We start from the raw sequence: 72089 nt of genomic DNA, 5'->3' as shown, positions 1-72089 counted from the left end.
AACGCTCAGTAACTCACCAGGACAAAATAATAAAATTTGGAGTGCTTTGAAAAAAGCAGTTTGAACAGCAGTGTGCACACAGCAATGCAGCTAGCAGGTAGCCTTAAAAGGCAGCCTAATCACCACCAGCGCTGCTTCACACAACAAATATCCTCCCCTTTCACTGAACACTGACTGTACAGTGAAAAGCGCTATCAGCAGAAGCAGGTTTTTTTTCTTCTTCCCTGCCTAACGCTCTCCTTGTTCAGAATCAGAAGCAGCATCTCTCCCTATTGTAAGGGTGGCAGAAGTAAGATGGCGGTCAGCCTTCACAGCCTTTTACACCCCCTCTGACGCCACACAAAGCCAGCCAATCACTTCAATGCCCTTCTCTAAGATGGTGCTGGCCGCTACCTATGTCATCGCGTTGCCCACAGTGTGCATCCTCCATTATTGGCTGAAAAAAGGCGCTGAAAGCATCATTTGAAACGCGACTTTGGCGCTCGGGTCGCCGACATCATGGCCGACCTCACGCTATGGTCGGGTTTCGTTTCATGAAACCCGACTTTGGAGAAAGTCGGCGATTTTTGAAATTGACCGACATGTTTCGCTCAACTCTACTCATGTGTACCTAAGTCAAATTTTAATTTCTATTTTCTGTTTTGATTATTCGTAGGTATACATTTAGACATATATATATATATATATATGTTCAACTCATTCTTTCCCTTAGTATTTATATGCTTGCAGACTTAATCTCTTCCTCCTGCTCCATTTGTTTGTTGCGAGTCTCTTATTCACTATTGAGATGTGTCCTGCATTGCCCCGGTTACGGCCAGGAGCCAGCCATCCTGGTGTGACGTCGGCGCACTCAGGAGGAGATTTCTTTGTGCTTCTGGTGTCGCCCGTCTTCTGTTATGTATTTCCGGTCAAGGATCACACTCCTTGGATATCTCCAGGCTTGTTTATTACATGAGACTTGTGATACATTCCTCCATTACAAAATGTCTGCTAACAACAACTAACCAACAAGTTCTTACACTCTATATTACACACCTTAAAGTAGTGAGACCCCTAGAGGCCACATCAACATATTAACATATTGCTACAGCCCGGGAGACGGCTAAGCACCGGCCGCCCCTAGACGACGTCATTACACCTCGGACTCACTTCCGGGCAGTGGCTTCATCCAACCGCAGCACGCCTGCGCAACCCTGTTGCTGACATTGGTCTATTAGGCTCACATGACTAGATGGAGCTGGACATTTAAAGGGGTCAATTTACATTCTCAGCCACGCCCCCCGAGGAAGCGGTACTCATACCGCAAAACGTACGTTGGGGTTCTCAGACTGGCAACCCGTGCTTGACATGATGGGTATGTTCCTTCACACATGTTCATTTGTTTTCGGTGCAACATACTTTAGCATGTCATTTTCTTTGGTCACGTCACTTTGGCAATTCATGGCTTTGTGCTGCACTGGTTTGATGCAGTGGTAACATTTTGCTGTCACAGCTGATGCGATTATGGACTATTATTGCCAGATTATGTGACTGAATATAATTATACCACGCACAGCTGCGGCTGCGCCCCTTACTGTCGTGCCAATAGTTGACAATTTAGGGCATTGTGCAATAAAGTTTTGTATTTGTTATTTACTTTTTTCTTGCACATTTGCACAACTGATTTGGACCTCTGAATATGACTATTGTTTATTTCTATTTACATCTGTGATAGGTACATAACACCATTCACCCCTCTCATAGTCGTTTATTTGGGTATTTTACTAACATCGCCAGTCTGTTCCTTTTATGGTTTCAGGTTCAATTAATAATTTTTTGACCATGTCTTATATTAGTACACATGTCATGTTTCTCACCTGTGTGTCTTTAATTGTATTAATAAATTTATACCTATGAATATAGTTTGGACTCTAGTGTTCTCCTGTTTTCTCATTTGATTGAGAGTCGTCTCTATGGATATTGGATGAGGCATTAGCTGTACTTTTACAGTTATGTATTGAAAATGTATTTTTGAAGCTTCTTCTGTATAATCCATATAAAGGTTGAATTTAAACTTGCTCTGACTCCGCCTCGTCACTGCATCCTGCATACCTGTGAGTTCCACATTACAGCCAGAACATGTTGCACAAAAAAATGACAGATATATTTCTGAATGCCACCGCAATATTAGCTTCATACTCCAAAGAAGAGGTTACTCTTCAGCTGTCCTAAATAAGGAGAAAAGTAAAACTAATTCTAAAACTAGATTAGAATATTTCTCCCAAGAAAAAACTAACCAAAATTGTCAAAATAGAAATGTTTTAATGATAACAAAGTAGTTTTTTCTACAGAATTTAGCCACAACTTCTATCAAGTTACTAGTATTATTAAAAATACTTACCTATTCTTTATACTGATAATTCTTTAAAAGACATACTGAAGGGAGGATGTAAATTGGTATCCCACCGTGGAGCTACTATTGGCAATCTGGATGCCCCTAGCGAGCACACCAATTAAAATATAAATAAATGTGGTATATGCAAGCACATGCCTACTTCAATAACTTGTATTTCTTCATCAGATAAAAAGGTTTATCCTATATATTTAATGTTTTGAATTGTAGCAGCACTTATGTTATATATGTCATCACATGCACTCAGGGCCCCCACCAGGGCATTACTACCCTGACTGGCATATGGTGCCCGGTGGGCAGAGGGGGCCCACATCGGGCCCAGTCTCATCTGCTCACTGGGCCCTACCGGCAAGCTAAATCGGGCCCTAGCGGCAGTTCAACTCTATTGATGTGTTTCACCACAGTAGCGCGGCAAGGTAAGGGGAACGTGGTTTTTTTTTTTATTGAAAGCGGCAAGCTGCGGGCAGAATGGACACGGGGGCAGAATGTGAGACACGGTGCAGAATGTAAGACACGGGGGGCAGAATGGAATTGCGGGCAGAATGTTAGACACGGGGGCAGAATGTGACAGTGAAACATAAGAGGGGCAGAATGGACACTGGGGCAGAATGGACAAGGGGTAGAATGTGAGACACGAGGCAGAATGTGAGACACGGGGGCAGAATATGACAGTGAGACACAGGAGGGGCAGAATGGACATGGGGAAGACTGTGAGACACAGGAGGGGGCAGAATGTGACAGTTAGACACAGGAGGGGGCAGAATGTGAGACACAGGAGAGGGCAGGATGCGAGACATGGAGCAGGATGGGAGACACATGGTGCAGGATCATGGGGCAGGATGGATACGATGTAGACAGATGGGGCAGTATCGAGAGATCACATGGGGCAGAATGGATACTCATGAGGGCAGGATGAGAGAACATATGGCTGGAGCCAGGAATGAGATACACAGGTGCCAGGAGGGGGATATTATTACCATAGGGGCTAATTAAGGGATATTATTACTGCGGTGATGAATTTATTTTATTTTTTGAGGATACTGTTTTAAATGGGGGGATGTCCTGTTACTGTGCAGAGCAGCACTATGTTGTCTTTTTTTCTTCATCTGGTGTAGTGTAGAAGTTGGGAAAAATTAAGTAATGTGTTCTGCAAGTGGAGCTGTAGATACCTGTTATTTCCTGCAGAGACGATCCCTGGCTGGAAGACGTGATGGCGGTCTGTGCTGGATGAAAGATGAAAAGTGAAGCTGAAAGACTTCACCTAGAGACATCACTGGTGTGACAGTGTGTTACCTGTACACTGACACTATACACTATATACAGAGTGCCTGTGTACAATGTCACCAGTGATCACTGTATTTTACTTACATACAGAGTTCCTGTGTACAATGTCACCAGTGATCACTGTATTACCTGTACACTGGCACTATATACAGAGGTCTTGTGCATAATGTCACCGGTGATCACGGTATTACCTGTACACAGACACTGCATACTAAGTACAGATCTCCTGTGTATAATGGCACTTATGGTGATAGTATTATGCTTTTTTATTAATGATCAGTATTGTAGTATTCAGTCGCCATGTTGTGGTAATATGGTGTCTGATCATGGTGCGGTGGTATTTGTCCCTTGTATGTACTATTATTCTGTCACTGTGGTGGTAATATGTGGTCTGGTCATGGTGTGCCTGTATTTGTTCTTTGTATGTGGTATTATTGGTCACCATGTGGTGGTAATATGGTGTCTGGTCATGGCTCGTTGATATTTGTTCTTTTAGATGTGATATTATTGGTCATTTCAAAAATGTAAAAATAAATAAAAAATATACCTAAATTGTACTGGATATTTTAACAAATGTTTAATAGGTTAGAGTAGAATAGGGCTTGGCAAAAAGAGTCTACTTTGTCGTGTTAGCAGATTTAAAAAATCTTTTGGCCAAAACGAGAGCTGCTGGTTATGTGTGTGATCTGGAGATAGGAACTGTTAATGTGTGATTGATGAGAAGTGGAGTTTTTCCAAGAGAGAGCGGTGGGACTGTGGACAGTTCGAGGGGTGGAGCCTGGGCAGAGTCTCAAGGGGGCTCCAAAAAATTTGCCAGTATAGGGCCCCGAAATTCCTAGTGGCAGCCCTGCATGCACTGACTGTGATATGCAATATGTTGGGTGCACAACAAGGACTTTGTGCACACGTATATCAGAGCATCTTTATGATGCTCAAAATCCCACAACTCCCAGTCTCTCAAGGGCATCAAAACATTTTTTAATTGCCACAGGGGTGATGTTAGTTCATGTAAAGTCCATGTGCTTGAAAAAATGCCACAATTGAAATATGGTGGGGACAGACCCAGGACCCTTCACATGAAAGAAGCCCGATGGATACAAAAACTACTAGAGTTCCTATGGGTATGAATAAAAGGAGAGACTTGCTATACATTTACTGACTTATTCTATGGGATAATGAGTAGTGAAGAGCGATCGTGCTCACCACTACTCGGTACTCGCCCAAGCATCTCACTGCTCGAGATGCTCGGAGCTCGCCGAGTATTTCCGGGGTTGCTCGGCGGGAGCTCGTGTTCCCTCCCTGCATGTGTGGCACTCTTTAGAGAGCCAATGAAAATTCAGGGATTGTTTGACACACACTGTAATACCGCAGCCATGTTGGTTGTGGCATTAGAGTAATTGGCTGGCCGCACAGCGTTATCAGGCCTATATCAAACGTGGCACCGCCACGCTCGTCACAGTCTACTCCGGAATCAGACAGTGTAAGGAGAAGTGCTGCTGAGCTAGGGAAAGATTTGTTTGTTTCTTAGTTAGTGTAGGTATACCACACTATATCATACACATATCCGTCTTAACTAACAGTCCTGAGGATGAATCCAGCTGCATAGATATCATTGTTAGGCAGTCAGTCAGTGTATGTGACAGACTGCAGTGAACATAGCAAGAGGGTCCATTCCAGTTCTGTCTGCTGCTGCTTTTACAGATATTTCTTGACATAGCCCCAGGTATCAGGGGCCATGTAATAATTATAATGGATGACTCAGGAGTCTGTTTGCATGGAACAAGACAACTACAAGACACAGTTTAAAGGTGGTAAAGTCTATATTATATCACACGGTGTTTCAAACAGGTGCAGGAAAGTCTATAAGCACAGTGTAGATATTGAATGCAACTTAGCAAAGTCTGTAGGTAACCTCAGAGGAAAATGTAATCAACGGAGCAGTCTGTGTAGCACAATTACACTTGAGGATGCATCAAAACAAGTAAGTCCTTGGATATATATAAGCCAGTCCAAATAATATAGTAACTCGTCCAGGAGATCTGGGTAGGAAGTCTCAAGTATTGCAGAGCAAAGCAGCAATCATATTACATGTCCAACAATGTAGGTGAGAGCAACTCAAAGAGCCAGAAGCCGGAGGAATACTGGAAATACTGGAGTATGCAGAAGAAACTCTGAGAGCGGAGAAACAGAATATCCACACAGGTTCACAGGAGCAGGTAGAAAGCCTGGAGACCACCAGGGTCAGAAGCTGGACACAGGCAGAATACTCTAGCACAGAGTAAAGGTTGGGGTGGAGTTATAAAGCATGAAAACATGGGGCACATGAGACAAAAGATGGCACATTGAAAGAGGGCAGGAATTCTTGACCTGTTGTCAGGGATTCCTTCAGAACCTCCAGATTTTGCCTCATCGTAGTCAGCCTTTCCTCTAAAGTCAGAACCAGAGCATTAGTTAGAGACCTAATTAAAAAATCAGATGGTAACCCAGATTGGCAGAGAAAGGTGTGAACTTAGTGGAGGAACTCTGAGAATTGTTATATTAGAATTCAGCTAATGGGAGTAACTCCAACCAGTCATCCTGAAGATGGCTGACCTAGCATCGTAGATATTGTTCCAAAATCTGGTCTGACCATTTGTCTGGAGGTGAAAAGTGGAAGAAAGACAGACATTAATATTGAGTGCAGAGCAAAACCCCTTTCAGATTCTTGAGGTGAACTGCACTCCAGTCAAAGATGATCTCATCTGGGACCCCATGCAGCAAAAAAACATTCTGCATAACCAAGTTCACTCCAGGGGGAAGCATTGACAGCAAAACGCGCGTCGGGGTTCAGGATCTTTAGCGGGCCAATTGGCATTTATGTGGCAAGAGCTGGGAACAGGTAATATGTATTTAGGAGACATTTATAATATGATTGATATGTCTGGTTGTGAGCCGGGATATAATGTAGCGTTATGTGCAATACAACGGCAGTATCTGTAGTTGCAACCATTTGCTTCAGTCTGCAACTCTAATGAGAATTTGCATTGTGCAAAGCACCTAGCAGTATCGGGAACTGCCTTAGTGTGCCTTTTGTCTTTTTTTGTACAGAATGAAAACACTATAAGGAATTTTTCCAATGAATATATAAACAAAATAGAAGGTTGATAAACTTTGGTGGCACTTTCTCTATAGTATAAGAGGTGTATTTCTATATATGCGGACCACACAATTTACAAATTGGTGCAGTTTTCCACTATTATATTTTGTTAGTAGTGTAGCGCTAATTTGAATAGATTTCATATGAATTACTACTAATTAGGCCATGCGGCTTGTTGCAATATCTATGAAAAAAAGGAAGATTTTATTGAGAAATATAAAATTAAAACTAAAAGAGGATAATTTATCTCTGTATAATAATTATATGGTGTGTCTTCAATGATATCTTTTGCCTTATATTTTCTAAGATAATTCCACAGAAATTGCATAAAAAATTTTTATGTACAATTTTGATATGCAGCTTACAATATATGTCTCTTTTTCATGTTCCTTGAACTTTTGTATTCGCTAAATTTTGATCTTTTGTATGGTATGAGGCACTTTATTTTATATGTTGAAATAAAAATTGGAATTTTATCTAATGAGTGTTTCTATCACACTTTTTTGATCTAGATGTAGCGTATTGTCTATAAAGATCAGTATGTTTCATTGATATTTAAAGTGTGGCTAATCCCTTGGTAAGGGAAATGGGTTTGGGTAGTGTGCTTATCATTTAAAAATATTTGCATAATGAATTTATAAAGTACAGGAACAAATATTAGTGACATACCAGCGCCATCATATTAGTATGTATTGCCACATAGTATGTGACATAGCACCATCTCATTATTGAAAAAAAGCCAATTAGGTATACTCCCACCTGTATAAAGCAATCCCCCTTGTATATTACAAACACAAGTCCAATAATACCACACAGGGACTCATAACAGGGGAAAGGGCACTATGAACCTACTGAATGCCAACTCCCCTCATTCAAGGATTCTCCACCTGAGATATTACTTGTGAGGATTAAGGCCATGGTCCAATGTGCCCACATTAATAAATAGCAGTTAGCAATCAAAAAAATGAAAGCCCACTATGCACATATTACCTGGATCCCAGCAGCATAAGGAACAGTGGACAGGAACTTTGTCACCCGGCCCCGACGCACACGTTTCGCCCTGGTTCCTCACACGCCCCCCGAGGAAGCAGGGCGAAACGTGCGCGTAAATGATTGATTAATAAATTTTGATATTTGGATTTAAAAGGTGATGCTCCTTTCTTGGGGCTCTGCTTGAGTCTCAATATGGTGTACATATTTAGTCATTGAAGAGCTTATAAGTATATTTTACTTGGCAATTTGAAGGTGGATTAATTATGGAACAAAATGAGCAGCATTAATCAAGCGATCGACCACCACCAGAATCGTATTCATGCCCCCCGATGTAGGCAACTCCACAATGAAGCCAATCTAGATAGATTTCCATGGGTGGGATGGAACAGTTAATGGTTGAAGAAGACCCATAGGAGACACACGAGGAGACTTGTAATGAGCACATACCTCTCAAGAAAGAACATAGTCCTTAGTATCCCTCAGGAAAGTTGGCCACCAGAAAAATCGACTTAGGAACTCTTGTGTCATCTGTAGCCCCCTGTGACCATCCAACTTGGAGTCGTGGATCAATTTGAGGATCTGCAGATGGACGGGCTCGCAGATACGTCGATCTCTGAACCACATACCGCCCCTAAGGACAACATTGATATCAACCAGTGGATTCGCCAGAAATACATCACCGTCATAGGCCTCATTGAACTCCTTCCACAAGTCCTGATCGTGGATAACTCCGATGAAGTTGGCATCAGATAGAATGGTGTTGGACGGGGCTCCAGGTACGGAATCCGCAGCATGGATTTGGGATATCGCATCAGTCTTCCCATTATGAGAACCTAGACGGTACGAGATGACAAAATTAAATTTAATTAAAAATAAACTCCAACGAGCCTGATGAGGAGAAAGACATCTAGTGGATCTAAGGAACTCTAAATTGTGATGGTCAGTCAGCACTATGATCTGTGTGGCTCTTTGCAGATGATGCCTCCATTCCTTGAAAGCTGCAGTAATAGCCAGCAGTTCGTTGTCTCCCACATCATAGTTTTTTCCTGCTGAGGTAAGTTTACGGGAAAAGAATGTACAAGGATGTAGCAGACCTTTCTCTCCACTTCTTTGGGAGAGAATAACCCTCAAAGCATTATCAAAAGTGTCCACCTACACAATAAAAGGATGTGCTGGTCTGGGTGGATCAACTGGGTGGCCCGACCACTGCCTTCATTGACCAATTCTCTACCTGGCTTCTTCATTTTCTTTCAACTGACATCCCCACTATCATCATGGGTGACTTCAACATCCCTACTGATACCCTTAAGTCAACAGCCTCCAAACTCCTGTCCCTTACTTCATCCTTTGGACTTACTCAGTGGTCCTCCTCAGCCACCCACACAGACGGACATACATTAGACCTGGTCTTTACCCATCTCTGCTCTCTATCTAACTTCACCACCTCCCCTCTCCCTCTATCCGACTGTCACGTCGCCGTCAGACTTGGGGCCTGCTGTTCCGGTCGCGGCCACTAGGAGGCGCTGGACCATCACTTCGCCGTCAGACTCGGGGACGGCTGTTCCTGCCTCGGCCACTGGGAGGCGCCGTGGTTCTGTTACGTCGCCATCAGACTCAGGGCCTATTGTCCCGGCTTTAGCCACTAGGAGGCGCCGGTCTGTCACGGGAGGCGCCGTGGTTCGCCTGTGAGTTATGGTGGTTACAGAGAAAGGGCTCCTGCGCAGGCATCTGGTGGGTGCAGGCTCCGCCCCTCTGTCAGTCATCAGTGGGTTACGGCATCACCATCTAGCCTGGTCCTGGGGGCAGTCCTAATGACATCATCAGTCCAGTAACCTGTGAGGGATGACCTGTGTTGTGAACTCATTTTCTGGTTTACCTCTGGCTTCTGGTGAGGGTGGTGGAGCTGACTGTGCTGACAGAGGAGTTGTGAGTTCTCCATCCGGGCTCCCTCTGGTGGTGACAGCAGATAATGATGCTGATCTAAATGGCAGAGACCTGCCACCTGAGGAGGAGGACTGTAATTGGACATCAGGAGTCTCTGACTGGATTTAAGACAGCCGACTCCCTAATTTTGTGCTGGTGACTTTCTCCTGCCCTGAGGTTCTGGTTTCCAGTTCTGTTCCTGCCTTCTCAAGCTAAGTGTGCTCTGCTATTTTTTCTCATGAGATTTGGTCTGGTTTACTCAGTTTTTGTGGTCAGCCAGCCCCTGCTGGGGCTGTGCTGAATTTCCATTCTTATGTCTCTGTTTATGCCAGTTTGCTTTTTGTCCCTGATCAGATTGGTCTCTTTTTGCTCTGTCTTCAGAATATACCAGAGTGCTGATATAGGGAATTGAAGTCTAGCGACTTCAGGGTTTTTGTTATCAGAACTTGTTGGACATTTTTTGGCAGGGTTTTGTGCGTGATTGCAGACAGCATCTTTCCTTTCCTGTCCTTTCTATTTAGTGTGGGCCCATCGTTTGCTCAGCCTATTTTTCTATCTGTGTTTGTGTTTTCATCTTGTCTCACCGGCAATACATGTTTGGGGGCTGTCTATTGCTTTGGGGTCTGCTCTGGGGCAGTTTAGATTTTCCCTTTTCTCGCTTTAGGCTTATTTAGTTCTCCGGCTGTGACGAGGCGTCTAGGATCATCGTAGGTACGCTCCACAGCTACTGCTAGTTGTGTGGATAGGATCAGGGGTCTGCAATCCGCTTAGTTACCAACCTCTCTGGTTTTCTAGGGCTTAGCTTGTTTTTGTTTTTCCTCCTCGGTGACTCATTCATAACAGACCTGATCCCTCAAATACCTTGGGACTGGTCTTGCAAGCCGCCGAATATATTCTTGGTTCCCCTGCGTGCTACTGTGTGAATTGCTATTGTTAACTTTGACCTCAGCCTGGATTTCTGACCATTCTATTGCCTGCCATTTTTGTACTTCTGCCACCCTCCTGGTTTATGACTCTGACCTTGGCCTGGATTTCTGACTCTGCTTCTGCCTAACGATTTTGTACTTCTGCCGCCCTCCTGGTTTATGACTCTGACCTTGGCCTGGATTTCTGACTCTGCTTCTATCTGCTGTTTTTGTACCGTTGCTGCCCGACTGGTTTAGACTCGGATCCCACTACGTTTTTGGTCCTGTATTGGAACCTCTCTGGCGACCGCCCTCCTCTGGTCCACTGCTCTTGTTCAGACAGCTACCTCCTGGGCTCTGCTATAAATCCAGATCCCTGTATATGGGTAAAGGGTATCAGGGTTGCTTGGGGTGTTGTCTTACTGCAACCCAGACTCACAGACGGACGTCACACCGACCACCATCTACTCACTTTCTAATCCCTGTCCTCCTCTCCTGGCACCCATGTCCAGCAACATGCGCACTCCCGCAGAAACCTTGCACACCTAGACACCCACATGCGCTCTGAATCTATTCTACCACTGGCATCCATATCCTCACTCCACGACACAGACAGTACCACTGCTTTCTACAATGCCACTCTTGCATCAGCTCTTGACACAGTCGCCCCTCTCGTTCATGGTAGAATGTGACGTATCAACAGACAACCCTGGCACAATAAAACTGCTAAAAAGCTCAACCAAGTGTCCAGGGTTGCAGAGCCATGTTGGAAGAAAACAAATTCGCAAGAAGACTTCACCACTTTCAAACAGGCAACACTCGCCTTCAAACCTGCCCTCACCTTTGCTAAACAGGCCTACTTCACAACCCTCATATCTTCCCTATCTTACAACCCCAAACAGTTATTCAAAACTTTTAACTCCCTCCTCCGCCCACCACTGCCCCCTCCAACCTCTCTCATCTCTGCACAGGACTTTGCCATACACTTCAAAAATAAGATCGACCAAACAAGGCAAGTCTTCATCATTCAACCACCACAACCCCTTTGTATACCAGAACAATGCCCAAACCCCATAACCTCCCTCTCCAGCATCACTGAAGGGGAGCTTAACTGTCTCTTCTCCAAATTGCACCTCACAACCTGTGCACTCGACCCCATCCCATCCCACCTCCTCCCCAACCTCACACCACACTTAACCCATCCCTAACCCACCTCTTCAACCTATCACTAACGTCCTGTACCTTCCCTACTGCTTTCAAACATGCCACAATCATGCCTATCCTTAAAAAGCCAACCCTCGACCCAACCGCTATGTCCAGCTATCGCCCAATATCACTGCTCCCATTCGCTTCCAAACTCCTGGAACAGCATGTCCATGCTGAACTTTCCTCCCACCTATCATGTAACTTGCTCTTTGACAATCTACAAACTGGTTTCTGCCCCCATCACTCCACTGAGACAGCCCTGACCAAAATTACTTATGACCTACTTGCAGCCAAATCAAACAGACAATACTCTATACTCCTGCTCCTAGACCTGTCCTCTGCATTCGACACAGTTAACCACTGCCTCCTACTACACATCCTATCCTCCTTTGGCATCAAAGACCTCGCCCTATCCTGGATCTCCTCATACCTTTCCAACTGCACATACAGCGTCTCCCACTCCCACACTACTTCCTCATCCCACCCTCTCTCTGTTGGAGTCCCCCAAGGCTCTGATTTAGGACCCCAACTCTTCTCAATCTATACACTTGGTCTGGGGCAACTCATAAAGTCCCACGGATTCCACTACCACTTTTATCCTGCGACACTCAGATCTACCTCTCTGGCCCAGACATCACCTCTCTGCTTTCGAGAATCCCAGAGTGTCTATCAGCCATATCCTCCTTCTTCTCCTCTCGCTTCCTCAAGCTCAATGTAGACAAATCTCAACTCATCTTCTTTCCTTCATCTCACAGATCTTCCTTACCAGACCTATCTATAACAATTAATGACATCACGCTCTCCCCAGTACCAGAAGTCCGCTGCCTCGGAGTAACCTTTGACTCTGCGCTGTCGTTTAAACTGCACATCCAAGCTCTAACTCCTGTCGCCTCCAACTCAAAAATATTTCCAGAATCAGTCCTTTCCTCTTTTCTTTTCAATGTTCTTTTTATTAAGTTTTAAAGTGTAACATTAACAGGTACAATGAGATGTCGTTACAGTGTTACATTGTTACATAGTAGGGTACCGGTAATCCGGTAATGACAGGTCACATCTAGACAAAACCCCTACTATTCCAGTCATTGTCTCATATCATGAATTATAATACCATATTAGGAATATTGACTTGACACCTGAGGAGTTTAGTGCACCCTGTCAAATATTAAGCTAAATATCTCATGTTCACCTACAGTACTCAACTTTTTTCAGAGTAATTAACTGAAACCGCAATCAAGAGAATTGGAGAGGGTAGTTGGGAAAGGGGGGGGAAAGCAGAACAGAAAAGACAGATAAGGAGGGGAAAGAGGATAAAGGGGTAATAGAGGCATCACTGGGTTGCAATCTGTAGTAAGTCTGCGTGGATGGTCGATCTGTAGAGAATCCAAGGTCTCCATGTATCCTGGAATAGTGCTAGTGAGGGATTCACGTGCGCCACCAATTCAACCATGTAATATAGTTGATCTATCTTATAAAGTAATTGTTGACGTGTGGGGCAGTTAGTAGTTTTCCAGTGTGTGGGTATCAGGAGCTTGGCTGCCACTGTTATATTATGTACCAATATAGAATATTTCTTATTCCCCGGCCACACCGGAAAGTTCAGTAACGCATTTTCAGGTGTTAGAACAGCTTTCTTCCCAGTTACATCCTATATAATTTTTTCTGTTAGTGCCCAGAAGCGTTTTATGATTGGACATATCCACCATAAATGAATATAGTCACCTTCATCAGTACCACATCTCCAGCAATTTGTATAAAGATTCACCCGCCAAGCCTGAAACTGCGTTTGCGAAATGTACCATCTAGACACTATCTTGTAGGAGTTTTCCTGGTTTTTGACACATTTAGGTGGGCCATGGGAATGTTTATATATATGAACTATTTGTTCATGCGAGAACGTGTAGCCTAAATCTTTTTCCCACCTTGCTATAAAGGCTCATTTAAAGCAATGATCTTCAAGAAGAAGTTCTTTGTATATTGTGGATAATAATTTTTTTGGGTTTGTTTAATTTGGAGCATAGAGTCTCTAAAGATGTGAGTTTATGCGTGAGATCTGTGTTAAAGCGTATTCTTTTCAATGTCTCTTTAATTGTGGAGTATTGTATAAAGTTTATGGTTGTTAACCCGGGGAGTTTACAGAGCTCTGGGAGTGATGGAAGCACTCCATCTATTAACAATTGATCTATCGTGATTTTCAACCTTAGCGGGCAGCCTCCAGTCAAGGTATCAAGAGAGTGAACTAAGATGACTGATAATGTTAAAAGTGGTGATGAGGGGGGTACCAGGATACCGTGCGTTTTAGCCCATACCTTTAGCAATGAACGGGTCAACAGGTTTGGGTGGGAAGGATTAGAGCTCCCTCTTGAGTAGGTCAATAAAAACTGTCTGATGGGCAAGCATGAGAGCTCTTTCTCTATTGTTACCCATTGCTTGTCCTGAGAACCTCGTATCAGGTGCACTGAGCGTGTTAGCACAGATGCGTAATAGTACTTTTTGTCGGGAGCACCCATTCTCCCCCTTGTCTTAGGCAAAGTCAATGTACGGAAAGCTATTTGAGGCCTCGTCTTGTTCCACATATATTTGGAGAAGAGGGAATTTACTCTAGACAAATAGGAATCTGGTATTTGGATGGGCAACATTTGGAACATATAAGTGAATTTTGGTAAAATCAGGCTTTTCAGAAGATTTTTTCTGCCAGTCCAGGAAAGGAACGGATCTCTCCATGATCCCATTGTGGTAGCAGGATGTTCCAGCAACGGACCATAATTAAACTTAATCAGCTACCTCTCTGTTCTGCTTATTTTGACTCCCAAGTACTTAATGTAATCTTTGGGCCAGGTGAATGGGTATTTATTCTTAAGTTTATTGAGGATGTGTGGTGGAATATTTAAGTCCAAAGCCTCAGATTTCGACACATTCACTTTAAAGTTTGAGATGCTACCATACTCATCTAATACCTTCATAAGGGCTGGAAAGCTCCTGAGAGGTTTTGTCATTGTGATAAGCAAATCATCTGCAAAAGCCGCAGTCTTATAGTGTTGCTCTCCAATTTTAACACCTTCAATTTCTGTACATTGCTGTATCGCACTCAGGAGAGGCTCCATTGTCAGCACGAAAAGTAGAGGCGACAGCGGGCATCCTTGGCGAGTACTGTTATTTATAGTGAATGTGTCTGTTAGTGAGCCATTGATACTAATGTGAGCCCTCGGGTTTTTGTATAACTTCATTATGGCTGAGACTATCTGATCCGGGAATCCAAACCCCAACAACGTTTCCTCTAGATAGGTCCAGTCCACCCTATCGAAGGCCTTTTCCGCATCCGTACCCAGTAAGACCAGTGGAAGTTTGCCCAACTTCGCGTGTTGCTTGAGGTGTATGATTTTATATGCATTGTCTCTCCCCTCTATCCCCCCCACGAAGCCCGTTTGATTTAGAGAAATTACCAACGGCAAAATCACTATTCTGCGCGCCAACATATTTGCAAATAGCTTCAGGTCAACATTTAATAGCGATATAGACCTGTAGCTACTGCATTGTTCTTGGTCTTTGCCTTCTTTATGAATTAATGAAATTTTTGCCTCAAAGCTTGGGTTGGAAACTGACCCTTACCCAATATGGAGTTGCACATTCTTAACAGGCGTGGGTTGAGGGTCGAGGAGAAAGTCTTATAGTAAGTTATTGGTAGACCATCAGGTCCAGGAGCTTTCCCTTTTGGACTCTTCGACAGGGCAGACTGGAGCTCAGCCATACAAAATGGCCTAGTCAGCTGGGTTTGTTGTGTTTCAGTCAATTGGGTTAAGTTCAGACGGGTCAGAAAGTTCCTTATTGCGTTTTTCCTTTTTAGTTGATCTAATTTTGATTCTATCGAGCGAATATTATACAAATGTTTATAGTATTCGAGGAATTCTGATTCTATCTGCGCATAGTTTTGGGTGCTTAATCCTTGTGATATTTTGATTGAGTGTATGTATGTGCGATCTTGGCGCTTTCTTATGCTTGAGAGCATAAATTTGGTGGCTTTGTCTCCATGTACGAACATTCTGGTCCGCCATGAAGCATACCATTTTGCTGATTTTTTGTTTAAGATGTCCTTCAACTGTTGTCTCTTTTTAGTTAGTACGGTCAATCTTTTTGAATCTAACTGTTTCTTATGTTAGGTCTCTAGTTCAAATATCTCTTCATATAAAGTCTTTATTTCATTTTGTCATTTTTTATTTAGATACGATGTGATTGAGATCAATTCCCCCCTTATTACTGATTTATGCGCTTCCCACAAAATAGAGGCAGAAACCTCATCTGTATCGTTTTGGACAAAATATTGTTCAAGTGTCTTGGATTTGCGGGTGCGTATATCTGTATCAGCAGGAATCGACTCATTCAGTTGTCAAATTCTATTGAGGGAGTAAGGCTTGGGTAGCGTCATTTGGAGGGTTACCATAGAGTGGTCAGAGTGGACACTAGGAAGTATCTTTGAGGACAGGGCATTGGGGAGTAATCTTCTCGGGACTAGTATATAGTCCAGTCTATGGTAAGTCTTGTGAGGATGGGAGTAGTAAGTCAAGTCCTTATCACTCGGCTGTAAGTACCTCCAAATATCCAGCATCTGCATTGACCTTATTTTAGCTTTTAGTCTAATTAGATCCCTTTGGGATATTGCACTTTTCTTTTTTGTAGTGTCCATTTGAGGGTCCAGCGCCACATTCAAATCTCCCCCTATGACCAGTGTCCCTTCCCTAAATTCTTTTCTTTTTCTAAGGGTTGCCAGCAGCCACTTCAGGTGCTTCTTATTGGGGGCGTAAAGACTACAAATGGTATACTTATTGCCTGCCAAGAGTCCCTTAATTAAAACATATCGCCGATTTGGATCGGCTTTTATTTCATGTGCCTGAAATGGGATTACCTTTGCTATCGCCACTGAAGTACCCCTAGAGCCCGTCTGTGTTGATGTGGCATGATACCATAAGTTATAATGTGACCTTTCAAAGTTGGGAAGTTTTTCTGATTTAAAATGTGTTTCCTGGACCATCAATATGTCTACTTTTTGCTTTTTAAGCATATCTAGTGTTTGGCGTCTAGTGGTCGGTGAGTTTAGGCCATTTGCATTTAGGGAGGCGAAAGTAAATACCTTATTCTGGATAGCCATGTAAATGATAGGTGTGGCAGGTGAATCCTCTCTGGATCAGTGACCATTTTTGTTCCAGGTGCCTCTTGATGCTAGAACTTAGATAGAGAGTAGGGAGGGGAAAGAAATAGTAGATACAGAATGAGCAAGAGGAAATAAGAAGAAATAGGTTAGTGATAAACGTGAATGACACATCAAACAAAAAAGAACAAACAAATGTTCTAGTGAACTTGACCATTGTTCTTGAAGGCTTTTTGAAGGATAGCTTTTCTTAAGTCCCAGAGCCCAATAGGGTGAACCTAACTCAAAACAGTTATATTGTTGTGACGACAAGCACTGCCACAAGTCAACGACAGTGGTCCCCGCCACAAGAAACATCTATCAAAAAGTATTTTACTCAGTGAGAATAAACACGGCGCATCAGCGGGATAGCAAGGAGTCCAGGAAGTCATGTCGCCCCTTCTTCTCCCTTTGGAGTAGGGGATTTTGCAGGCTTCTTCCTTTGTTTCTGTGATTTTGGAGTCCCCACCATTTGCCACGGAGTTGGATTTGGTAGGCGTTGGTAGTGTGAGGCTGAATGAAACGACTCCAGATCCGGGTATGACTCCAATGAAATGTCAAGGGTCTTGTGGGTTGCCCTCCCAGGGCTGTGGGGTACTCGGTACCGGGCCGGTGTCAGAGGAATGTGTCACAGCAGCGGTGACCCGGTCCGTGGCCCTGGACGCCCAAGCAATGGGGAGATGTAGTTAATGGTAGAATAGTTTGTGACGCCACCCGTGGTGTTTGGCAAATATGGTGTTAAGCCAACGCTGCATACAGATCTGCTGGAACTGATGGTATGTGCAGCTTAGATGGTAAAGCTCCCACAGGTGGAGCTGTAGTCCCAGGGCAGTGTAGATGTAGCTGGCATGGGGATGTAGCAGTGCCAAAAGCGTAGGGAACAGACAAGACACAGCGGTTGTAGTTTCTGTACCTTTACTGAGTATATGCAATCCAGAGTCCTGATTACAGATGGTATTGGAGCAGTTAAGCCTGGAAGCAGATCAGGATTCTCTCTCAGCAGAAGGGCTGTGCAGTCTCCTTCCTAGCGCTTGTAGTGTGAAGCACTCCAGTACTTAGTTACTCTGAAATGCCTCTCCTCAGATGTTCCTAGAACTTTACTTGTATGACAGACAGCTGTAGCCTCTCTCGGGGACTCCTCTCCTGAGTCCTGGCTCACTAGTCAATTGCTGTTGTGTCCCAAGTCTTTGCTGGGAGCAGGGCATTTACAGCCTCCTACTCCTCTGGTATCTGTGGTAGGAACGTCAGTATTCGTACCACCATGGAGACCAGGCTCCAGTTCTGTGTGCTCTCAAGCTGAGGGAGCTTGCCTTCTGCAGCTCAACCTCTCAGCTTCGCACCTCCCGTTTGCACACTTCATCCTCCGCAAACTATCTCATCCTTCCTCCTCCTGGCCCTCAGAGGACACCCCTTTCCAGAATCCTGGTTCAGAGTTCCCCCTGCTGGCCCGGAGTGGAACTGTGTTGCATGCATTAGGTTAACTGCTGGAGAGACCCATCACTGCTTCCAAGCCTGGCATTACCCTCCCCTGGAGGAGGCAAAGCCAGCATGGTGAACATACTCCTGGGGGCGCCACACTTGCATATTTGTTTAATGTCCAAGGATGTTCTGGCTTGAAGTTTTTTGTCTCCCGCTGTTATAAAAATTCCAAATGGGAACAGCCAACGAAAAATGGATGTCTTTTTGTATTAAGGTCTCTGTGAATGGTTTTAAAATTTTGCATTTTTTAAGTGTTGTAGCTGACAGGTCCTGGAAATGACTCACTTGCGAGCCTTCGTATAAAATTTCTTGTGTCTTGCGTGCTCTGCGGAGTATCAGGTCCTTCACGCGGTAGTCAAGGAAATGGCACAGCACATCTCTTGGGGGTTCTCCCTGTTTGGGTCTAGGTCGTAGAGACCTGTGCACTCTTATACGTTCAATATCTTTGGGGTCATCATCTAGAAGGAGATTAGAGAAGAATTCTGTTGAAGCTTTGGATAGCGCCTCCATGGCCACGGTTTCCGGAAGCTTTTTTATGCGAATATTGTTCCTTCGTTCACTGTTTTCGTGGTCTTCGAGTGTGGTTTGGATCATATGAATCTGGTTTTCATGCTTGCTAAGACAATCATAGAGAGTATTAGTATGTTGCGTCAGAGTTGTCTGGTGGTTTTCGACCACTTCGAGTCTATGACCTTGTTGTGAGATATCTTGCTTTATTTCCGCCAGTTCTCTTCCTATAGGTTCCAAAGCTTTTGAAAGTATCCTTTTAATAAATGAGCAGGTCACCAGGGTATCCTTCATAGCTCCCCCTCTGTCTGAATCACTCTCTAGGTCTGTTTCTGAATCATCTTCCATTTGAGAGTCCGTTTGCCTTGACTGTTTGATAGGGTCCGGGAAAGAGGCCTGCTATTTCATAAATTTGTCTACGTCTGCTTGCGTTAATGATTTTGTAGCTCTGGTGGAGCTCTTCAAGGTTTTAACTGTGGTTTTCCCCATAATCGTTGTTATTGGGCTCTGGGGGTTGGTTTATGTCTGAGTCATTTTATATTCCCTCAGCCATCAATCTGCAGGTTAGAAGAGCATGGCCATTGTTTCTTCTATAAGGGGAGACATGAGCTCTCCCTTTTCGTTCAGTAGAATTGTTTAAAGCTCTTTGGTTGGTATAGACTGATATATGGTCGTTCTGTGGCTCGACCCTGTTCTGTGTTGCCCAGTAACAAGCCTGGTGAGGGGAGGGTGCGGCAAATTCCCTCTGCTGTTCAGCTGAAAGACAGGCAAAATAGATTTCTCCTCGTGGCCACAAGATGTCGTCCCCTCCTTTTTTATTCAGCCTGTGAGAGGTAGAGAGGTGCCGCTTTGGGTATTAAATATATAGTAGCCAGCAGCAACTGTTTCACATATGAGTTACTAGGGCTGTATCAGAAAACTGCTGTATCTGATTTTGAGGTGGCTGACCAAACCCGAACCCTAGGAATAAACTCTTTTCCTCTTGAGGGTATCTTATATTCTAGATTATAATAAGTGACGTACCTTGATAGGTGCTGATGGCTATATCTAGCTGTTGTCTCTTGGTCCTCTGAGCTGATATAAAATGGCAGCGGCCTCAGCAGGAGGCAAAGGGGGCAGTTTAACGATGGTCGCACCCGCAGGCTCAGTGAGAAACAGACTGGACCCGGCAAGCAGAGAGAGCACCCCGACGCTGCAAAGAGAGCCTCTGTGTGTTGATCGCTGCACTTGTCTCAGCCGCCTCTCATGGAAGCCTATGGAGCCACGGTGTATGTCAGCATGGCCGCGGTCCAGCAACCAGCGCGCTCCAAGCTCCCGCCGGTCAGCCGCAGGGCCCCCTGCTCTCCGCCCCTCAAGCCAGGGGATGTATGGACTCTGCTAGGAGGAGTGGTGGACTGGCAGTGAGACCGGCAACCGCCGCTATACACGGAGCGAGACGCGCCCCGCCCCCTTAAAGGAACCGCTCGTCCCGGTATCACCTGGGGCACCGGTCGGCAAAAGCCCTCAGCTGGGCACTCCCTGGGTGCCGGTCTTGCTCCCTGTGAAGGGTGTTGGTAGGGGGGAGAGGGTTTCTCATCGCACCGACAGCCGGGAGGCCGAAATAAGACTTCCTGTCACTCGGGTAGGCCGCAACCAGGCCTCAGTAGGCCGCAGGAGATTAAACAGTCCGTTTGGATCTAATAGAAGGAGTTTTTCCACAATGATGGTCTCCAAACGATCCTGAGATGGTTCTCTATCAGGCTGACAGCTCAGATTGAGTGGGCAGTTTGGGATGTAAGAGATATTAGCTGCGATGGCAGATTTTTCTCAGGAGCTTCCAGCTTCTGTGTCTTCTACTAAAATGCTTGAGCATGCCCTCATCATCTCGACTAATGCAACATCCTTTTCTGTGGTCTCCCTGCTAACACCCTTGCACCTCTCCAGTCCATCCTTAACTCTGCTGCCTGACTAATTCATCTTTCTCCTCGCCACTCCTCTTCTTCTCCCCTCTGCAAATCTCTTCACTGGCTCCCATTCCCTCAGTGTATCCAGTTCAAATTACTAATACTGACCTACAAGGCCATCTATAACCAAATGTCTCTGAACTAATCTCCAGATACCTTCCCTCACATAATCTCCGGTCCTCCCAAGACCTCCTTCTCCCCTCCACACTTATTCGCTCCTCACCCAACTGCCTACAAGACTTTTTCCGAATAGCCCCTATCCTCTGGAATTCTTTGCCCCGACATGTCTGACTATCAACCACATTTGGATCCTTCAGATGGAATCTGAAAACCCACCTCTTCAAGAAAGCCTAAAGCCTGCAATGACCCTGCTACCTCCTCACCACTACCGGAGATATCACCTCAACCAACACCGGAGCTGCTGCAACCCACCAACCTACTGTCTCCTACCCCACCATCCTGTAGCATGTAAGCCTGAAAGGGCAGGGTCCTTTCCCCTCTGTATCAGTCTGTAATTGTTAGTTTGCTACTGTAAGTGATATCTGTAATTTGTATGTAACCCCTTCTCATGTACAGCACCATGGAATCAATGGTGCTATATAAATAAATAATAATAATATGTATGTATTCCTAAGGTGTTGTATAGGGAAAATGTAGCATTGTTATTAGGCCAGTAGATGGAGATATAATAGTGTATATCGTATAGGATAAGAGTTCAATAGATAGTAAATAGTTAACATAGGAGGGGTTAGCAGAGGTGTAAGGCAGGAATAGTTCCTGGTTAGAGTCAATCAGGGCTAGGTATCCCAAAGTGCTTGGGTGGGCTAAATGCCCTTGCTACTCAGCAATCCGCAATGTTTAAGAAGGAATCCAGCCATCCAGAGTCAGCAGGCCAGCATAGCTACAGATACAGCAGCCAATTGCATTAAGGCATATCAATGTGAAATACATGAAGTATGAATAGCGTAATGGCTTTTAAAATTTAGGAAAAACACATGAGATGCTTAGCACAAAATTTGGCCAAAAAATGTGAGCCCATTCACCAATGTCAAAGTGATCTCATTTAATGGGTCCCTGAACTAAATGCCTAGTGTGAACACTTACCTCTGGCTAATGACTTAGTAAACCCTATATTTATAGGAAGGTTGGAACCAAATGTGATTGTATGTAATTAAAACCACAGTATGGTGAATGAGATCTGTTATGATTGAGTCACCGTAGGAGGCAAAAACAGAAATGCTAGCTAAGTCCAGAAAACCAGAGAAGTTGGCAGCTATCGGATTGCAGACCCCTGAACCTATCAACACAACTAGCAGTAGCCGTGGGGGGTTCCTACGATGCCCTAGACCCCTCGATCACAGCCGGAGAATTAAATAGGCCTAAAGAAAGAAAGGGGAAATCTAAACTGCCCCAGAGCAGACCCCAAAGCAATAGGCAGCCCCCAACATATAATGACAGTGAAGCAAGATGAAAATACTAACACAGACAGAAAGATAGACTGAGCAAAGAGGGGCCCAAGCTAACTAGATAGAAAAGGACAGGAAGGCTGCTGTCTGCAATCCGTAAAAAACCCTATGAAAATAAGAGCCAACAGACTGACAGTGAAAAAGGCCCTGAAGACGCTAGGCTTCAAAAAAGCTATGTCAGTACTCAGGAATATACTGAAGACAGAGCTACAGGCAAAAGGAGATTCAGCTCACCCCAGCAGGGAATGGCAGAATACTGAAAAGCAAGGAAAACAAAAAACAAAACAAAAAGCTAACAGCCAAAACAGAAAACTTAGCTTTAGGGGAGCAGGAATCAGACTGGTGTCCTAGAAGTCCACAGAGAAATCACCCGCAGGGCAGAAGGGCGTCGGCAGCCTTATATCCAGTCCGTGACTCCACTCAGCCAGTCATCCTCATTAGACTCAGGTGCCTGATAATCCGGCTCATTACCTTCCTTTACCAGAATAGGGAGTTCACCAGACCCCAGTGACGAAGGGGAAAATGAACTCACAACAGAGATCACCTTGACGTTGGTGAATGGGCTCACATTTTTTGGCCAAATTTTGTGCTAAGCATCTCATGTGTTTTTCCTAAATTTCAAACGTCATTACGTTATTCACTTTTCATGTGTTTCACACTGATATCCCTTAATGCAATTGAGTGCAACCATTTCCTTATTTTTGATATGTAAGCTGTTGTTTGGTATGCACTTATTCAGACTAGTCCAAGATGTGCCGTCAGTTTTCTGTTATTTGTATGCTAGCATTCTGACTGAGCGGGGTCTGTGCGGGCTAGGCCGGGCTGATCAGGCCCTGTGCTGGGCTGATCGGGGCCTGTGCCTGGCTGATTGGGGCCTGTGCGGGCTCTGCCGGGCTGATCGGGGCCCGTGCGGGCTCTGCCGGGCTGATTGGGGCCTGTGCCTGGCTGATTGGGGTCAGTGCCTGGCTGATCGGGACCTGTACAGGCTCTGTCGGGCTGATCGGGGCCTGTGCGGGCTCTGCCAGGCTGATCGGGGCCTGCGCCTGGCTGATCGGAGCCTGTGCAGGCTCTGGCGGGCTGATTGTGGCCTGTGCGGGCTCTGCCGGGCTGATCGGGGCCTGTGGGGGCTCGGCCAGGCTGATCGGGGCCTGTGCCTGGCTGATCGGGGCCTGTGCCTGACTGATCAGGGCCTGTGGGGGCTCTGTTGGGCTGATCAGAGTCTGTGCAGGTTCTGTCGGACTGATCGGGACCTGTGTGGGCTCTGCCGGGCTGATCAGGCCTGTGCGGGCTCTGCTGGGCTGATTGGGGCCTGTGTGGGCTCTGCCAAGCTGATTGGGGCCTGTGCAGGCTCGGTCGGGCTGATCGGGGCATCAGCCCGGCAGAGCCCGCACAGGCCCCGTTCTGCCCGGCCGAGCCCGCACAGGCCCCGATCAGCCTGGTAGAACCTGCACAGGCTGCACAGAGCCCACACAGCCAAGCAAAGGCTGAACAGAGCCTGGCACAGCCCGCACAGGCCCCGCACATCACCGGCAGAGGCTGCATAGAGCCTGGCACAGCCCGCACAGGCCCCGCACAGCACCAGCAGAGGTTGCACAGAGACCGGCATAGCCACGCACAGACCCCCGCACACACATAGTCATAGCCTATGACTCATAGGCTATGACGCTGCACGGCCAGCCAATCACAGTAATGCCACAACAAAGAAGGTGGCAGCTTTACTGTTATTAGCTGACACAGGCTGGGCAGGACATCCGAATATTGCAAGGTGAGTAGTGAAATTTACTCGCTAGGATTCGAGTACCATGAGTACCCCATTACTCGCCGAGTACCAAATCCTAATGAGTATACTCGCTCATCCCTAGCCAGAGGTAAGTGTTCACACTAGGCAGTTAGTTCAGGGACCCATTCCATGAGATCACCTTGACATTGGTGAATGGGCTCACATTTTTTGGCCAAATTTTGTGCTAAGCAGCTCATGTGTTTTTCCTAAATTTCAAAAGCCATTATGCTATTCACACTTCATGTATTTCACATTGATATGCCTTAATGCAATTGGCTGCTGTATCTGTAGCTATGCTGGCCCGCTGACTCTGGATGGTTGGGTTCATTCTTAAACATTATGGGTTGCTGAGTAGCAAGGGCATTTAGCCCACCCGAGCACTTGGGGATACCTAGCTCTCCCGAGCACTTCGGGATACCTAGCCCTGATTGACTCTAACCAGGAACTATTCCTGCCTTACACCTCTGCTAACCCCTCCTATGTTAACTATTTACTATCTATTGAACTCTTATCCTATACTATATACAGGTTGCTCACCATGTGGCAGGTCATTCCTTGGGCTAATGCCCTACGATCCGGGCGAAACGGCTCAGAGAACACCCATATGCAGTGAGGCTGGCCAGGGAGGACACTGAGGAGCTGTTGGAATTGGTCCAACCCAGGCACGTGCAGTGTGACAAGGAGAGAAGTGCAGGGAAAGATGAACTAACGTGTAACATACAAGCTGTCAATAATTGTCACAATCCATTATTGGATCTGTCAGATTCTGGATTCTCTTATATAAACCTTTTTTCCTTTCAGGCCATTGGGGGATATCAGTTTCTTTTTCCCACCAGTGGCCGCTTGTGTAATTGCATGACTGGTCTGTTTGCTATGCAGGTGGTTGACCACTCCCACCTTCCTTTAAAAGGTCACCAGGTGCTGCAGCTCCCTGTTGGTGATACACTTCCTTTTGATACCAGCCGTGGTGAACACTGGAGCTACCTGGTGCAGTGGTGGTTCAGCTTATCAGGAGCAGTGGTGGTTCTGCTGAAAGCTGAGTTCAGGAGCCTTACTCTGCTGTGCGGTGCATTGCAGCAGATAAAGCTAAGCTTTGTTTTTTTAGTTGAATTAACACCAAGGTGTCTGTTTTATCTTTCCTTTGGTTTTTGGTGCAGTTTGCTTTTTTCCCTGTCTCACCTCCTGGGGAGGGGGATAGGGGTTTAGCTCAGGGCTAAACAGGAGAAAGGGACAGGTCGGTGTCTTGGGCCTCACAACCATCAAGTGTACCCCCAAGTTAAGAAAAGTCAGGGCACCCCTTTAGCCTGAGGGGCAGTTCAGGGGCCCAGGTTCCTCGTCCCCTGTTTTCCCACTACTGTCCCATGACAATAATGTTGTAATGAATCTATATGTGCTGCGAAGACATGAGAGCAAAGTTTTACGTTTTGAGTTGCACTTGGACTGTGTCTCTGTTTATTCAGAAGCGGCCGGAGGCGACCTTAAAGAATGGAGAAAAGGCCCTGATGGCGCAGGGGATGGAGAGACAAGTAAGCTGAAAGTGAAGCAAGATTTATATATATATTGGGAGGCCAGGGCACGGAAGGCCCGATGAACTCAGTCACGACTACAGTCCTGGCTGACCTCTGCACAGGCTGACTGCGATCACTGAAATCACCTTTTGTGCAGGCTGACTGCGATCACTGAAATCACCTTTTGTGTAGACTGACTGCATTCACCATTTGTCCAGGCTGACTGCAATCACTAAATTCACCATCTTTGTATGCTGACTGCTATCATTGCATTCACTGTTTGTATAGGCTGACTGAGATCCTAATGTGGCACCCCAGGAGTTCGGATGCCACAGTGGCTTTCCCTCCCTCCAGGAGGGAGTGATGTCATGCCTGGAAGCAAAGAAGGAATCTCCTTACCAGGTAGTTCCAGCATACAACACAGTTCCTTCTCCAGGCCAGCAGAGGGAGCTCTAAACCCGACTTCAGGGGAGCTGCTCTCTCTGGTCAGGAGGAGGAAGTTAGTGGAGTGAGATAGGGCCTGAACAGGGTTGAGACAGGACATGTGGAGAGGAGCTGACGGGCAGGAGCTATAGCTGAGCTCACGCCCAGGCTTGAGTGCCAGAAACCGGGCCCCGGAACCCGAGGCTGTGTGGGTACTGAAGCCCCAGCAGCAGAATCCGGAGGACAGAACACCGCAGATCTTCTGTCCCTAACTGATACTCCATGACACAGCAGCACGTGTGAGCCGAAGACGCCAGATAGGAGCGATCCTTGAGGCATGTTACAGTTGCCTCTCTGTTGTGAGTTCATTCTCTGGTTCACCAGTTGTAAGTTCTCCTTCCAGACTCCCTCTGATGGTAACAGGCGGTAGTGAGGCTGATTTGAACGGTGGAGATCTGCCACCTGAGAATGAGGATGACGATTGGACCTCAGGAGTCTCAGATTGGATTTAAGACAGCTGACGCCCTATTCAGTTGCTGGTGATTCCTTCTGGCTTGTCAGCACTTGGTTTTCAGCTCTGTTCCAGTCATCTAAAGCTAAGTTTTTCTGCTAATGTTCACACTTGATTTTGTTGGTCTATTCAGTTTTTTGTGTGGTCAGCCAGCCCCGGCTGGGGGCGGTGCTGAATTTCCACTCTTATTTATCAGTATTTTGCCAATTTGCTTTTTGTCCCTTACTAGTTTGGTCTCTTTTTGCTCTGTCTCAGAATATTTCAGAGTGCTGATATAGTTGGAGAAATCTAGTGACTTCAGGGTTAATTTTGCTATCTGAAGTGTTGGACATTATTTTTGTAGGGTTTTTTGCAGGTTGCAGACAGTGTCTTTCCTTTCCTTTCTAGTTAGTTTGGGCCCCATTGTTTGCTCAGCCTATTTTCCTGCCTGTGTTTGTGCCTTCATCTTGTTTCACTGTCAATACATGTGTGGGGGCTATCTATTCCTTTGGGGTCTGCTTTGGGGCAGTTAGTTTTCCCCTTTTCATGCTTCAGGCTTATTTAGTCCTCCGGCTGTGACGAAGCGTCTAGGAACATCGTAGGTACGCTCCACAGCTGCTGCTAGTTGTGTGGTAGGATCAGGGATCTGCAATCTGCATAGTTACCAACCTCTCTGGTTTTTCTTGGACTTAGCTTGTTTTGCTTTTTTCTCCTCGGTGACCCATTCATAACACCTGTCATGCAAGAGGAGTTCTACCTAAGCATCAGACAGAAAGCGGGACTTGGATAGAGTTTACAGCAGCAAGTACCTCAGAGAATAGTGCTAGAAAGGAGACCTCACAACTAGAGTTGAGCGACTTTTGGTTTTTTAGGGTCGCGTTTCGTTTCGTGAAACCCGACTTTTCCAAAAGTCGGGTCGAGCAAGATCGTCCGATTATAGGGAAAAGTCGGGGTCGTCCCGAAACACGAAACCCAATGTAAGTCAATGGGGAATAAAAGTCGGCAGTGAGAGGAGGACAGGAAAGACACCTACAGTGCCCATTTGAATGCCAAAAGCATCAATTCTTCTTACTTAAGCTTGTCAACCTTAATTAACTTCATAATACAAGTTACGCACTGAAAAATGGGGGTTATTTGGCTAAAGTTGTGGGGGGGAGGGCTGGCTGCAGGTTTTCATGTGCCCTGGGCGAAAGAGCGCCCCTTTAACACATACCACAACTCATCATGCTCCGATACGGCAGATAAATAGCGGTATAGTACAATGAAAAATACCTCACTTTTTACATCTCATGACGAGGCCCATCTATTTCTCCATACAGAATCATTGGTCCCATATAATGTTTGAAACAGTATATGATGAGCTCCACATAATGCTACAGTATATGTTGGTCCCCATGGATGAAGCTCCACTGTCTTATGGGCCCAAATAATGCTCCAAACATAATGGGCCCCATTTCTAATGCTCTAGTGTATAATGGGCCCTGTAAATGCTGCTCCAGTGTCTGATGTCCACCTTTGGAATGTTCCAGTGTATGGTGGGCCCCATCTATCATTCTCCAGAGTATAGTGCTCCCCAAAAATTGCTGTCCCAACATTGAAAACAATCAAATAAGTCTCCTCGCTAGGGAATCCCTGTACTTGTCTGGACAGGTGCTGTAGCTTGCTTAACAGCTCGCCAGCCGTTCTCACTCCCAGTATGGATTGCACGTGATTGTACAAAGGTTAGAAAGGGTACCGTATCCCTGGATAACATGTATGGATAGCGTACACATTCAAAATATATGTCTCAGGAGGCAGGCTCAGACGGTGTTAGGCCCAGTATGGATTGCACGTGATTGCACAAAGGTTAGAAAGGGTACCGTATCCCTGGATAACATGTATGGATAGCGTACACATTCAAAATATATGTCTCAGGAGGCAGGCTCAGACGGTGTCAGGCCCAGTATGGATTGCACGTGATTGCACAAAGGTTAGAAAGGGTACCGTATCCCTGGATAACATGTATGGATAGCGTACACATTCAAAATATATGTCTCAGGAGGCAGGCTCAGACGGTGTCAGGCCCAGTATGGATTGCACGTGATTGCACAAAGGTTAGAAAGGGTACCGTATCCCTGGATAACATGTATGGATAGCGTACACATTCAAAATATATGTCTCAGGAGGCAGGCTCAGACGGTGTCAGGCCCAGTATGGATTGCACGTGATTGCACAAAGGTTAGAAAGGGTACCGTATCCCCGGATAACATGTATGGATAGCGTACACATTCAAAATATATGTCTCAGGAGGCAGGCTCAGACGGTGTTAGGCCCAGTATGGATAGCACGTGATTGCACAAAGGTTAGAAAGGGTATCGTATCCCCGGATAACATGTATGGATAGCGTACACATTCAAAATATATGTCTCAGGAGGCAGGCTCAGACTGTGTTAGGCCCAGTATGGATTGCACGTGATTGCACAAAGGTTAGAAAGGGTACCGTATCCCTGGATAACATGTATGGATAGCGTACACATTCAAAATATATGTCTCAGGAGGCAGGCTCAGACGGTGTCAGGCCCAGTATGGATTGCACGTGATTGCACAAAGGTTAGAAAGGGTACCGTATCCCTGGATAACATGTATGGATAGCGTACACATTCAAAATATGTCTCAGGAGGCAGGCTCAGACGGTGTCAGGCACAGTATGGATTGCACGTGATTGCACAAAGGTTAGAAAGGGTACCGTATCCCCGGATAACATGTATGGATAGCGTACACATTCAAAATATATGTCTCAGGAGGCAGGCTCAGACGGTGTTAGGCCCAGTATGGATTGCACGTGATTGCACAAAGGTTAGAAAGGGTACCGTATCCCCGGATAACATGTATGGATAGCGTACACATTCAAAATATATGTCTCAGGAGGCAGGCTCAGACGGTGTTAGGCCCAGTATGGATTGCACGTGATTGCACAAAGGTTAGAAAGGGTACCGTATCCCCGGATAACATGTATGGATAGCGTACACATTCAAAATATATGTCTCAGGAGGCAGGCTCAGACGGTGTTAGGCCCAGTATGGATTGCACGTGATTGCACAAAGGTTAGAAAGGGTACCGTATCCCTGGATAACATGTATGGATAGCGTACACATTCAAACTATGTGTCTCAGGAGGCAGGCTCAGACGGTGTCAGGCCCAGTATGGATTGCACGTGATTGCACAAAGGTTAGAAAGGGTACCGTATCCCCGGATAACATGTATGGATAGCGTACACATTCAAAATATATGTATCAGGAGGCAGGCTCAGACGGTGTTAGGCCCAGTATGGATTGCACGTGATTGCACAAAGGTTAGAAAGGGTACCGTATCCCCGGATAACATGTATGGATAGCGTACACATTCAAAATATATGTCTCAGGAGGCAGGCTCAGACGGTGTTAGGCCCAGTATGGATTGCACAAAGGTTAGAAAGGGTACCGTATCCCCGGATAACATGTAGGGATAGCGTACACATTCAAAATATATGTCTCAGGAGGCAGGCTCAGACGGTGTTAGGCCCAGTATGGATTGCACGTGATTGCACAAAGGTTAGAAAGGGTACCGTATCCCCGGATAACATGTATGGATAGCGTACACATTCAAAATATATGTCTCAGGAGGCAGGCTCAGACGGTGTTAGGCCCAGTATGGATTGCACGTGATTGCACAAAGGTTAGAAAGGGTACCGTATCCCTGGATAACATGTATGGATAGCGTACACATTCAAAATATATGTCTCAGGAGGCAGGCTCAGACGGTGTCAGGCCCAGTATGGATTGCACGTGATTGCACAAAGGTTAGAAAGGGTACCATATCCCTGGATAACATGTATGGATAGCGTACACATTCAAAATATATGTCTCAGGAGGCAGGCTCAGACGGTGTCAGGCACAGTATGGATTTGACGGCCCAGATTACACAGCGGAGGAGCAGGGAGAGGTAAAGATTGCAAATGCTGGGGCCCTGCCCAAGCAAGGGGGGCCCACTCGTGGGCGTCGGTACTGGCACTGGGCCCCTCATAGTACAGCGGTGTGTCTGACGGCGGGTGTGCACCACCACCGTCAGAGACACTTGATTGCACTATGAGGGACCCTGTGCCAGTGCCCGCGCCCAAGAGTCGGCCTACCCACCTGTCCAGGGCAACGGCACTCGCACGGTGTCGTGCGGTAGGTGGTGACCCTGGCCATGGGGGGGGAGGCAGCACAGTTAGGGAGTTTTAGAAAGTGGCATATGTTGATGTTGGACATTCAGCTGATGCAAAAGGCGAAATAGGTGAAGTACCAGGAAGAGGTGGACCAAAGCAAGCCATTTTTCTGTCACCCTATGTGTCATCAGGGGAAGGTGGGACAAAATCCTTGGAAACCCATGCGTGGTTCATTTTAATGAAGGTTAGATCATCCACATTTTGGGTTGACAGACGGGTCCTTTTTTCTGTCAGGATTGATCCAGCTGCACTGAAGACTCTTTCCGATAGCACACTTGCAGCTGGGCAAGCGAGCTCCTGTAAGGCATATTGGGCCAATTCAGACCAGGTGTCCAGTTTAGCGGCCCAATAGTCAAAGGGGAATGACCTGTGTGGGAGAACATCAATATGGGAGGAAAAGTAGTTTGTAACCATAGTTGACAACTGCTGTCTCCTGTCACTTTCCATCGATGCAGTATTACCAGTTGTGTGAGCGGTATTTGAAAAATCAGTCCACAACATTGTCATGAAACCCCTGTCTCCAACGCCACTTCTGCTGTGTGCACCACGAACACCTCTGCCAAGCTGCCCCCGGCCCGTACGGCTCGTGTGAGAACCATCACCGCTGCTGTGTGCTGGGAATGCCTCAAGCAACCGATTTACCAGAGTTGCTTGTTTATTAGCCAATATTAGGTCAAGGTTCTCCTGTGGCATGATGTTTTGTAATTTGCCTTTATAGCGTGGATCCAGGATGCTGACCAACCAGTAGTCGTCATCGTTCATCATTTTGGCAATGCGGGGGTCCCTTTTTAGGATCCGCAAGGCATAATCTGACATGTGGGCCAATGTTCCCGGTGTCAATGATGCACTGCGAGTGCTGGGTGGAGGAGCACTTTCTGGCAAATCCAAATCCCTCCAGTCACGCACAAACCCTGTACCAGACCTTGCCACGCCAACATTTTCACTTGCCCCACGAGATGCATCCTCCTCCCCTAAGTAATCATCCCCATCATCCTCCTCCTCCTCCTCTTCTTCCTCCACCTCGTCCAGGAGAGGTCCCTGAGCAGACAATGGCTGAATGTCATCAAGGATTCCCTCCTCCTCTTCCTCCTCATCAACATTAGATATCAAAGAAACAATTTTCGGATTTAAACGTGCGCTGCTAGACAAAACGACTCCTTTCCAGATTGTGTACTTGTATACTTTTATTTTCCCAACGCGTTTCGAAGTCTCAAACTTCTTCCTCAGGGGATGACATGTCATCCCCTGAGGAAGAAGTTTGAGACTTCGAAACGCGTTGGGAAAATAAAAGTATACAAGTACACAATCTGGAAAGGAGTCGTTTTGTCTAGCAGCGCACGTTTAAATCCGAAAATTGTTTCTTTGATATCTGATGATCTATGGTCACGGCGGGGCCATTTGGATGTGCAGCAGCTTTGACCTCTATTCCTTTATGCCTCTAACTCTCCTGCTATTGGTGAGTATAATAGCTTGAACTGTATCTCTTTTACCTGGGTAAGACCCTATTGCGCTCTTTCTCTTTTAGTTTAAACCACTTCCTCATCAACATTGGCTGCAGACGCCTGCTCCTTAAGGTGCGTCAAAGTTTGCATGAGCAGACACATAAGTGGATGCTCATGCTTAGGATGGCGTCGTCTGCGCTTACCAGCCGTGTGCATTCCTCAAAACACTGAAGGACTTTACAAAGGTCTTTCAGCTTCGACCACTGCACGCCTGTCAACTCCATGTCTGCTCTCAAAGTGCCTGGCCGTGTATCCTCCCACAAATGCATTATGGCCTGCCTCTGCTCGCACAGCCGCTCCACCATGTGCAGGGTGGAGTTCCACCTTGTTGCAATGTCGATAATGAGGCGGTGGTTGGGAAGGTGGAGCAATCGCTGCAGCTTCTGCATACGAACGGAGTGTACAGGCGACCGGCGGATGTGCGCGCACAGTCTTCGCACCTTCTGGAGCAGGGCTGTTAACTCCGGATAATTTTTGAGGAAGCACTGCACCACCAGGTTCAAGGTGTGAGCCAAGCAAGGTATGTGGCTGAGTTTTGAAAGGGCTATGGCTGCCACAAAATTACGGCCGTTATCACTAACTACCTTGCCTGCCTCAAGATGTACACTGCCCAGCCATGACTCAGTTTGTCGCTTCAAGTACTCGGCCAGCACCTCGGCGGTGTGTCTGTCGCCCAAACACATCATCTGCAACACAGCCTGCTGACGCTTTCCACTAGCTGCTCGATAGGGGGACACATCGTGTGCAACAGTGGCAGCTGCAGATGGAGTGCTCGTACGACTGCGCTCTGTGGACGAGCTTTCGCTTCTGGAGGAGGAGGAGGAGGAGGAGGGTCGAACGCCTACAGCCAACTGTTTCCTATACCGTGGGCTAGGCAGCACTGTCCCACCACCGCTGTCCCCTGTGGACCCTGCATCCACCACATTAACCCAGTGCACAGTGATGGACACGTAACGGCCCTGGCCATGCCGACTGGACCATGCATCAGTTGTGAGGTGCACTTTCCGCTCACTGACTGCTTGAGTGCATGGACAATGCGGTCTTTCGCATGATGGTGGAGGGCTGGGATGGCTTTGCGAGAGAAGAAGTGGCGACTGGGTAGGTCATAGCGTCGTACTGCATAGGCCATGAGTTCGTGGAAAGCTGTGCTTTCCACCAACCGAAAGGGTATCATCTCAAACGAGATTAGTTTGGCAATGTGGGCGTTCAAACCCAGTGTACGCGGATGAGAGACTGAGTACTTTCTTGACCTACTCATAGTGTCTGGGAGGGTGAGCTGGACTTGAGAGCTGCAGATGGTGGAAGTAGCGGTGGACAGGGCGGACTGAGAGAGGGTTGATGATGGTGATGGAGTTGGTGTTCTTTCTGATGGCCTAGAATCAGTCTTTCGTTGATATAACAGTGGGATTCCCTGACTGCTGTGGTCTTGCAACGACACCTCAACATTTGCTGCTGTGCTAACCGGTGGGATTACAGTGGGGGAAACAATGTAGCGTTGCTGACTACCTTCGTTGTGATCAGTTGCACATGTGGCACTTGAGGTTTGGTGTTGTGTCCACGCTTGCAAGTGCATGCTGGTTAAATGTCTAAGCATGCAACTGGTATTCAAATTTTTCAGATTTTTCCCTCGGCTAAAGGTCTTTGCGCACTTCTTACAGATAACCTTGGCCTGATCATGAGGATTTTGTTCAAAAAAGTACCACACTGCACTCTTCCTACTTTGGCAGACATTTTGCGGCCTAGCACGCTGTGATCTTTTGACCCTCTGGACAAGCTGTCCAGCAACTCTTTTGATGTTTGGAACCTGTCTTTGGAGTGCTCCGGGCCTGCCAGATAACAGCTGTTGCGATGTCGATGTCTGCTGTGGATGCTCCTCATCTGAGCTATTGGAAGCAGCACCCTCTTCCCCCAATGGATGCCAATCTGGGTCAACAACTGGGTCATCCATCACCTCCTCTTCTATGTCATGTGCACCTTTCTCTGTGTCACCGTGTATGGTGGTATAGTGTGCGGGAAGAGGCACCTGAGTCTCATCAGGGTCAAAATCTGGCTCTGTACACTGCGAGGACAATGTAGTGCTCTGAGTGAATGTACCAGCAGAATCATCCATCAGCGGCTGTGCATCAGTGCACTCCATGTCAGATTCATCTTGGCCTGGGTAATTCACCATTTCACTTGATAATCCAGGCATGGTATGTGAAAACAGCTCCATGGAGTAATCAGTAGTATGGCCTGCGTCATCCTTCAATCTTGGTTGGGGTGAAGGACACAAGGAAAGGTGTGGTTCATGACCATGAGCCTCCAATGACGACTCAGTGCTTTTACTTTTTACAACTGAAGAAGAGGAGGCGATAGAGCTGGAGGCTGAGTCAGCAATGTAAGACAAAACTTTTTCCTGATGCTCTGCCTTTAAAAGCGGTTTGCCAACTCCTAGAAAACTAAGCGTTCGAGGCCTTATGTAGCCAGACGATGACGCAGGGTCAGCACCTCCTGCATTCGGTCCTATTTTGCTCTTGCCACTACCATCAGATCCACCACCAACACCATCATTACCAGCTGCCAACCCCAGCCCAATTCCACGGCCTCTTCCACCAGCCTTCCTCATTTTTGGTAGAAATGTAGACAAAATCCAACAAACTATATAGTAATGTAAAACAAGGTACAAGGTGTCTATAGGACAGGGGAGATTTAGAATTTCTGCACACACTTGTGGACAGTGGACACTTTTGGATTGTGTGAGGCCCACTGATATCTGAGCGCTATGTGACAGGCTCGATGGCACAGCTGCCTGTGACCAAAGTGACGAGAGGATAACGGAGATTTTGAATCTCTGCGCACACTTTTGGACACTGGACACTTGTGGATTGTGTGAGGCCCACTGATATCTGAGCGCTATGTGACACGCTCGATGGCACAGCTGCCTGTGACCAAAGTGACGAGAGGATAATGGAGATTTTGAATCTCTGCGCACACTTTTGGACACTGGACACTTGTGGATTGTGTGAGGCCCACTGATATCTGAGCGCTATGTGACACGCTCGATGGCACAGCTGCCTGTGACCAAAGTGACGAGAGGATAATGGAGATTTTGAATCTCTGCGCACACTTTTGGACACTGGACACTTGTGGATTGTGTGAGGCCCACTGATATCTGAGCGCTATGTGACACACTCGATGGCACGGCTGCCTGTGACCAAAGTGACGAGAGGATAATGGAGATTTTGAATCTCTGCGCACACTTTTGGACACTGGACACTTGTGGATTGTGTGAGGCCCACTGATATCTGAGCGCTATGTGACACGCTCGATGGCACAGCTGCCTGTGACCAAAGTGACGAGAGGATAATGGAGATTTTGAATCTCTGCGCACACTTTTGGACACTGGACACTTGTGGATTGTGTGAGGCCCACTGATATCTGAGCGCTATGTGACACGCTCGATGGCACAGCTGCCTGTGACCAAAGTGACGAGAGGATAATGGAGATTTTGAATCTCTGCGCACACTTTTGGACACTGGACACTTGTGGATTGTGTGAGGCCCACTGATATCTGAGCGCTATGTGACACGCTCGATGGCACAGCTGCCTGTGACCAAAGTGACGAGAGGATAATGGAGATTTTGAATCTCTGCGCACACTTTTGGACACTGGACACTTGTGGATTGTGTGAGGCCCACTGATATCTGAGCGCTATGTGACACGCTCGATGGCACAGCTGCCTGTGACCAAAGTGACGAGAGGATAATGGAGATTTTGAATCTCTGCGCACACTTTTGGACACTGGACACTTGTGGATTGTGTGAGGCCCACTGATATCTGAGCGCTATGTGACACGCTCGATGGCACAGCTGCCTGTGACCAAAGTGACGAGAGGATAATGGAGATTTTGAATCTCTGCGCACACTTTTGGACACTGGACACTTGTGGATTGTGTGAGGCCCACTGATATCTGAGCGCTATGTGACACGCTCGATGGCACAGCTGCCTGTGACCAAAGTGACGAGAGGATAATGGAGATTTTGAATCTCTGCGCACACTTTTGGACATTGGAAACTTGTGGATTGTGTGAGGCCCACTGATATCTGAGCGCTATGTGACAGGCTCGATGGCACAGCTGTGACCAAAGTGACGAGAGGATAATGGAGATTTTGAATCTCTACGCACACTTTTTGACACTGGACACTTGTGGATTGTGTGAGGCCCACTGATATCTGAGCGCTATGTGACAGGCTCGATGGCACAGCTGCCTGTGACAAAAGTGACGAGAGGATAATGGAGATTTTGAATCTCTGCGCACACTTTTGGACACTGGACACTTGTGGATTGTGTGAGGCCCACTGATATCTGAGCGCTATGTGACAGGCTCGATGGCACAGCTGTGACCAAAGTGACGAGAGGATAATGGAGATTTTGAATCTCTGCGCACACTTTTGAACACTGGACACTTGTGGATTGTGTGAGGCCCACTGATATCTGAGCGCTATGTGACACGCTCGATGGCACAGCTGCCTGTGACCAAAGTGAGGAGAGGATAATGGAGATTTTGAATCTCTGCGCACACTTTTGGACACTGGACACTTGTGGATTGTGTGAGGCCCACTGATATCTGAGCACTATGTGACAGGCTCGATGGCACAGCTGCCTGTGACCAAAGTGACGAGAGGATAATGGAGATTTTGAATCTCTGCGCACACTTTTGGACACTGGACACTTGTGGATTGTGTGAGGCCCACTGATATCTGAGCGCTATGTGACACGCTCGATGGCACAGCTGCCTGTGACCAAAGTGACGAGCGGATAATGGAGATTTTGAATCTCTGCGCACACTTTTGGACACTGGACACTTGTGGATTGTGTGAGGCCCACTGATATCTGAGCGCTATGTGACACGCTCGATGGCACAGCTGCCTGTGACCAAAGTGACGAGAGGATAATGGAGATTTTGAATCTCTGCGCACACTTTTGGACACTGGACACTTGTGGATTGTGTGAGGCCCACTGATATCTGAGCGCTATGTGACACGCTCGATGGCACAGCTGCCTGTGACCAAAGTGACGAGAGGATAATGGAGATTTTGAATCTCTGCGCACACTTTTGGACACTGGACACTTGTGGATTGTGTGAGGCCCACTGATATCTGAGCGCTATGTGACAGGCTCGATGGCACAGCTGTGACAAAAGTGACTAGAGGATAAGGGAGATTGGATTGCTTTTAAAAAAGCAGTTTGCGGAGCAGTGGGTAAACAGCAATGCCAGCGTGTCAGGAAGCCTTAAAAGGCAGCCCAACAACCAACACCACTGATACACCACAATATAGCCTCCCCTTGCACTGCACACACAGTGACTTGTGTGTTGTGCAGGCCAAATCGCTAGCAGCAGAAGCAGTTTTTTTGTCTTCTTCCCTGCCTAACGCTCTCTCTACATAATCAGCAGCAACCTCTCCCTATACTAAGATTGGCAGAAGTAAGATGGCGGTCGGCGTGCACGCCCTTTTATACCCCCTGTGACGCCCACCAAAGCAAGCCAATCACTTGCATGCCCTTCTGAAAGATGGTGGTGACCCGTGCCTAGGTCATCACGTTGCCCACAGTGTCCGTGGATCCTGATTGGCTGAAAAAGAGCGCAAAACAAACTTTTGAAACGCGACTTTGGCGCGTAAGTCGCCGACCTCGTGGCCGACCTCATCCTAGGGTCGGGTTTCGTTTCATGAAACCCGACTTTGCCAAAAGTCGGTGACTTTTGAATTTTTTCGACCCGTTTCGCTCAACTCTACTCACAACCCACCTGAATAAGGAGATTCCCAAATTGCTTTCAGGCTGACCGACTCCAGAAACATCTGTAACCTGAGCTCTGGACTGTACCTGCATTGCTCAGTAAAAGGTAAAGGAAACTGCAGCCAGCTGTGTTCTCTAATTATTTCTGTGTCACCTACCCAACTCTGCTACATCTATTATCACTACATCTAACATCTACATACCAACTGCCCTGGGACAAAGCTCTACTTGTGGAGAGCTGCACCAACTTAGCTGCATTACCATCAGTCCCAGAGGATCTGCTCTGCTGCGCTGATCACCTCTGACCAGAAACCACAGGTGGCGTCATGAACACTTTATTATAAACTTTATTCCCTTGTAAATATCCCTTTAATTGGATGCCGAGGGCCACAGACCTTGTCACTGCTGCTGTGAGGAGGAATAGGGCTAAGTGACAGCACATGTGAAAAAGACTTGGGTATACTAATAGATCACAGACTGAATATGAGTCAACAGTGTGATGCAGCAGCAAAAAAGGCAAATGCAATTCTAGGATGTATTAACAGAAGCATACAGTCTAGATCACGTGAAGTCATTATTTCCCTCTACTCCTCTTTGGTCAGACCTCATCTGGAATATTGTGTCCAGTTTTGGGCACCACATTTTAAAAAAGACATCAACAAACTGGAGCAAGTTCAGAAAAGAGCGACCAGAATGGTGACCGGTCTGCAAACCCTGTCTTATGAGGAAAGGTTGCAGGATTTGGGAATGTTTAGTTTGCAAAAGAGAAGACTGAGAGGAGACTTAATAGCTGTCTACAAATATCTAAAGGGCTGTCACATTGTAGAAGGATCAACTTTATTCTCATTTGCACAAGGAAAGACTAGAAGCAATGGGATGAAACTGAATGGGAGGAGACACAGATTAGATATTAGAAAAAACTTCTTGACAGTTAGAGTGATCAATGAGTGGAACAAGCTGCCACGAGAAGTGGTGAGTTCTCCTTCAATGGAAGTCTTCAAACAGAGGCTGGACAGACATCTGACTGGGATGATTTAGCGAATCCTGCTTTGAGCAGGGGGTTGGACCAGATGGCCCAGGAGGTCCCTTCCAACTCTACGATTCTATGATTCTATGATTCTATGATTCTATGATTATATGACACATCCCCTTTGAATACCAGCCCGGTACTGAGTATCCCCACAGCCCTAGCGGGCTATCCAACTTGGCGTCACGAACAGGATCTGTACCCCGGTATTTCCTGGTACTGTGTGCCATAGACTGTATTGAACTGTGTGGTTGCCGCAATTACAGTGCCACGAGGAGCGCAGGAGAAGCAGCGTGCCGTTGTGGGTGGAGCCTGAGAGAGAGCATGAAAAGAGAAATGATGCGTGCGCTCAAACAGCAGCTGGCAGAGAACAGGGAGCTGAGGCCTGGAATCCCGAGCACTCAGCATTCATCCAGCCAACAGAGCAACAGTCTGGTAAGCCAGTGGAATCTCAGAGCCTTGGTAAGCTTCCCTGGGGGGGAGAGAATGTCTAACGCAGGAGAAGATTTAGTGGCGGACAGAGCCGCAGCCCCCCTAGCACAGTAAAACCCAGAGGCTGGTTCATCCACAGCCACCAGAGCGCAGCTAGATCTGGCGACCGACGCTGCAGTCCCTATAATGCCACTATCAATGCCATATATAGCGGGAGCATCCTGGTTACCGCAATACTCAGGCGAATCGCATACCCTGAGCAATTTCAAGGAGAGACTGTGTAGTTTGTTTGACGTGTCCCCCCTTTATGAAAGCCAAAAAGTAAACATTCTTATTGGACAGCTAACTGGTGAAGCTCAAAGAGAAATAAAGTCCTGGCAGGACACTGATAAAGAATCCATTAAGCAAGTTCTAGCTAAGCTGAGGAGCACCTTTGACACACACACTGCAGCAGAATTAAAAATGAGGTTCTTTGGATGCAAACTGTCATGATCCAGGACGGGGTTTCGCTTTGGCCCGTCCTGGTCTGATTGGGGGTTAATTATTCCGCCTCTCCCTGGCAGAGGGCGGCTATTTAATGCTCACTGGACCTAGGTCCGGTGTCAGTTATACTCCTGCCCTCGGCTGAGTTAGTTGACCTTGTGCGTACATGTGCCTTGTGTCTGATATCTTGCTTGCTTGTTCGGTTTTGATTTGGTTCTGTCCCTGTTATGGGTTCTGCCTGTCCCTCTTGTACTGTTCTACCTCTCGTGTATGACTTTCTGCTTGTGACCCGACTTCTCTCTGCTCATCCCCTTGGTACCGCGTCACCCTCTTGTGTATGACCTTTGGCTTTGTCTGACCTCCCGTCTGTTTACCCCTTCTGTACCTTGCTGTCCGTACTGTGAACGACCTCCGTTTTGCCTGACTCTGAATTTGCTGTCTTCTGTGAAAGCAGGATGCTAAGCCCCGCCCCTTGCAGTCACATGACCGTAGGTCCCGTGCCGGCTTGCTAAACTGCATCACTAAGGTCCTGTGCACCTATACTTTCTGGCTATTCTGGTCCCCAGGGGTCCCTACAGTGCAGGTGAGTCCCTGCTCAGCGGAGGCTGTACGCCGGCGCTGTCAGGATCCTGATACAAACAAAGGGTGCAGGACAGTATATGGGACTATGCTTTTAATCTTCAGGAGGCGCTGCAGGCCATAAAGCAGATTGACCCAGACAGCGTGAGGGATGGAGACAGATTGCTAAAGGAGCAATTTATTGAGGAACTCCTGTCCAGCACCCACAGGACACAGCTGTGCATCATGGCCCTACAAAACCCTGACCTAAACTTTGCAGACTTTAAAGATAGGGCTATCCGGGTGTTGCACAAACCAAATGTCAGGCACTCAGCCATGAGGCGGCATCATTTCCTCAGGCCCCCATTGAGGCCGACGCACAGACCCTGGGATCATGATCCATCTGCAGAGAACTATGCCTTCAGGACCAGTAGCTGACCAAAAGTGTGGCTGCACTAGCTAAAACCATGCAGTCCATGCAAGTGCCCCTGAAGGGGAAGATCCAGTTTCCCTCCAGTCCAGATGATGTCCCATGGTGATGGCAGAAGAGGATCCCACCGATCAGAGGGAGAGACAACGATCACTACGACCAGGACGGGCGACCCATTTGCCGCCGCTGCAGCAAAGCAGGGCACATCACAAGATTCTGCCATTTAAACGAGCAACTGCTGGGGCAGAAGGCCAACCCCCGGAGTAGGACAACTAGGCCCACAAAGCTGGCGAGCTAAGTACCTCGGAGGATGACCGATCCTCCCAGTTGTCATTGACGGCATCCCAATGAACACTTACGCTTTACTGGACACCGTCTCTCAGGTGATGACTATGCCATATATTGTTTCCAAACAGTACTGGGCTGACTCTGATATTACTCGCGGCCCAGATGATGAGCTGACAGTAGTCGCCAGCAATGGTCAGCCTTTGCGTCAGGTGGAGTATAAGGAGGTGACCATTAAGGTGAGGAGAGTAGAATTAAAAGCCCAAAGCCTGATAATTGTAGACATATTGACAAGAATGTAACCCAATAGTGACCTTAGGTAGTAATGTGATAGAAAATTGTCTTGCCAAGGTTATTGTTTTGTTGAAACATGTAGCCGAAACTGCTGGTTCCAGTGAGCAACGGGTCCTGCAAAACGAGATCAAGGCCCTGATGCAAAGACAGCAGGTAGAGCTCTCTGGCGGAGAAGTCGGCAGTGTCAGAGTGAATGGTTCATTCCCCATTGTAATACCCCCAAGGAATGAAATGTTAATTTGGTGTCAGGCAGCCATAGGCCTCAGGGGAAGAGATTACCAAGCTCTGGTAAAACTAGTGAACTCTGATAATAGGCCCACTGTCCTGACAGCCAGAAGGGTAGTCGATGTCGGCAAGGGGAGGGTGACAGTACGCATCTTAAATTGTGGGCAGCAGGAGGTTAAACTACTTCAGTATGCCATCGTTGCTAAGCTGGTCACTGTCAATCACAACGCAATTCAGACAGCAGAACCCTTGGTCTCGTCCGACCAGGCGGAGGACGATGGCTCTGCAAAACAGCTGTGGGATTACCAAGTAGTCCAAGAGTTTGAACGGGTATTCAGCAAACACTCTTTAGACTTTGGGCAGGTAAAAGGGGTCCAACATCATATATCCACTGGAAATCATCCGCTCATTAAAGAGAGGTACCGGCCTGTACCCCCAGCTCACTATCAATATGCCAAGAGTATGTCACAAGAGATGGGGTGATCAGAGACAGTTGTAGCCCATGGACAGCTCTGCTAGTCCTCATTAGAAAGAAAGATGGTACAATGAGGATGTGTGTTGACTAAAGGCAAATAAACAGCATTACCCAAAGGACGCCTGTCCTTTACCTAGGATAGAGGAATCACTAGCTGCACTGAGAACCACTAAATATTTCTCTACCTTGGATCTCACAAGTGGGTATTGGCAGGATCCTGTGTCAGAGGCAGACAAAGAGAAGACCACCTTCGCCACACCAATGGGCCTCTCAGAATTCAACTACATGCCGTTCGGGCTTTACATCGCGCCAGGAACGTTCCAGAGGTTGATAGAGTGCTGCCTTGGACACAAGAACTTTGAGACAGTTCTGTTGTACCTAGATATTGTCATTGTCTTCTCCAAGACCTATGAAGACCATTTGGAGCACCTGACCGAGGTGTTTGAAGCCCTGTCCAACTTTGGCCTGAAAGTGAAACCATCCAAATGCCACCTCCTGAAGCCCAAGGTGCAGTACCTGGGCCACGTAGTGAGAGCGGAAGGTATGGCACCAAACCTCGACAAAGTCACTGCTATCCGGAACTGACTGAGGCCCAGCAACATTCATGAAATACGTCAGTTTCTCGGGTTGGTAGGCTACTACCGAAGGTTCATCAAGGGCTTCACTGAAAGAGCCGCACCCCTGCAAAACCTTCTCGTTGGCCAGCCCAAGAAGGCCAGGAAGAAGAGTCCTACTTTTGACTGGAAAGATGAACTGGAAAGATCCTTCACTTGGCTGAAGTTGGCTTTTATGGCGGATGAAGTTCTGGCCTACCCAGACTACGATCAACCATTCATCCTCTATACTAATGCCAGCAATGTAGGACTGGGAGCAGTACTGTCGCAGGTACAGAAAGGGAAGGAAGCTTCGTCCCACTGAAAGGAACCCTCACAACTACAGCTCCTTCAAACTGGAGTTCCTCGCCATAGTCTGGGCTGTGACCGAGTGATTCAAACACTACCTAGCGGCGTCAAAGTTTACTATCTTCATGGACAACAATCCGCTCACTCACTTGGAAACCGCAAAGCTAGGTGCGCTGGAGCAGCGATGGATGGCCCGGCAGTCCAACTACGAATTTACCATCAAGTATTGAGCGGGACATAAGAACGCCAATGCTGATGCACTGTCCAGAATGCCCAACTTACCAGATGGGGAAGAATATCCAGAGGCACTCGAAGAAATCGAGTTACCTGTCTTTCACCAGCCAGTTGCGGCCCAATGCGCCTTAGGGGTGAAATACAAGCGCTACATCATGAAAGAGGCCACATTAAACTCATTGCCCCACCATGAGTGGGCAAAGATGTAGGATAATGACCCAGCAGTCCATCTGGTGGAGGATTTACTGACACAAGCTGACTTGCGCCCCGGTCCAGATGCTCCACAAGAGACCCAACAGTTGTGAAAGCAAAAGGGCAGGCTATTCATCTGCGAGGGAAAGCTGTGTTAGAGGAGTGTCAGTGCCCGAACTCACAAACTGGTCTGGCAGGTGGTAGTCCCGAAGTGAGATGCGTCAATGGTCCTGGAAGTTTACCACAATGGAGCAGGACACTTCGGATGGAAGAAGTTGGAGGTCATACTTCTCAAGAGATTCTACTGGGTTGGTATGAGGAAGGCCATTGAAGATTGGTGCCAAGAGTGTGGACCATGCAATCTGGGCTGGAAAGACTGTAACAGCCAGCGAGCCCCGCTACAGCCAATAATCACCAAACAGCCACTTGAACTGGTAGCCTTGGACCACGTGAATCTGTCCCCAAGCCGTTCAGGCTATGCCTACGCCGTCACTATTGTGGACCATTACTCAAGGTTCCTGGTAGTCATGCCTGTCAAGGACCAAACAGCAAAGACAGCGGCCAAAGCATTTCAACACTTTGGTCGACCGCACGGTTACCCTGAACGAGTGCTTACCGACCAAGGCCCAGTGTTTGAAGCAGAAGTGTTCCTGCTCTGTAACCTGTACGGCTGCAAGAAAATCAGGATGATGCCGTACCATCCATAGACGAAAGACATGTGAGAAAATGAATCAATTGGTAACTGACCTAAAGAACACCTTGCCACTGGAAGAGAGAAACCAGTGGCCAGAGAAGTTACCGGATCTGGTAGATCGCTACAATCACATCCCTGTTATCTCCACCCATTGTACTCCAGCCTACTTGATGAGAGCAAGACCTGGCAAGTTACCCACTGACTTGGACATGGGAGTCTTAACACCTGAAGTAACATCACCAGATGCAGACTGGGATACAGAGCGGCAGCAGCAGTACCGCAAAGTGCAAGAATGCATAGAGAAGAGTCTGGCCCAGGCAAGACAAAAGCAAGAAAGAAATTATAATCAGCACGCCCCCACAGTTCCCCTGTCATCTGGAGAACAGGTACTCAAAAGAAAAAGACGACTTCATAAACTTGATCATCCAAAGCCGTGCCCTGACCAATTGAAGGAAAAGATTGAAGACCAAGACATTCTTCAGCCAGTAGAAGTGGAGGAAAAGATCAGCACTGTACTCGGCAAGTTCCCTTCAAATAGGACAAGAGTGAACCAAGCCATAGTCGTGCCCATCTTAACCTTCCCCCAGCTGGAAGTGCCAGAAAGAGAAGCGATTCAAGACCAGCCTGAAGATCCACAAGCTCAAGTAACAGAAGCCACATCTGCAGTGGAACGTGAAAATCTGCCCCCTGCTAGCGGTGAATTTGTCAGTCCCACGGTGAGTCTAAGAAGTTGCAGAGGGCTACTGCCCAGCTTACCAGTAAATGCACTAGACCAGGCTAGATCACTACAGACACCTGTACTGCGTAGATCTACCCATAGTATTAGAGGTCAGGTCCCAGCCAGGTATAAGGACTAAAATATAAGTGTATTGCTAATGTAAATAAGTTAAAAAACGTTCATAATTGCAACCGTTAAGTATATGAGCCTACTGAGACTTACTGTATGAACTTTTAGCCATTCTTGTTTTCTTGATTATATGGACGATTGGGTCACTGAACTCGTAGTGACCAGGACAATGATTGTAAATAGTTAGCACCGATGGCTACAGAACAAAAATCGTCTGGCATGACCGAAGTAGTCCAACTTGGTGACCACTAATACCCTGTAGTCACGCCCAGGGCCTACTTTGGGGGTTTGAGACAGGTTCCCTCATATTGTACTTTGCTAGGTGAAAAGGACACCACACTTCAGGACTTTGCCAAAGTTATGTATTTGTTGTTAAAATTCTGTAAATAGTTATGCTTTATTTCTTTTATGTTTCATTTGTCAGGGAGTACTGAATTGTACTAGGGGGAATGTGGCACCCCAGGAGTTCGGTTGCCACGGTGGCCTTGCCTCTCTCCAGGGGGGAGTGATGTCATGCCTGGAAGCAAAAAAGGAATCTCCTTACCTGGTAGTTCCAGCATACAACACAGTTCCTGTTCCAGGCCAGCAGAGGGAGCTCTAAACTCGACTTCAGGGGAGCTGCTCTCTCTGGTCAGGAGGAGGAAGTTAGTGGAGTGAGATAGTGCCTGAACAGGGTTGAGACAGGACTTGTGTACAGTAGTTGGGGGACAGGAGCTATAGCTGAGCTCACGCCCAGGCTTGAGCGCCAGAGACCAGGCCCCGGAGCCCGAGGCTGTGTGGGTACTAAAGCTCCAGCAGCAGAATCTGGAGGACAGAAGACCACAAATCCTCTGTCCCCAACTGATACTCAACGACACAGCAGCATATGTGAGCCGGAGACGCCAGAAGATAGGAGCGATCCCTGAAGCATGCTACACTTGCCTGTCATGCGGGTGGAGTTCTACCTAAGCATCAGACAGGAAGAGGGACTTGGATAGAGTTTACAGCAGCAAGTACCTCAGAGAATAGCGCTAAAAGGAGGCCTCAAAACCCACCTGAATAAGAAGATTCCCAAATTGCTTTCAGGCTGACTGACTCCAGAACCATCTGTAAACTGAGCCCTGGACTGTACCTGCATTGCTCAGTAAAAGGTAAAGCAAACTGCACCACCCTGTGTCCTCTAATTATTCCTGCATCACCTACCCAACTCTGCTACATCTATCATCACTACCTCTAACATCTACATACCAACTGCCCTGGGACAAAGCTCTGCCTGTGGAGAGCTGCACCAACTTAGCTGCATTACCATCAGTCCCTGAGGATCTGCTCTGTAACACTGGTCACCTCTGACCAGAAACCACAGGTGGCGTCATGAACACTTTATTATGAACTTTATTCCCTTGTAAATATCCCTTTAATTGGACGCCCAGGGTCACGAACTGGGTCACTGCTGCCGTGACACATCCTCTTTGAATACCGGCCCGGTACCGAGTATCCCCATGGCCCAAGCTGGCGATCCATTTGCGTTCACTGTGTGTGTAGGCTGACTATGATCACTGCATTCACCGAATATGTAAGCTGACCACAATCACTATATTCACGGTTTTTGTAAGCTGACAGTAATCACTGTGTTAACCGGGTGTGCATGCTGACTGTGTTCACGATGTGCAGAGGTCACTCACAAAGATGGCACGTTGTTCCTTATGGTGGCACTGCTTCCTCTATTGACTGTATCTGTTCATATTTGAAGGTGGCATCAGGTCTCTGTGCTGGTTTCACCTGTCCGCTAAACACAGGCCGTGTCAATGTAGAACATAGCCAGATTGTGAGCCACATCTGGGACAGCAATGATAATGTTTGCAAACTGTAAAGCGTTGCAGAATCTGTTGGTGCTATATAAAAATATAGATTATTATTATTATTAGTGCTCAGTAAAGGGGTGGTGCCAGAACTGGAAGTAGCTGTCCTTTTAAATTTTGAGCTCCGAACATATTTTAACATTGACACAACCTGCTCTCAACTTTAACAGTACGGAGAGCTGGTCGGAGCAGTGTTGAAGCTTATCTTGACCTCGAGGGCAGCATAGACATGGCAGGCTGGATTTGGCTCGCGTGCCTTGAGTTTGACTCCTATGCTCTAATATTTTTCAGGGGTGGTCTCCTTATAAGAAAGACATCTGAAGTCTATGTGGCGCCCCCAGGTGTATGGTCGCCACAGTGGCATTACCTTCCTCCAAGGGAGTGTGATGTCATGCTTGGAAGCGATGAAGGGTCTCTCTATCAGTTAATCACAACACAGTTGCCACTCCAGGCCAGCAGAGGGAGCTCTGAACCAAAACTGGGGGAAGAGCTGCTCTCTGGGGGCCAGGAAGGGGAAATTAGGAGTTTGTGTGAGGAGGGCAACGTGTTTGGATGTGAAGAGAAGAGCTGGGAAATTGAGCAGAAAGTTCAGGCTCATTCCCAGCTATAGCGCATGATCTGGAGCCCGGTATCCAAGGCTGTATGGACACTGATGGTCCTGCAACAGAAACCAGAGGAATAGGAAGCTGTAAATGCTCTATTCCCACATAAGACTCGGAGGCACAACAGCGACGTGTGAGCCAGAAGAGGAAGGCTACAGCTGTCTGCCATACGAGGGAGTTCTAAAGAGAATAAGCAAGCGGAACTTCAGTGTAATGCAGTACTACAAGTACCTAAAACTAAGCGCTAGGAAGGAGACTACACAACCCATCTGCATAGAGAGATTCCTAAGTTGCTTCCAGGCTAGCCAGCTCCTGTGCCATCTGTAATCTGGACCCTGGACTGCATTTGCCAAGCAAAGTAATGTTAAAGAAATTGCACCCTGTTGTGTCCTTGCCTTCTTCCTGCAACCCTGTCAGCACTGCTACATCTCTGTGCCAAACACTACACCCTCTTCCTCAACACCTACCCTCTTCATCTACTCTGCCCTGGGACTACAACCCTGCCTGTGGAGGGCTACACCATCATTGCTGCACCCCACCATCTGTCCCAGAGGATCTGTCTGCAGCATCGGCTTAACACCTTCATTGCCGAACACCACAGGTGGCGTCACGAATCATTCACTCATAAACTTTATTCCATCACTCCATCCCTTTTACATGGGCGCCCAGGGCCACGGACCGGGTCACCGCTGATGTGACATTCCCCTCTGAGAGACCGGCCTGCTACCGAGTACCCCACAGCCCTGGGAGGGCGACCCATTTACATATTATATATGGACATGAAATTTTAGATATTAAACACTAGAACTGCACATGAAGCAGTCCTACTAATTCCTCTTTTCCTATTATTGGTTACTTGTAGGTGACCTTCAAAGCTTTGACAATACTCTGATTAGCTGCCACTTTTCTAATAGACTCTTTAATTAAAAATTCATGAGGACTTTTGGCCTTAGGAAACACAGTGAGCTCTAATGAAGTATTAGTGTAGGTAGCCCCTACTTTTCGCTTTTCCTTTCTATGTCACTGAGTAAGTCACTGTGTCTATATCTGTTCACTGCCGTGCTCTGCGCTCTCAGAATCACTTTGTCACTGTCTGCTAAGCTTCACCTATTTCGGTTCCTGTCACTGATTTGTTGTCTCTCTCTTTGTCAGTGCCACATGTATCTTCTTCTCTGCCTTTTGCTTGGTCTCTGGATTTCAGTCACTGTCACAGCTTGTCACATTGCGTTTTATGTGAATGAATGTACTTTTCACTGCAATTTTATTTATGTATGCAAATTGCCTTGTTAATTCATTGTCAGTAATAATAGTAAAAGCTTCCAGATCATTGAACGCTAAATTTACTGTCGATTGTTCAATATGAAAATGTATATATTGTACCAAGACTTTGTGGTGGAAGAGGAGGCTGCAAACATCATACGGTACATATGTTTTGAAGGCAATATTAATCTTTCAGTGTTGCACTGCACAGAATAAACCATTTTTCTTGCAAATAATTCCTTAGCGTGTTATTTGCAATTATGCAGTTGCATCAGGATAGTAGTCAGAAATGATCACTATTTATGTTTAGAGAAAATACAATATGTGACCAGAAAGTTAATAGATTTAACATTTTACTTTACTTTCTCACTTTGACTAAATATACATATTTATCAGGATGAGCGGGTCAATTGATTATCTTGTGGGTTCCTGGCTTTGACACATTAATATGATGTACACTAGCAATATGCAAGTACTGGTATACGTTTGAGTGGAGCGCTTGCATTACTAACGTCTTATCGGTGTAAACACATTATCAATCAGAAACAATTTTGAACAATATCCTCAGTTTAGTGCAGCAAAAAACAAGTAGCAGGAAGAGTATGCGGCACATTCATCCGGTAAAATGTAATCTCTATTAAGGGTGAGTGCACACGCTGCGGGTTCACCTGCGGATTTTTCCACACGGATTTGCAGGTAAAGCCACAGATAAAGTGACCTGCGGTTTACCTGTGGGTTTGCCAGCGGTTTTCCCCTGCGGATTGACCCCTGGACAATGGAACAGGTGTCAAACCGCTGCGGAATCCGCAGAAAGAATTGACATGCTGCGGATTTAAAACCGCAACAAATCTGCGTGGAAAAATCCGCAGCATGTGCACTGCGGATTTGAAAACCCATAGGATAACATTGTACTGTACAATGTCTGCGGAACTACTGCGGAATCCGCAGCGTGTGCACATAGCCTAGATGTCCATTTAAAAAACTAGGATCCAAGGCAGGGGATTTAAAACCTGACACATTTATGGCGCATGCAAGCTAAAATAATCTTACGATACATATAGGTGAATCATGGGAAAACCTATTTAAACATATTGCAACCAATCACTAAGCCTATAACAAAGTTATACTAACTATACTAAAAAGTAAAAAATATACTGCAAATAATGCATAAAGGTAATAATAATAATAATAAGGGTATTTAGTAAACATAATTTTGATCAAAATAATGTACAAGCCATCCCGCCACGTCACGGCAACCCTTGTGGGACAGTCCCTACTCTAGTATTTAAACCTTTTCACTTGCCAAGTGACGTGAATGTGAATAAGGATCGAGCGGCTGAACCACTAGTAACAGCTTAGGCCAGACTGGATGGCTTTACCAGCTCAGAAAGAGGGCGGTCACACCCATATATGCACTAAATGCACAATGAAATGAATAAAAAACAAATCTGAACTGAGAAAAGTAAGTTAATGTGTATGCACAATGTAAGTGCATATTAACACATGACCATTAACCAGAGAAAAGCAAAAAGCAAAAAACACAAATGTCCTGAACTAAAAAGTAAAAAATATACTGCAAATAATGCATAAAGGTAATAATAATAATAAGGGTATTTAGTAAACATAATTTTGATCAAAATAATGTACAAGCCATCCCGCCACGTCACGGCAACCCTTGTGGGACAGTCCCTACTCTAGTATTTAAAACCTTTTCACTTGCCAAGTGACGTGAATGTGAATAAGGATCGAGCGGCTGAACCACTAGTAACAGCTTAGGCCAGACTGGATGGCTTTCCTAGCTCAGAAAGAGGGTGGTCACACCCATATATGCACTGAATGCACAATGAAATGAATAAAAAACAAATCTGAACTGAGAAAAGTAAGTTAATGTGTATGCACAATGTAAGTGCATATTAACACATGACCATTAACCAGAGAAAAGCAAAAAGCAAAAAACACAAATGTCCTGAACTAAAAAGTAAAAAATATACTGCAAATAATGCATAAAGGTAATAATAATAATAATAATAATAATAATAAGGGTATTTAGTAAACATAATTTTGATCAAAATAATGTACAAGCCATCCCGCCACGTCACGGCAACCCTTGTGGGACAGTCCCTACTCTAGTATTTAAAACCTTTTCACTTGCCAAGTGATGTAAATGTGAATAAGGATCGAGCGGCTGAACCACTAGTAACAGCTTAGGCCAGACTGGATGGCTTTACCAGCTCAGAAAGAGGGCGGTCACACCCATATATGCACTGAATGCACAATGAAATGAATAAAAAACAAATCTGAACTGAGAAAAGTAAGTTAATGTGTATGCACAATGTAAGTGCATATTAACACATGACCATTAACCAGAGAAAAGCAAAAAGCAAAAAACACAAATGTCCTGAACTAAAAAGTAAAAAATATACTGCAAATAATGCATAAAGGTAATAATAATAAGGGTATTTAGTAAACATAATTTTGATCAAAATATTGTGCAAGCCATCCCGCCACGTCATGGCAACCCTTGTGGGACAGTCCCTACTCTAGTATTTAAAACCTTTTCACTTGCCAAGTGACGTGAATGTGAATAAGGATCGAGCGGCTGAACCACTAGTAACAGCTTAGGCCAGACTGGATGGCTTTCCCAGCTCAGAAAGAGGGCGGTCACACCCATATATGCACTGAATGCACAATGAAATGAATAAAAAACAAATCTGAACTGAGAAAAGTAAGTTAATGTGTATGCACAATGTAAGTGCATATTAACACATGACCATTAACCAGAGAAAAGCAAAAAGCAAAAAACACAAATGTCCTGAACTAAAAAGTAAAAAATATACTGCAAATAATGCATAAAGGTAATAATAATAATAAGGGTATTTAGTAAACATAATTTTGATCAAAATAATGTACAAGCCATCCCGCCACGTCACGGCAACCCTTGTGGGACAGTCCCTACTCTAGTATTTAAAACCTTTTCACTTACCAAGTGACGCGAATGTGAATAAGGATCGAGCGGCTGAACCACTAGTAACAGCTTAGGCCAGACTGGATGGCTTTCCCAGCTCAGAAAGAGGGCGGTCACACCCATATATGCACTGAATGCACAATGAAATGAATAAAAAACAAATCTGAACTGAGAAAAGTAAGTTAATGTGTATGCACAATGTAAGTGCATATTAACACATGGCCATTAACCAGAGAAAAGCAAAAAACACAAATGTCCTGAACTAAAAAGTAAAAAATATACTGCAAATAATGCATAAAGGTAATAATAATAATAATAAGGGTATTTAGTAAACATAATTTTGATCAAAATAATGTACAAGCCATCCTGCCACGTCACGGTAACCCTTGTGGGACAGTCCCTACTCTAGTATTTAAAACCTTTTCACTTGCCAAGTGACGTGAATGTGAACAAGGATCGAGCGGCTGAACCACTAGTAACAGCTTAGGCCAGACTGGATGGCTTTCCCAGCTCAGAAAGAGGGCGGTCACACCCATATATGCACTGAATGCACAATGAAATGAATAAAAGACAAATCTGAACTGAGAAAAGTAAGTTAATGTGTATGCACAATGTAAGTGCATATTAACACATGACCATTAACCAGAGAAAAGCAAAAAGCAAAAAACACAAATGTCCTGAACTAAAAAGTAAAAAATATACTGCAAATAATGCATAAAGGTAATAATAATAATAATAAGGGTATTTAGTAAACATAATTTTGATCAAAATAATGTACAAGCCATCCCGCCACGTCACGGCAACCCTTGTGGGACTGTCCCTACTCTAGTATTTAAAATCTTTTCACTTGCCAAGTGACGTGAATGTGAATAAGGATCGAGCGGCTGAACCACTAGTAACAGCTTAGGCCAGACTGGATGGCTTTCCCAGCTCAGAAAGAGGGTGGTCACACCCATATTGTCATGGTCACGTGTGTCTGGACGCAGATGTTTCCGCAAGGCGAACCCATAACACACGTGACCCTGGATACAGCGCCTCCAGTTGGGCGAATTTAAATAATAAAACGTGCAGATGGATACACCGCCTCCACCTGGCGAATTTAGGTATTACACGTTAATAAACATTCTGGAAACCCCGCCTCCAGTACGGCGAATTTAAATAATAAGGGGGACCTGGGAAACATTAACAATGGTGGGCCCTGCGATAGGGAAAAGGGAATTGGAGACCTCCTGAGCTCCCCTGAGCCAGAATCCCTGCACTCCTAACGTTCCCTATGCCGGTTCCGCACCGGGCGCCGCACGCGTACCTCAATGCCCTTGCTCGCCCTAACCCTAAACCCTCACTAGGGAATTGGTCGGTGCGGAAACTAATCCCACCACTGCACTAACAACACACATGAGGGAAAGACACAATACAGGGGGACACCACTTAGCTTTATGCTCTGTGCTTATGCTTCTGCAACAGAGCCCTCCACCTGCGTGCGTCTTCTCCTCCACCTGGATCCATCACCATAACAGGATCCTTCACCATAGTGCTGCCTTGGAGCAGAGTCCACCACCAGTTGCTGCTGCTTAGTAACAGAGTCCCAAGGAAGTGTTCAGCTTCTGCCACGAAGTCAAGCATGCTTGAGTCCAGCTCAGCAGCCAAGTCCCACATGGTGAGTGCCACTCTCCATAGTAGCCACTCCACCAGACCATGCAGACACTTCCCGCTGACACCATCACTGCGACCCCACCACGCCATGCCAGCCCTTCGTCCAGACACCATAGCTGACACACGTCCCCCCTGGCTAAGCTGCGCAGGACTCCTCCTCAGCTCCATCCTTCCACCAGGCTCTCCCAAACTCAGAATCAATCAATGTCACCAGCCGTGATTACACACCCTGAGACTCATTTATAGAGCCCCACACCTGATTCCTAATTACGTGCACATTAAACTGAAATCCTAAGGTGTGATACCACTAACCACCACCGGGGACAGTCAAGTCACCTTGGCAACTTGCCAAAAGGAAAAAAGTTCACTCTGTGCTTTTAAAACTGTCAGATCACTTCAGATCATGACAGTACCCCCTCCTTAATGAGGGGCCTCTGGACCCTCAAGACCACCCCTCATTAGGGAAACACCTACAGCGGGGACGCCCAGATCCTGAGTTCACTCCACCACTACCTGACACTTCAGGTTTATGACAAACACACCGCTGGTATTGGCAATAAAGTTCATTTTGGAGGCACCACTCATCTCCACAGCGCCGACCTGGGGAACGAGTTTATGTATGTGTATGTTTGTTTGTTATGAGCTGATCAGGCTCCACAACACACTTCCACAAGATGTTTTTTGGTGGCACACACACACGCTCGTTCACACACAGGTCCGGACCTGAACGTTTATTGCACACATTCGTTTGTCATATTTTGGTGAACTCATTCTGGACTCGACAACAGAGGCGTCCCTCCGCTGTCACACCACACTCACAACCCCGCTATTCACCTAGGGACACCACCCTCCAACCCTTTCACCATGAGGTCTGCGCCTCCCAGGGTTGGTTAATGGCGAGGGGTGAGATTTGTCCCTACTCCCCCGCAGCACACCTGGAGGTGAAGGGACCGGGATATGGAGGGAATATACACTCGATGGTCGCCTCCACACGACCAGGAGGGGCGGCTTCTTCGGTGGTATTTGAAGATTTGGCGTAAGCCCCGCGGACTTTCACACCAGTCTGCTCACTACAGGGATGTACCCCTTCACCTCGGGGAACCCCAGACAGCACCATGGGGACACCAATTCCACCCACCTGTCTGGTTACGTCCGCCTGTATGAACCAGTCCCGCTCCCCAGCAGCGACTCTAGGGGGCACTTTGCCAGAGCCGCAGGAATATGGAGGAAAAATACACTCGCTGGTCGCCTCCACACGACCAGGAGGGGGCAGCTTCTTCAATGGTATGGAAGGTTTGGCCTAAACCCCGCGGACTATCACACCAGTCTGCTCACCACAGGGATGTACCCCTTCACCTCGGGGAATACCAGGCAGCTCTGTGGGGCACCATTCCTCCCACCTGCCTGGGTACCTCCCCGTGCATGAGCAAGTCCCGCTCCCCAGCAGCGACTCTAGGGGGCTTTTTGCCAAACGCCGCCATTTTGATTTACTGGTTACCTGAGCAGAGGCCCCAGACCCTGATAACTGCTGCTGCAGCGGCTCTAACACACCATGCCGCTCCCCACTCACCTCAGTGAGGCCCGGCAGCAATTACTCACAGGTCTCCACATGGCCAAGGCTCACCAGAAAAAAGGTAAGGCTGGTGATAATGTCATGGTCACTGTGTGTCTGGACGCAGATGATACCGCAAGGTGGACCCATAACACACGTGACCCTGGATACAGCGCCTCCAGTGGGGCGAATTTAAATAATAAAACGTGCAGATGGACACACCGCCTCCACCTGGCGAGTTTAGGTATTACACGTTAATAAACATTCTGGAAACCCCGCCTCCAGTACGGCGAATTTAAATAATAAGGGGGACCTGGGAAACATTAACAATGGTGGGCCCTGCGATAGGGAAAAGGGAATTGGAGACCTCCTGAGCTCCCCTGAGCCAGAATCCCTGCACTCCTAACGTTCCCTATGCCGGTTCCGCACCGGGCGCCGCACGCGTACCTCAACGCCCTTGCTCGCCCTAACCCTAAACCCTCACTAGGGAATTGGTCGGTGCGGAAACTAATCCCACCACTGCACTAACAACACACATGAGGGAAAGACACAATACAGGGGGACACCACTTAGCTTTATGCTCTGTGCTTATGCTCCTGCAACAGAGCCCTCCACCTGCGTGCGTCTTCTCCTCCACCCGGATCCATCACCATAACAGGATCCTTCACCATAGTGCTGCCTTGGAGCAGAGTCCACCACCAGTTGCTGCTGCTTAGTAACAGAGTCCCAAGGAAGTGTTCAGCTTCTGCCACGAAGTCAAGCATGCTTGAGTCCAGCTCAGCAGCCAAGTCCCACATGGTGAGTGCCACTCTCCATAGTAGCCACTCCACCAGACCATGCAGACACTTCCCGCTGACACCATCACTGCGACCCCGCCACGCCATGCCAGCCCTTCGTCCAGACACCGTAGCTGACACATGTCCCCCCTGGCTAAGCTGCGCAGGACTCCTCCTCAGCTCCATCCTTCCACCAGGCTCTCCCAAACTCAGAATCAATCAATGTCACCAGCCGTGATTACACACCCTGAGACTCATTTATAGAGCCCCTCACCTGATTCCTAATTACGTGCACATTAAACTGAAATCCTAAGGTGCGATACCACTAACCACCACCGGGGACAGTCAAGTCACCTTGGCAACTTGCCAAAAGGAAAAAAAGTTCACTCTGTGCTTTTAAAACTGTCAGATCACTTCAGATCATGACACATATATGCACTGAATGCACAATGAAATGAATGAAAAACAAATCTGAACTGAGAAAAGTAAGTTAATGTGTATGCACAATGTAAGTGCATATTAACACATGACAATTTACCAGAGAAAAGCAAAAAGCAAAAAACACAAATGTCCTGAACTAAAAAGTAAAAAATATACTGCAAATAATGCATAAAGGTAATAATAATAATAAGGGTATTTAGTAAACATAATTTTGATCAAAATAATGTACAAGCCATCCCGCCACGTCACGGCAACCCTTGTGGGACTGTCCCTACTCTAGTATTTAAAACCTTTTCACTTGCCAAGTGACGTGAATGTGAATAAGGATCGAGCGGCTGAACCACTAGTAACAGCTTAGGCCAGACTGGATGGCTTTCCCAGCTCAGAAAGAGGGCGGTCACACCCATATATGCACTGAATGCATAGGGTTGCCGTGACGTGGCGGGATGGCTTGTACATTATTTTGATCAAAATTATGTTTACTAAATACCCTTATTATTATTATTATCTTTATGCATTATTTGCAGTATATTTTTTACTTTTTAGTTCAGGACATTTGTGTTTTTTGCTTTTTGCTGGTATTTAAATATGTTGGAAAATCCGAGAAATTCAATATGTCATACTAAAATTACCCATACGAAATTATCCAAGGGCAGGAAATTTAGAAATGATATTTTTTATTTATTGATCATGACATTTTTTTTCATACTCAACATTGGAACATATATTTCCATATTTATTATTATATCAATAATGGAACAAAACGGGAATGAAACAAACATCAAAAACATGTCTATAAGACAAATTAATACATTAATAAACATGGAAAGATATATTTCACTCTTAAGTAAAAAGAAAATGTCATGATCCATAAATTAAAAACAAATAATTTCTAAAGTTTGATATGGAGAAATTTTGTATGACATATTGACTGTCCCAGATTATGTTACTTATTTGAAGACTGAGTACAATTTACGCTTTGCTACAGGTCCCCTTGGTAACCAGGTACCTTTTTGGGCATTTTATTTACAGGAGACCCATCTTGTGGCAAGGTAGGAACATCAGATTACAGAAAAGACATTTCTGGGAACATTATTCTGTAGTCTGTTAGCTGTCATCTGGACACATGACACGAGCCATTCTTAGGCCTCTTTCACACATCAGTATTTTTGATCAGTTTTTCATCAGTAGTTGTATGCCAAAACCAGGAGTGTCTCAAAACAAAGAACAGACATCAGTCTTTCAATTAGATTTTTTTCTTGGTAAGATCCATTCCTGGCTTTGGCATACAAACACTGATGCAAAATACTGCCAAATACTGACGTGTGAATGAGCCTTTATAGTGAGTTTTCATAGGCCAGTCGCACTTGTTCCAAAAATTGTGCCTTCTCTAATTAAGGCAGCATCACTAGAAACAGATTACAGGCTATGAGATAAGGTAAACATTTGATCAATGTGTATTAAATAATATTAAGTATAAAATAATTTATAGCAATAATAATTGATACATTCAACAAGGTAAAAGTGAAAATAAGGACTTTGTTTTTATATGGCTACTAGCTGAAGAGCCCGGCGTTGCCTGGGCATAGTAACCAACTGTGGTTAGTTATTGCAAATTATAATGATTATGTGGGGCCCCTGAGGATCAGTCGCCACAGAGGTACTGCACCTTCTCCTAAGGTGTAGTGCCCCACCACCTAGGTAAGTTGGGAACTCCTTTCCACACTCCAACCCCTGCATCCCACACACAGGATAGTTCAGCACTGACCACATTGCGGCTTCATGCTTAGAGGATAGCAGAGCACCTTTCGTGGTTCCTTGCTTTGTAACACGAGATGTGCTGAGAGGTGGGTGGAGTTAGATATAAAAGAGTGGGAAAGTTTAGAATTAGAGGTCAGTCTGACAGAGGGTCAGAGGAGTCTGAGGGTCAGTCAGGAGAGACTGAGGACAGATCCCTAGAAGAGGGAGAGAGGAAGGAGTGCTGCAGCTGCCTCAGTGACCTGAGCCAGCTGGCACGGGAAAGGAACAGAAGGAGAAAGACGTAGAACTGCAACCTAAGCTTCCATAAGAGAAAGAAGGAACAACGCAGAACGAAGGAGTAGGAGAACAGAGAGGAGTTGTGGGTTGGAAGAGGAACCCTGCCTATAGGTTCTCAGCGCAAGGCCAGGGCCCGGTCCCCGAGGTTGTATGGACACTTATGGTTCTGCAGCAGACACCGGTGGAGTAGTTGGCTGTAAATACACTACTCCCACCCAAGACTTGGGGCACAACAGCAATTGAATAGAGAGCCAGGACTCCAGAGAAGGGAGTCCCCGAGAGAGGCTACAGCTGTCTGTCATACAAGTAGAGTTGTTAGGAACATCTGACAGGAGGAACTTCAGAGTACCACGGTACTGGAGCGCTTCACACTAAAAGGCGCAATAAAGAAGTCTTCAGGAGAGGTACATGTTGGCGGGGTGTTGGAGAGGAGAATTCCGACTTGCCTGGGAGGTTGATTGAGTCTCTACCCCGGAGGACACGGCACGGAGGCAGGCACCAGTGTGTACCACGAACTGTGAGTAAAGCTTTGAAACTGCAAGCCCTGGTGTCTTCCATTCACTTGTGCGCCAACACCATCAGCGCTGCTCATCTGAGTACCAACATTCCTCACACCGCCTGCGCCTATACACTGTCCTGGGGTTACAGCTTCACCTGTGGGGAGCTACTGCATCTATGCTGCAACACACCATCAGCCTCAGAGGATCTGCATGCAGCGTTGGCTTAACATCTTGCTTGCCAAACACCACAGGTGGCGTCACAAACTATTTCACTTTATTAACTACAAACCACCATTGATTTGGGCGCCCAGGGCCACGGACCGGGTCACCGCCACTGTGACACATCCCACTGACACCGGCCCGGTACCGAGTACCCCACAGCCCTGAGACGGGGCGACCCAATTATATTGCACATAAAAACATTTCACAATATATATATTCAACACTACAGATTTGCAGCACAAATTAACTAAACGATTACCCAAGTATTGATAGTATTTTATTTTCAACTCATTCAAGAGCCTTTTGATGAACAATGTTTTTGGTTTTACCTTTCGGTGCAAAGATGAACAGATTTTTGGCAGATCTAACTCTTGAAAAGGCCATGTAAAGTTGACCATGAGAAAAGCATGGAGATTGCAAATAGATCCCTACTACCTTAAAGGACTGTCCCTTAGCATTGTTAATGGACGTTGAAAATGCCAGTCAAAGCGGAAACTGGAGGCGTTTAAAATCAAAAGGCAGATTTTTGTAGCCGGGGGGGCTAAAAACAATGGTCCCTCTCCTGGCTATTAAAATCTGCCCTCACTCACCTGCTTTACCTCTCTGGTTGACAAATTACCGCGGGAGCCAACGCAATTTTTTACAACGAATTAACCCCTTAAATTAACACCTACACCTCACAAATTTTACACATCAACCCTCATCTAATTATTAGTGAAAGACATATAAAAAACATGACATGAAATGTTTTACTGTATGTAAACCATGTGTCATTTCATGTCGGGTTGGGGAATGATTTTACAGAAGCCGGCAATTGAATTAGGCCGGAGTCACACTAGCGATTAAATCGGACGAATGCAATGCGATAAAAAATTGCATTGCATTCGTCCCAATGTTATTCTATGGGGCAGCTCCCATCATCCGATTTTTTGTCTGATCCGTTCCTCGGACCGAGACAATCGCAGCATGCTGAGATTGTCACCAATTTTCGGATCGGACTTGCCAATGCAAGTCTATGGGGGCGAGAAAAAATCGGATGACAAACGGACCAGATGTCTGACTTGCGATAAAATCGCACCCGGTGTCCTTTACCAAAAGCCGGCAGTTCTTTTTACAATACAGTAAAATCACACTGACCGGTTAAATAAAGAAACGAAAGAATAGATTTAGCCACACATATATATATATATATATATATATATATATATATATATACATGTCATATAGACACATTTATATATATATATATATATATATATATATATATATATTTATAATTCATACAGTTCTTCATAGCAGTATAGCCGCTGAAACATTTGCCGGCTTTTGGAAAATCATTCTCCTACCCGACATGAAATGACACATGGTTTACATACAGTTAACCATTTCATATCATGTTTTTTTTTAGATGTCTATCACTAGTAATTAGATGAGGGTTTGTGGGTTAAATTTTGGAGTTGTAGGGGTTAATTTAAGGGGTTAATTTGTTGCATAAAATTACGGGGATTCCAGCTGACGTCACTGACGCTGCAGGGAGTCCCCGTAATTTTATACAATGAATTAACCCCTTAAATTAACCCCTACAACTCCAAAATTTAACCCACAAACCATCATCTAATTACTAGTGATAGACATCTAAAAAAAACATGAAATGAAATGGTTAACTGTATGTAAACCATGTGTCATTTCTTGTCGGGTAGGGGAATGATTTTCCAAAAGCCGGCAAATGTTTCAGCGGCTATACTGCTATGAAGAACTGTATGCAGGGCCGGATTATAGGAGGGGCAGGTGGGGCTTCAGCCCCGGGGCCCCCACCACAGGAGCTTCTAAGGGGGCCCGGGCCCCCACCACTTGGCAGCGACCGCCATTTTATTAACGCAGCGCGAGGATAAATATTAGACGCCGTCACGCTGAGATGAACTAGGCATACCGGTACCGCCTCATCCTCTCCTGTCACGCCTCCTCTCCTGTCACGCCTCCTGTCCTGTGGATCTGCTCTGCCTGCTCGCCGCGTTCACGAGCATCGTGCGCCCGCCGCCTGCTGTGTACGGTCCCGCCAATCAACTCTGCGGCGCCACGGTGATTAACCCCCTTGCCTCCAGGCTCCAGCTAGCTATATATTTATATATAGCTCCTGTCTGTGCCGGCCGCGGCTATGTGTGGAGACTAGTGATGCGCACAGAGATGAAGTCATCGCTGTGCTCACGTGTCCAGACACAGCCGCGGCCGGCACAGACAGGAGGACGAGCGATGCTGCAGGGATCGTGGCCGGCTCCACACAGGTCAGCGGCGCTGCTGCCGGCATAGACGGGAGGAGGAGCGATGCTGCTGGAGTGAGGAAAGGTGAGTATAAACGTTTATTTTTGTGTGCCACAGGATACAGGCCATATAGCAGGATGGGGGTATATAGCAATATAGGTGTATATAGCAGGATGCATGGGGTATATAAGAGTATGGGGAGGGGGTATATAGCAGGATGGGGGTATGTAGCAGGATGCGGCCATACACCAGGATGGGGTATATTATGAGCAGGATGAGGGGCCTGAGGGCATATATAGCAGGATGTGTTAAATAGCAGGATGCGGCCATATGCCAGGAAGGGGTATATAGCAGGATGGGAGCACATAGATATGAGTATGCTCAGACACAACTGCTGGAATTCACTCGTGAGATCTATGGTTTGTATGTCATATTTTTTTTCTGTAAAGGTACAGCATGGCTGAGCGAAGAATTGATAGGCATAAAACACCAAGATCATATAGTAGTGGTGCTCAGAAGAGGAACAAAGCTATAGAAAAGAAAAGAAGAAGAGATGGTTTTCTTGAAAAGACTCAGAAGCTGAGCAACTATTTTTGCCAAATTTTGCCAGATGATTTGCGTGAGCTACAGGGACAATCCAGTAGAGGTAGGTGAAAGCAAATGCATACCTATGAACATTTATTTTTTTAATTTAAAAAAAAACAAAAACAAAAAACATTTATTTTGTCTTGCAGCAGAGGTTCACAATATTTGTTACATAGCTGATGAGGAAAATGAATTAACCCAAGCTGCTAGTAAAGAAGACAATAAAGAAAAATATGATGAACGTGTTGTTGGTAATGTGCATCCAAGAAAATCTGGAGAAGAGGACTTCACAGCTAGTGTAGCGGAAGATGACTACCATCTTACAGCAGATGAAAGGGAAGAACATGATGTAATGGATATAGGTGAAGCAGATGACCAAGCAGATGATAAAAAGCAAGAAGACCTAGTGTACACGGCTGTTAGAGGACAGCAAATCTACCATTCAAGTATTGTAGGTCATTCAAGTCCTGCTTATGGTGATGAAGAAGCTCATCTATCATCTGAAGCAGTAGATTGTGCCTGTGATTCTATAAATGCTGGAGTATGTAATGACATCGGTCTTTGGCCTCAAACTTTTAGCTCAGAATTTATAGATTTTTGGGCCACTGAAGGATCAAAAAAGCTTCAGAACTGCACATCAACGCTATTAGAAAAGTCAGTCTCGCAACTGTGTAAAACAGGAAAAGAAATATTTGAGAGAAAATGTAGCAAAAATATTTTCAGTCGAAGAAATAAGAATGGTGAATCAGTCAATCGATCTTGGCTCTGCTTCTCACCAAGCACAGGCAAAGTGTATTGTTATGTCTGTAAACTTATTACACCACAAAAGGAGAACCTTTCTGGGGAAGGTTTTGGAGACTGGAAGTATGTGCATGCACGTATTGCTGAACATGAGGTATCAAAGTCCCATCTTACCGCTGTCACAACACAAATCGGGGAGAAAGGAAAGGATCCATTAGTGCTCATTTGCTTCAAATGTCAGATGAAATACATGGATACTGGAAGCAAGTCCTTATGCGTGTAGTAAGTACTATAAAATTCCTGGCTGAACGAGGACTTGCTTTTAGAGGTGAAAATGAGCTTCTGAAATCAACAAGAAATGGTAACTTTTTATGTATAATGGAGCTCATTGCAAAGTTTGATCTGTTTCTTGCCTCTCACATTAAAGAACATGGTGGAACAGGAAGAGGGAAAACAAATTATCTGTCTTCAACAATTGTTGAAGAGCTAATTCAACTAATGGGTACAGCGTGCTCAGCAAGAAATCATTGCTAGAATAAAATTATCAAAATATTACTCGGTGTCAGTTGATTCTACCCCAGATGAAGCACACATAGACCAGCTAACAATTGTTATAAGATATCTTGAAGGATCTTCACCAAAGGAAAGATTCCTAACATTTCTTCCAAATTGTGGTCACACAGGATATGCTATAGCTAATGCATTGCTGCAGTTTTTACAGCAACATAAAATTGAAATACGTGACTGTCGGGGACAAGCTTATGACAATGCCGCAAACATGTGTGGAAAATATAAAGGGATGCAGACATATGTTAAAGAGAAGAACAAATTTTCAGAGCTGATACCATGCTGTGGGCACTCCTTAAACTTGGTTGGTAAAGCAGCTGCTAATGCATGTCCTAAGGCTGTAAATTTCTTCCAATTTGTACAACAAATTTATGTTTTCTTCACTGCATCCACTCATCGCTATAAAATTTTGGCTAATTATCTAAGTCAATCTGGATCAAAGAATCTTGTTCCCAAAAATCTAAGTGACACTCGATGGGCATGCCGGGCAGATGCCACAAAAACTTTAGTTCAAGGCTATGCAAAAATTAAAGAAGCTCTTGTGAAAATTGGATCTGACCAGGATGAAAAAGATATTGTAAAAAATGAAGCGAATGGTCTTTCAAGACAGATGTCATCACTGGAAATATTATTATTAGCTGTTTTTTGGAAGGACATTTTAAACAGATTTGATGCCACGAATAAGGCCCTACAACATCCAAAATTATTACTTCAGTCCGCAGTGGATATGCTGAAGTCTTTGAAGAATTTTGTGGAGTCGAAAAGAGACCATTTTTTACTATATGAGCAAGAAGCAAAACATTTGAGTGACACAGAAGAGTACTGTGAGGAGCACTCAAGACGTCATAAGAGAAATGTCCGATTAAATCCCCTGGACTATGCAAAGGAACCTGGAAGCCAGTTTTCTCCTAGTGAGAAGTTTAAGGTTGAAAGCTTTTTACCTGTTATAGATCGTATTTCTACATCTCTTTCGGATAGAATATCTTCCTATGAAGTAATTGCTGAAAGGTTTGGCATTCTTGGCAATCTTGCAGTAGCCACTCCACAACAAATCTCTTCTGCAGCCCGTAACTTAGCGAATATATATGTTGAAGATCTAGATGCAGCTTCACTTGAAAATGAATTACAACAGTTTGCATATCTTGTTAAAAATGCTACACTAGCTGAACATGAAGATTTCCCTAGAGAGCTCTGCATGTATAAAATGGTGCTAAAGAACCCTTTCAAGAGTACATTCCCAAATATTGAAATTCTTTTGAGAATGTATTTGGTCTTGATGGTAACCAATTGCAGTGGAGAGAGATCATGCTCCAAAATGAAGCTAATTAAAAACAGACTTCGCAGTACAATGGGCCAGGAACGTCTATCCCACCTTTGCTTGTTAAGCATTGAACATGACATTCTTGAAGAGCTAGACTTTTCAGATCTGATTCAAGAATTTGCTATGAAAAAATCAAGAAAAGTTCACGTCTAAGTTTCCAGTACTTTGGCCTTCCTAAATGTTCCAAAAGGTTTGTAAAACTATGCTCACATTGTGATCAAATATGATATGTACATCCTTAAAAGCTCAGATATGGTATGCGTAATGCAAATGTGCAACTGGTTGCTGTTGAGACTTGGTCTGTTATATTACTCAGTTTTTCAATACAGAAAAACACCCGTAACAAACACTAATTTTATGTTGAAAGACACCCACCCATGACCTTCTTTAACTTGTTTAATAAATCAACCTTTTCCACTGCCTGTGTCAGAGACTTAATAGTCTCACTGTTCTTGCAATAATGGTGGCTTTACACAGAGAAATTTAGCTCATAATTGTTTGGAAGCGAGTGACCTTTACTGTAACAACCCCCTGCACAGCATGGGGAGGAGCAATCCGTAATCTGAGCCACCTTTACATAAGGCAAATAATTGCCAACGGGTGTTTTCAGGGATGCTCTCTAGCAATTTTCTTAACTATAATTTCCCAGTGTACCCTAAAGAATCTATTTTTGTGATCATGGTAAAACCTTATGTGCTCCGAACATGAAAAATGCCCTCCAATAGGAATCCCCACCCAGCAGTGGCCACAGTCTTTGACAGACAGCTAGGTCAACCGTTAAAGTTCTTGAGCAGCCTGCCGCGCATGCGCGCGGCTCTCCATATACTTGTCTGAGAAAACTGAGCACTGCTGTTAGTCTCCTCATGCAATACTGGGGGCTGGCTGAGCCATGGAGTTATGAGCCAACCCCCTGCTTCTAGACTGCTGTAGAGCAGTCAGAAGCAGGGGAGACAGCACAACCCCTTTAATCACTTTAACATAAGTAAAAACATGCGTTTAACCCCTTCTTTTTTTTTCAGTTCCGTTTAAGTTTAATACATTATGGGTGTTCTGTTTGTGGCATCAAATCTGTTATCATACATCTTGGATTACCTGGATATATACATCTTAAATTATACATGGAGAATAACTATTAGGTAAGCAAAGCTGCAAAGTTCTAGTCTGCTCATATATCCATTCCATTCTAATGATGATTATTTTAACGTTTTATAATTTTCATTTCCTTATAGCATACAAGTTGTGTTTTGAGGTTACTACAAGAATCATTGGATGTTTGATGGATAGAGTTCATATGATCCTTCTCAACGTACTCTATTTCATTATATGATGGGTAAGTGAAATTTTTAAGGCACATATAAAAATTTTTGCATTTAATGCTGGTACTAATGTTGACATTTTACTTATTCTTTGTGTTAATTTTCCCCTGGAGCTCTGCAATCTGATGACAGACATGTGTTGGATACAGAGATTTGACAGGGGGAGTGGTAAAACTTAGTTGTCAATTTATTCACGACTTTCTAAGAGGTATTACAGAAAAAGTACAATTCAGAGTTATGGGAAAAGATGCTTTGAAATTGTTATATTAAGTGGAAAGCAAGAGAGCCAGACAAAATCATACATCATTGTGGGAAAAAATACAGTAAAGCTTGTAATGTATACATTTATTTATGCTTTTATCTGTACACACTTTTATATAAAGCATGTTTTCGATCGCTAACACCTCCCCTTTGTACTTGGAGATGCTCACAGGTACATTAAGACAGGTGATATATCCTCCTTCAGCCAACAGACCTGTATTTAAAGAATGCTTCTTTTTCTTCTCTTACTATAGGAGAGCAAGCCACTACTCCGGAGATAATACAATAGAGAGCATATTGTTATACAGTAGTTAGCAACAATTGCTGCAGGTGAAAACTTTCCCTTTCTGCATTTTTATTATTCCTTGGCTGTCTTAACATTGGGTTCAATAAAAAAAATGTGAGTAACTCTTTCTGTCTATAATTGGACTGCTTTGAGTTATCCTGGACTGTATCTCTATTGTAGTACTGTAAATCTGAATGTGGCAGAACAAGAGGATAAGATTAGATTGTACATAGTGATGGGCGAGTCCTAAATTACTCGGAATCGCTTGACTCTAGCGAGTCCGAGCCCGTGACTCGCTACTCGTTGCGAGTCTAGCGAGTCCAATGTTAATGAATGGGGAAGCGAGTCTTAGCGAGTAATGTGCGATTTACAAATCGCAGATGTGTCTCGGAAAGCGCTTGCATTGGCGATTTGTAAACCCCACTCGCAACAGTTTGTTGCTGCTGGTTCCGAGTCCAAACTCGCATTTGTTTGTCTTATTTAGCGCCGATGAGGCGAGGGAAGCGATTTTCTCTAGCACACACCATGCTTTGAGCAAACAGGAAATAATCCGAGTCGAGTTGACATACGCACACACACACACAGAGCAATACAGAGCAATCATGGCCCGTGTCACTGTCAACACGCTGCAGTTGATTGATCTGGTGGAGGCTCGGCCCCTGCTTTGGCTCCCCACTGACCCTGCCTATGGGCATAACATCCAGCGGACTACAGCCTGGAGGGAGATCGCTCAAGTGATGTTCCCTGCACTGCTACGGCCACGACCTCGTCCCTTTGCAACCTCTTTTTTGGGAAATTGTGGTTTTTGTGACATTGTTGACAAATGCGCAGTCACCGAGATGGAGTTAGGTGGTGCTGTAGGCGTCACTTGCTGGCGGGGTAAGTGTGTGTGCTGACACCTAGCAGTGAAGCTGCACACTAGTCCCTGCACTGTGCACTGCACTGTAAGGCTTGATCCTCCCTGCCTGCCTACAGTCTACACAGTACTCCTCTGTCCTCCTGGTAGCTCTCAGAAGAGCTGTTTGGGTTTAATATAAGGAATCTTGAAGTTTCCCTACACTAACTGACAATCCCTATGATCTGCTCAAGCATCTACCTCACCCTGCTCTATCTCAGATCTCTCAGGAATGTAGAGGAAATGGCGGTGGAAAAGGCTTATATACAGCCTCGCCTCTCATACATGACATAGGCATCACGATGGACAGAAGCCAATCATAGTCCTGCCACAACCAACATTACTGAATATGATTGGCTAACATGCTTGTCCATCTAAAAAAGTTTTCTGACCTAACACGCTAGGCTGTCTCGGAAGCTTTGTAGGAACATAACAGATTCTATATTTGCGAGTCCCGAATCCAGTATACAGGACTCGGGATTCGTAGACTCGCTCAGACTCGCTCACAATCTCTGTGTGTTGACATAGGCTGTCTTGGAAACTTGTAGGAACATAACAGATTCTGTATAAGCGAGTCCCGAATCCAGTATACAGGACTCGGAATCGTAGACTCGCTCAGACTCGCTCAGACTCGCTGTTGACAGCGATGTGATATAGCGAGTCTAGCGAGTGAGAAAAAAAAACTCTGACAAAACTAGGATTGCCATTGACTTGCATTGGACTCGTTACTGTGCGAGTAATCACTGGGAGACTCGCCGAGTAACGAGTCCAGCGAGTCCCTTACTATTCGCCGAGTAACGAGTCCCAGCGAGTAGACTCGCCCATCCCTAATTGTACATCTAAGTTCTACAGTTCGCGCTCTACTGTTATGGCTAAAATGTTAATGATATGGGGGCCCCCACCAGATTTTCTGCCCAGGGGCCCCCACCAACCTTAATCCGGCCCTGACTGTATGAATTAGAAATATATATATAAATGTGTCTATATGACATGTATGTATATATATATATGTGTGTATTCTATGTGTCTAGTTCTATTATAGAATCATAGAATCGTAGAGTTGGAAAGGACCTCCTGGGCCATCTGGTCCAACCCCCTGCTCAAAGCATTCTTTAGTTTGTGTTGGAAAACCTGTCATTGGGTTCCATTATACGTCCATTTTGCTAGCCTGCGAGAAAATCTCGCCAGACGGATGTCAAACGGATGCTTAGATGCGAGTAAAATCGCATCATCACACGAAATTCGGCTGACAGAGGGATCCCTGGTGAAGAAATCTTTGTGCGATTTCGGTCAGTAAAAATTGGACCGATTTTTTAATCGTTTAGTGTGACTCCAGCTTTAATGGCTACTATTCTGCTATGAAGAACTCTATGAAATATATATATATATACTAGTCTAGTCAGTGGGACTATATGATTTTATATATTCTGTATGATATCTTCTCGGTGCAGCATGATAACAATGAAATTACATTTACCCTTTGAGGACAGAACCACTTTGTAGGTTAATGACCAGGCCTCATTTTTTGAAGTCGGATCAGTGTCACTTTATGTGGTAACTAGCTGAAGAGCCCGGCGTTGCCCGGGTATAGTAACCAACTGTGGTTAGTTATAACAAATTATAATGATTATTTTGTACATAAAAACATTTCACATCATATATTCAACACTACAGATTTACAACACAAATTAACTAAACGATTACCCAAGAATCCTCTCCAGTGTGATACTTTCTACTGAGCTGTGTTTCTAATTCTATCCTGTGTTACTGACTGCTCAGCCGTGTATCAAATCCTATCCTGTGTGATACTGACTGCTGAGCCATGTATCTAATCTTCTCCTGTGTGATACTGACTGCTGAGCCATGTATCTAATCCTATCATGTGTGATACTGACTGCTTAGCTGTGTATCAAATCCTATCCTGTGTGATACTGACTGCTGAGCCATGTATCTAATCTTCTCCTGTGTGATACTGACTGCTGAGCCATGTATCTAATCCTATCATGTGTGATACTGACTGCTTAGCTGTGTATCTAATCCTATCCTGTGTGATACTGACTGCTGAGCCATGTATCTAATCTTCTCCTGTGTGATACTGACTGCTGAGCCATGTATCTAATCCTATCATGTGTGATACTGACTGCTTAGCTGTGTATCTAATCCTATCCTGTGTGATACTGACTGCTCAGCCATGTATCTAATCCTCTTCTGTGTGATACTGACTGCTCAGCCGTGTATCTAATCCTATCCTGTGTGATACTGACTGCTGAGCCATGTATCTAATCCTATCCTGTGTGATACTGACTGCTCAGCCGTGTATCTAATCTTCTCCTGTGTGATACTGACTGCTGAGCCATGTATCTAATCCTATCATGTGTGATACTGACTGCTTAGCTGTGTATCTAATCCTATCCTGTGTGATACTGACTGCTCAGCCGTGTATCTAATCCTCTTCTGTGTGATACTGACTGCTGAGCCGTGTATCTAATCCTATCCTGTGTGATACTGACTCCTGAGCCGTGTACCTAATCCTATCATGTGTGTTACTGACTGCTCAGCCGTGTATCTAATCCTATCCTGCGTGATACTGACTGCTGAGCCGTGTATCTAATCCTATCCTGTGTGATACTGCCTGATGAGCCGTGTATCTAATCCTATCCTGTGTGATACTGTCTGCTGAGCCATGTATCTAATCCTATCCTGTGTGATACTGACTGCTCAGCCGTGTATCTAATCCTCTCCTGTGTGATACTGACTGCTGAGCCGTGTATCTAATCCTATCCTGTGTGATACTGACTGCTGAGCCGTGTATCTAACCCTTTCCTGTGTGATACTGCCTGATGAGCCGTGTATCTAAACCTATCCTGTGTGATACTGCCTGATGAGCCGTGTATCTAATTCTATCCTGTGTGATACTGTCTGCTGAGCCATGTATCTAATCCTATCCTGTGTGATACTGACTGCTGATCCGTGTATCTAATCCTATCCTGTGTGATACTGACTGCTCAGCCGTGTATTTAATCCTATCCTGTGTAATACTGCCTGATGAGCCGTGTATCTAATCCTATACTGTGTGATACTGTCTGCTGTGCCATGTATCTAATCCTATCCTGTGTGATACTGACTTCTCAGTCGTGAATCTAATCCTCTCCTGTGTGATACTGACTGCTGATCCGTGTATCTAATCCTATCCTGTGTGATACTGACTGCTGAGCCATGTGCCTAATCCTATCATGTGTGTTACTGACTGCTCGTGAACCTAATCCTATCCAGTGTGATACTGACTGGTGAGCCATGTATCTAATCCTATCATGTGTGATACTGACTGCTGAGCTGTGTATCTAATCCTATCCTGTGTGATACTGACTGCTCAGCCGTGTATCTAATCCTATCCTGTGTGTTACTGACTGCTCAGCCGTGTATTTAATCCTATCCTCTGTGATACTGACTGCTGATTCCGTGTATCTAATCCTATTCTGTGTGATACTGATTGCTGAGACGTGTATGTAATCCTATCCTGTGTGATACTGACTGCTGAGCCGTGTATCTAATCCTATCCTGTGTGATACTGACTGCTGAGCCGTGTATCTAATCATATCCTGTGTGATACTGTCCGCTGGGCTGTGTATCTAATAGACGATAACACCATAGAAATGATAAGAATAATAGGCCTCAGTTACCACAACTGTCTACAAAGAAAACTGTTGCTGATAGCAACCAATCACAGCTCATTTTCCATCTTTTAAACAGCTCTGGGACAGCGTGGCGAGTTTTGAGTGGCGACTTTTGTGTTTCGACTTTTATGTGGCGAGGTTGATGTATGTGTGGTGAAATGTGTGCTGAGGGTAGTATATGTGTTGAAGCACGTGGTAGTGTGTGGCGCATTTTGTGTGTGTGTTCATATCCCCATGTGTGGTGAGTATCACATGTCAGGGCCCAGCGTCGGACTGGAACACCTTGGGCCCACCAGAGAAAATCATTCTTGGGGCCCACTATGTAGCTGCATAGAGTTAAATACCAGACCACCAATTGTGCGGTAAAACACGCTAATATCCGGGTATAATATAAGGTTGTACATGTCTTAATTATGTAGCAGGAGTTGGGGTAGCCCCCTCATAGAATATAAAGCAGCCCCCTCATAGAATATAATGTAGACCCCTCATAGAATATAATGCAGCCATCTCATAGAATATAATGCAGCCATCTCATAGAATATAATACTGCCCCCCTCATAGGGTATAATGCACCCCCTCATAGGGTATAATGCACCCCCTCATAGGGTATAATACTGCCCCCTCATAGGGTATAATACTGCCCCCCTCATAGGGTATAATACTGCCCCCCTCATAGGGTATAATGCACCCCCTCATAGGGTATAATGCACCCCCTCATAGGGTATAATGCACCCCCTCATAGGGTATAATACTGCCCCCCTCATAGGGTATAATACTGCCCCCTCATAGGGAATAATGCACCCCCTCATAGGGTATAATACTGCCCCCCTCATAGGGTATAATACTGCCCCCCTCATAGGGTATAATACTGCCCCCCTCATAGGGTATAATACTGCCCCCCTCATAGGGTATAATGCACCCCCTCATAGGGTATAATACTGCCCCCCTCATAGGGTATAATACTGCCCCCCTCATAGGGTATAATGCGCCCCCCTCATAGGGTATAATGCACCCCCTCATAGGGTATAATGCACCCCCTCATAGGGTATAATACTGCCCCCCTCATAGGGTATAATACTGCCCCCCTCATAGGGAATAATGCACCCCCTCATAGGGAATAATACTGCCCCCCTCATAGGGAATA

The sequence above is a fragment of the Dendrobates tinctorius genome, unplaced genomic scaffold (assembly GCF_039654945.1).
Source record: "Dendrobates tinctorius isolate UK_male_01 unplaced genomic scaffold, ASM3965494v1 ptg000045l, whole genome shotgun sequence".
NCBI classification, from domain to species: Eukaryota; Metazoa; Chordata; class Amphibia; order Anura; family Dendrobatidae; genus Dendrobates; species Dendrobates tinctorius.
Note: the sequence above shows the minus strand (reverse complement) of the source record.